The sequence below is a fragment of the Rana temporaria genome, chromosome 4 (assembly GCF_905171775.1).
Source record: "Rana temporaria chromosome 4, aRanTem1.1, whole genome shotgun sequence".
In the NCBI taxonomy this organism is placed as follows: Eukaryota; Metazoa; Chordata; class Amphibia; order Anura; family Ranidae; genus Rana; species Rana temporaria.
In genome coordinates this window covers 12977952-13050040 of record NC_053492.1, presented here as the reverse complement: position 1 = coordinate 13050040, position 72089 = coordinate 12977952, and the positions used below count along the sequence as shown (strand labels likewise).

At 45.8% G+C, this 72089-nt stretch overlaps 3 protein-coding genes across 3 annotated transcripts; all 3 read left to right on the top strand.

Annotated features, from left to right (window-relative positions):
- The first annotated feature begins 2238 nt into the window (after positions 1–2238).
- LOC120935534 (gastrula zinc finger protein XlCGF17.1-like) lies at positions 2239–11434 on the top strand. The gene is made up of 2 exons (XM_040347584.1): positions 2239–3017; positions 11398–11434. The coding sequence occupies exons 1-2, from the start codon at positions 2248–2250 to the stop codon at positions 11432–11434; spliced, it is 807 nt and encodes a 268-aa protein (XP_040203518.1). The 5' UTR covers positions 2239–2247.
- Positions 11435–18432: 6998 nt separating this feature from the next.
- Positions 18433–27938, top strand: LOC120935918 (tigger transposable element-derived protein 1-like). Its single transcript, XM_040347948.1, has 2 exons — positions 18433–18465; positions 25840–27938. Exon 2 carries the CDS (start codon positions 25854–25856, stop codon positions 27777–27779), a length of 1926 nt encoding a protein of 641 aa, XP_040203882.1. The 5' UTR covers positions 18433–18465; positions 25840–25853; the 3' UTR covers positions 27780–27938.
- A 26196-nt stretch (positions 27939–54134) lies between these two features.
- Positions 54135–71437, top strand: LOC120935921 (zinc finger protein OZF-like). Its single transcript, XM_040347951.1, has 3 exons — positions 54135–54227; positions 60422–60548; positions 69498–71437. Exons 2-3 carry the CDS (start codon positions 60434–60436, stop codon positions 70889–70891), a joined length of 1509 nt encoding a protein of 502 aa, XP_040203885.1. The 5' UTR covers positions 54135–54227; positions 60422–60433; the 3' UTR covers positions 70892–71437.
- Positions 71438–72089: the final 652 nt, after the last annotated feature.

Genomic DNA, 72089 nt, shown 5'->3' with positions numbered 1-72089 from the left:
AGAAGAAGAGAGGTATGTGAGGGATGATCAGCAGTCTCTGGAGGAGGATAGAATAACAAGGACAATTATAGAGGAGGACACTCCTACAGAGATCAGCACAGGTGGGTCATTAAATACATTCCTCCACCCATACTGCTCACTGATTGGTCCAGAGTAGGGCAAGGACTGGGTGATATCAACCTGTAATCTCCTGGTCACTTTCCTGAGTTGTGTTTCCTGTATTTCTCTTGGATAATCTTCCTTCTCTGTGCTGCAGACACAGTTTATGTATCTAGACTGGATTTATGCAGATTCTGGGGTTCAACTGGCAGCAAAATGTTGGTTTTCACCATAGGAATTGCTCTACCTTGGCACCTGGGGCGTGTGCCTTGGGTGTTCTTCCCCATGCAAAAATAAAAGGACTAAAGCTGGACAGCCGCACTCCAAAATTTCTTAAAAAGAGATGTCTTTATTTTTCAACTGTGCATACAGTCACTGCAAACCCACAACAAACAGTATGGCCAACGCGTTTCGCACTGGCAGTCAGTGCTTAGTCATGGCTGAGCCATGACTAAGCACTGACTGCCAGTGCGAAACGCGTTGGCCATACTGTTTGTTGTGGGTTTGCAGTGACTGTATGCACAGTTGAAAAATAAAGACATCTCTTTTTAAGAAATTTTGGAGTGCGGCTGTCCAGCTTTCGTCCTTTTATTTTTGCTATCATTAGCATTGCCGGCACCCTGGTGGTTCAACAGCCCTTGATCATCTACGAGGCTCACCTGGAGCGGTGAGAATTTTGTCTGTGTTCTTCCCCATGCCTGGGTCCGATAGAGCATATTCCGATAGAGCATATGTCCTGAAATGACTTGTTCTGTTTGCTGGCAGTGCCAGGTGGAGGGATACACTATATTTCCAAATTTATTGGGAGGCCTGCCTTTACATGCATATGAACTTTAATGGTATCCCTCACCTATGGGAATGTTTGACCATTCTCCCAGAATCACATTTGTGAGGTCAGGCGCTGAAGTTGAATAAGAAGGCATGGCTCGCAGTCTCCGCTCTAATGCATCCCAAAGGTGTTCTATAGGGTTAAGGTCAGGACTCTGTGCAGGCCAGTAAAGTTCCTCCACCCCAAACTCACTCACCCATGTCTTTTATGTACCTTGCTTTGTGCACTGGTGCACAGTCATGTTGGAACAGGAAGGGGCTATCCCCAAACTGTTCCCACAAAGTTGGGAGCATGAAATTGTCCAAAATGTTTTGGTATGCTGACGCCTTAAGAGTTCCCTTCACTGGAGCCAAGGGGCCAAGCCCAACCCCAGAACAATAATCCCCCCTCCACCAAATGATTTGGACCAGTGCACAAAGCAACGTCCATAAAGACATGGATGAGCGAGTTTGGGGGTGGAGGAACTTGGCCTTCTTGTCCAACCTGACTTCACAAATACACTTCTGGAAGAATGGTCAAACATTCCCATAGACACACTTCTAAACATTGTGGACAGCCTTCCCAGAAGAGTTAAAGCTATTATAGCGGCAAAGGGTGGGCTAGCTTAATTTTGAACCCTACGGACTAAAAGACAGTTCTTGTTGTTTCCTCACTCTCTGACTAAGGTCCATGAATGAAGAAATTATCTGGTAGGAGATCAGAGGACCCATTTACTAGTTACCTTGAGGGGGGAATTGTAAGATCCTCAGAGACAAAGCTGCCTGATATGGGCGGAGTCCTGGTTTAGGGGAACCAATCTGCTCATGTCTAGTAATAATCTTTTTATTTCTATTTTAGTAGATGGACAGGAGATGAGGAAAACCTCAGAGGATTGTCTCACTTTGTCTCCAGACTGTAAAGTAGAAGATGAGGACATTACACAGTATAGTCCAGGAGAAAACCCGACTACCTCAAATGTCCATCCGGCACCACACAGTGTAGACGGACCATCGTATTCCTCTTATCCTGAGGAACCTCAGACTGTGAGGGACGGTGCCGGACCATCGTATTCCTCTTATCCTGAGGAACCTCAGACTGTGAGGGACGGTGCCGGACCATCGTATTCCTCTTATCCTGAGGAACCTCAGACTGTGAGGGACGGTGCCGTCCTTCCAACAGAGATGAGATTTTCCTGTACTGAGTGCGGGAAATTTTTCCGTTTTGAATCGGAGCTTAATGAGCATAAAAGATCTCATGCAGATGAGGAGCCACATTCCTGTCCTGAGTGCGGGAAATGTTTTTCAAAGAAGTCCAGTCTATTCATACATCAGAGATCTCACATGGGGGAGAAGCCACATTCCTGTCCTGAGTGCGGCAAATGTTTTTTAAAGAAGTCCCATCTTTCCATACATCGAAGAACTCATACGGGGGAAAAGCCATTTTTCTGTTCAGAGTGTGGGAAATGTTTTTCATTGAAGTCCTCTCTTCTTAATCATCAGAGATTGCACACAGGTGAGAAGCTGTATTCCTGTCCTGAATGCGGAAAATGTTTTGTAAAAAAATCACAACTTGTCATACATCAGAGAGCTCACACAGGGGAAAAACCATATCTATGCTCTGAGTGCGGGAAATGTTTTGTTAAAAAATCTGAACTTGTCATACATCAGAGGTCTCACACTGGGGAAAAACCATATCTCTGTTCTGAGTGTGGGAAATGTTTTTCAAGAAAGTTCAATCTTTACGGACATCAGAGGTCTCATACAGGTGAGAAGCCATATTCCTGTTCTTATTGTGAGAAACGATTTGTACAAAAATCAGAACTTGTCAAGCACCAGAGGTCTCACACGGGGGAGAAGCCATTTTCCTGTCTTGAATGTGGTAAATGTTTTTCACAGAAGTCCCATCTTCACACACATCAGAAATTGCACACGGATGAGAAGCCTTTTTCCTGTTCTGAGTGCGGGAAATGTTTTTCACGGAAGTGCAATCTTGACAGACATCAGAGACTGCACACGGGTGAGAAGCCGTACTCCTGTCCTGAATGTGGGAAATGTTTTGTACAGAAATCAAAACTCGTCAGACATCAGAGGTCTCACCTAGAGACAAAACTGTATTCCTGTCCTGAGTGCGGGAAATGTTTTTCAGATAAGTCCAATCTTAATCATCATCAGAGATTGCACACAGGTGAGAGTGTGTATTCCTGTTCTGAGTGTGGGAAATGTTTTTCACACAAATCAGTACTTGATATACATCAGAGGTCTCACACAGGTGAGAAGCCGTATTCCTGTCCTGAATGTGGGAAATTTTTTCCACATAAATCCAATCTTAGGAAACATCAGAAATTGCACTCAGGGGAGAGGGTTGATCCATGTTCTGAGTGTGGGAAATGTTTTGTACGAAAATCAGAGCTCATCACACATCAGAGATTGCACACGGGGGAAAAGCTGTATTCATGTCCTGAGTGCGGGAAATGTTTTTCACGGAAGTCCAATCTTTGCAGACATCAGAGATCTCACACGGGGGAGAATGTTCATGTCCTGAGTGAGGGAATTGTTCTTCACTGAAGTCCTGTCTTCCTGTACATCAGGGACCTCACACAACCCTCAAGGTGTATTAGTGACTTGAGTGCGGAAAATGTCTTCTATATGAATGTTGCTGGACATCACAGCTCTCCTGTGGGGAAGAAGCACACCCTGATATACACCTCAGATATACAACATGTCTGATCTTTATCATATAAGAAACAGTTCATAAGGAGATCAGAGATCACCAAAGACATGGATGAAGTGTTGTACCGTGTTGGCCATTGATATCAGTAGACAAATAAAAATGGAGTCAGTGGGGGTTATTTACTAAAGGCAAATCCACTTTGCACTAAAAGTACTCGGAAGTGCAGTCGCTGTAGATCCGAGGGGGACATGCAAGGAAAATAAAAAACAGCATTTTAGCTTGCACATGATTGGATGATAAAATTAGCAGAGCTTCCCCTCATTTCAGATCTACCCCTCAGATTTACAGCGGCTGCACTTCCAAGTGCACTTTGCACATGTAGTGCAAAGTGGATTTGCCTTTCGTAAATGACCCCCAGTATCTTTCATTAGCTGAGTAAACTTTGTGGTGTAAACATTCTCGAACACTTATGCCGCGTACAGACGGTCATTTTTTGTGATAAAACAAAACAACGTTTTATGTGATGAAAAAAAACAACGTTTTTGAAACTTCATTTTCAAAAACGACGTTGCCTACACACCATAGTTTTTCAAAATGCTCTAGCAAAGCGCGGTTACCTTCAGCACGTACGACGGCACTCTGTTCCATTGAAGCTTGCTTCATAACTTGCATCTGAGCATGCGCAGGTTTAAAAACGTCGTTTTGCCCACACACTATCATTTTAATTGACACAAAAAACGACGTTTTGAAAAACGACACAAAAAATTCGAGCATGTTTTGTCGTTTTTCAGAAGACATAAAACTACGTTTTCCCCACACACGGTCATTTTTTCATCACAAAAAACGACCGTCTGTACGCGGCATTATAGGTCTAATTTTTGAAAAAAAAACAACTATATTTTATTTCATTTCATTTTGATGCCCCTGATGATGTCTGATGCGACGAAACTCATTGGTTAGAGCCTGGACTCATGACGTTGCTGCACACGTGGACCGCGCCCATTTTGTTGGTTAATCAGTTAATTGTGATGACATGCTCGATTTTTTCTTCTAATGTATGAGTATTCTGAATATGTTTTAATAAATACCTAAGTGATTTACATACTACACTAGGAGGCTCTCTGTCTTCTCATTTTGTCACAGCTATATGGTAATCTAACCTGTGGAGAGACGCTCTCAGAGGGAAAAAACTGAATTTGAGCCTTAATCTTTATGCAGTCCATGGTAAGCAGCAACAAGAGTGATGGGTTTTGGAGTGTTGTCAGACCATCTATAATCTAGTGGTCCACTTCTGAGGGTAAGAGGCCCAGTTTGCTGTGGTGTTGGTGGAGGATCGTCATTTCACCTGCAGATTTGTTTCTGTTATACACTCTGAGTACACCCTTGTATTTATGGATTCTCTCTGGATGGACTGTTTTAATAAGTAGTGCATCTTTTATTAACCACTTTACAACTGCCCTATAGCAAAAGTACGTCTACAGGGCGGTTGCTTAACTCTGGGAGGCCGTTAATTAACATCCTCCCAGAGAATCCTTCCGGCACGCGCACACGGGAACATCCGTGCGCGCCGGGTCCACGGGACCCGTAGCAACACGGATCTCGGTAAACGGCCAATGACAGCGGCCGTTTACCACGTGATCGCTCCGTCCAATGACGGAGCGATCACAAATGTAAACAAACAGACAGCAGGGCCATTGCAAGTTCATCACTCTCCTCACACCGATCCAGCGTGAGAGGAGAGGAGAGTGATTTGTGACCCAAACAGTGAGTTTTTTTCTATTGAGCAGTGCCACATCTGTGCCACCAAACCAACACCAGTGCCACTACAGTTCACACCAGTGCCACACCTGTGCCCACCAGTGCTTATCTGCGCCACATCAGTGCCCACGAGTGCCGCCTGTGCCCACCAGTGCCGCCTGTGCGCTAATCAGTGCTACCAGAGCCACACCAGTGCCACTACAGCCTGTGCCCATCAGTGCCACGTCGGTGCCGCCTGTGCCCACCAGTGCCACCTGTGTACTAATCAGTGCCACCAGAGCCACACCAGTGCCATTAAAATTCATTTTTTTTACAAAATTTACGTTCTTTTTTCATTTATAGCGAGAGAAAAAAACGCAGAGATGATCAAATACCACCAAAAGAAAGCTCTATTTGTGTGAAAAAAAGGACGAAAATTTCATATGGATACAGTGTTGTATGGCTGAGTTATTGTCATTCAAAATGTGAGAGCACCGAAAGCTGAAAATTGGTCTGGTTATTAAGGGTGCCCAGTGGTCAAGTGGTTAATATGGTATTTCATCCTATGATCTTTGCCTCCATATAATGGCCATATATGGAATCTGCCAGGTATAGTAGATTCCAGTAGAAGAAGTAATCCAACTGTCCTAGCTGTGTAAATGTCTATTGAGTAGTGTTACACCTCCTCTTGAGTCTCTGGCTAACCCCTGCCAATTTAGTCGCTTCTGTGTGGAGTGTTCCTGCACTCGTCCGACCCCCCCTGGGGTCCCAGTGATGGAAGCTTCCACCTGGATGGGGTTTTTCCTGTGAAGAAAGGTCTGACTCCAAGTATGTTGTTCACAGAAAACGAACACTCTTGCGCACAATTATGTTGATCAGGTGATCTACAGTTCGAAATGGATAATGTCTCAGGCCTTACTGCCCTCCAGGATGGGGGTATGCTTGCCCACCTTCCAAGCCAAGTCGCCAGGACACCATTTCTAGTCGCCATGGCGACCTGGTGCCCAGGATTTGTCGAGCCCTGCCTTAAGCAATCGGTCTGATGGCCACATTCTCCAAAGGACGAAAGAGAGGACACAAAGACAACCACTGTCTATTCCTCCTAGTATATTGCCCCTGGAGTCCACCTGAACAAGCAAGTTTATTCCATGAAACATGTAGAGACATAGAGGGATGCATACAAAGACCCCATTTATATGTTGCAACAATCATATCAAGTGCAAAATCACTTCCATTAAAATTCCCTAAATAGCTTCCTTTACCTTAGTGCAGTCCTCCTTCACTTACCTTTATCCTTCGATTTTGCTTTTAAATGTCCTTAGTTCTTCTGAGAAATCCTCACTTCCTGTTCTTCTGTCTGTAACTACACACAGTAATGCAACACTTTCTCCCTGGTGTGGAGAAAGCCTCATGAGGGAGCAAGCAGGAGGCTCAGGATGCCCACAAACACACAGCTCCTTTCTCTATCTGCAAAGTAGATAGCGTCCTGACCCTCTCGCCCCCCTCCCCCTCAAGAGGCTTTCTCCACACCAGGGAGAAAGCCTCGCAATACGGTGTGTAGTTACAGACAGAAGAACAGGAAGTGAGGATTTCTCAGAAGAACTAAAGACATTTAAAAACAAAATCGAAGGATGGGGTTAGTGAAGGAGGACTGCACTAAGGTAAAGGAAGCTATTTAGGGAATTCTTTTCTTTACCTTAACAACCCCTTTAACCACTTAACATCCGCCCGCCGTCAAATGACGGCGGGCGGAATGCTCTATTGTTCCGACAGGACGTCATATGGCGTCCTCTCATTTAAAGCCTCTAGGGCACGCGCGACGCGTCACTGGGAACACAGCGATGGCCGCCGGGCACCCGCGATTGCCCAGTAACTGAGCAGGGACGTGGAGCTCTGTGTGTAAACACAGAGCTCCACGTCCTGTCAGGGAGAGAGGAGACCGATCTGTGTCCCTTGTACATAGGGACACAGATCGGTCACCTCCCCCAGTCACCCCCCTCCCCCTACAGTTAGAACACACCCAGGATACACATTTAACCCCTTCCCCGCCCCCTAGTGGTTAACCCCTTCCCTGCCAGTCACATTTATACAGTAATCAATGCATATTTATAGCACTGTTCACTGTATAAATGTAAATGGTCCCAAAAATGTGTCCGATGTGTCCGCTATAATGTCGCAGTCCCGAAAAAAACGCAGATCGCCGCCATTCCTAGTAAAAAAAAAAAATGTCCCCTATTTTGTAGGCAATATAACTTTTGCGCAAACCAGGTTATTGCGATTTTTTTTTTTTTACCAAAAATATGTGGAAGAATACGTATCGCCCTAAACTAAGAAAAAACAAATATATTTTTTTTAAAATGTGAAATTTATTATAGCAAAAAGGAAAAAATATTGTGTTTTTTTTCAAAATTGACGCTCTTTTTTTGTTTATAGCCCAAAAAATAAAAACCGCACAGGCGATCAAATACCACCAAAAGAAAGCTCTATTTGTGGGGAAAAAAAGGACGTAAATTTAGTTTGGGAGCCACGTCGCATGACTGCACAATTGTCAGTTAAAGCGACGCAGTGCCGGAAGCTAAAATCTCGTCTGGGCAGGAAGGGGGTGGATGTGCACAGTAGGCAAGTGGTTAAAGTGGAGGTTCACCCAAAAAATAAATTTTTAACATTACATTCAGCCGAGTTGTCCTAATGACAATCGGCTGTTTTTTTGGGGGGTTTTTTCCGTACATACCGACTTTCACCGCCGCTTCTAGGTACAGTATGTCTTCTGCGGGACTGGGCATTCCTATCTGATTGACAGGCTTCCGACCGTCGCATTCCCAAAGGATTACTTTAATTTGCAGGGATTTCCTCTCACTAATGCCGCGTACACACCATCGCTTTCTGCGATGAAAAAAAAACGACGTTTTTAAAAACGTCAATTTAATTGATCGTGTGTGGGCAAAAACGTCGTTTTATGTCTTCTAAAAAACGACAGAAAAAAATTGAAGCATGCTTCAATTTTATGTGTCGTTTTTGGCCGACGTCGTTTTCTGTGTTCTAAACATTGACCGTGTGTACGTAAAAACGTCGTTTTAAGCACGCGCATGCTCAGAAGCAAGTTAGGAGACGGCAGCGCTCATTCATGTAAAACGACTGTTCAGAATGGAATCAGCACATTCGTTAAGGTCTTTTTCAGCTTATAGACAAGAAAAGAAAGCGCTTCTTTAACCCCTGCTTTTAACTGCTACCCAGAAATGGACGTTTGTTGCGGCTGATCTTGTTACATAGTTATGACAATTTTTGAATTTGTTTCTTTCTTGTTTGATAATGTTTATGTTTGTGTTCTGTTATTTAGTTGTATCTTCCATCTTTAAAATTTAAAATATATATATTGGTCCACCTTTTTTTTTGGGATTTTTATTTTCTCACCAATTTTAGTTTAAATCTCAATTTTGTGTTGATTTGGGAGTGTGTGAAGTGGCTGCAACAACATAATTTTTTCTTTAACTCACCCACAAGCATGTTTTTTTTACCTTGTTAATGTTTGCAAGAACTATTTGGGAATGGGTCTGCCCACTCACTAATGATCTCTTAAATCTACAATAAAGAAACATGGTCAAATGTGGCTGAAAAATTAACATAGCATTTATTCTGCACAAACATTCAAAATAAAAATGGTGGCAACCCAAAAACACAACATAATAAAAACAAAGATGCCAAGGAAGGCAGCACTTTAGAGCATGCTTGAATATTTCTGAAAACAAGGGTCCCCGAAGCCACAAATACAGCCTGTGAGTCCACATTAAAATTCCATCAGGGGCACCGTATTATTTCTTGGGCTTTTTCTTCCCAGCAGCCTTCCCTGCAGTCTTCCCTGCAGCCCGAGTCCTTGGGGGCTGGGTTCCTGGAGGAGATGAAGTGCCAGGAGCCAGAGCAGCCTCATGAAGAGGAGGAGCAGGAGCAGGAGGAGCAGCAAGGACAGGAGGAGCAATCCGCACAATGTCGGTGTCGTCATCGAGCTGCCCCAGGGATGCCATGCTTATGGCTTTGAACATGAGGAGTTCGCAGCGCACACGCTGGCTCTGCTCAAGATTGTACAGCTTGGCTGCAATGAGCGCTGCGAACCCCTCAACTTCACTGGGTGGCTCTCGGATGGCTGCAGTAGCTTGGCGAAGCAGGCCCTGGGTCTCCTCCTCCATTTGTCGCATACTCCTGAGCCGTTTATTGGGATTGCGGAATGGAGGGATCCGGGAGATGGTATCCCGCCGGCGTGCCTCCTGGCTCCCAGTGGGCTCTGCCACCTCCTGCCTTGCAGTTGGCCCTGGCTCCTCCTGGCTCCCTGTGGGCCCTGTCTCTTCCTGGCTCACTGTGGGCCCTGTCTGTTCCTGGCTTTGGTCTGCCTGTGTATCCAAAAAAAGGAACATAGTTTATTTATGTTTGTCATTAATCACACACATTTTTAAAATCATGAGTGATGCAAATTGAATGTCAATATATATTACACACAGGGTCGCCATCCCTAATTATGTGGCCCCTTACACACCTTCAGACATGGTCCCCCTGGAATTATGTGGGTTGTTGCATGCCTAATTTAAGAAATAAGTGGCCTTTTCCCCCAAAAATTAATATTTTAATTTCGTGTCAACTAGATTGTACTCAAAAAGGGTGTTTTCCATCTGGGACCCCTTGCAGGTGTATTGCGTTACTCCCCCCTACTGGCCTCTCTGAAAATGCCACCCACTCCTTCATAAACATTATTAATTGTGCAATTTTGGCCCCATCCTGTTTTGCCACTACTGACTATTGATCTTATCCCTAAACTTTGGAGATTCAATTAGAAATTAGAACAATAGTAACATAAATTTAACATTATTACTATACTTGTCATATACTAACTAAATTCATGCAAAAAACACATACCATGCTCCATGGCTCACAATTGGGGTCCTCCAGGAACTCTTGCTCTTCCTCCGAGCTTGCCTGCTCTTGTCTGCAGAGAAGACTGGAGGATTGGCTGCTGGGAAGCTGGGAGCTACCTCTTGGGGGAAGGGTAGACAGGGATGCCCTGGTCTCAATGTGGTCGTCCAGGAAATGTAGCTGACTGTAGTACCACAGGGTTGGTTTGTAGATGGAGTCAGCTGCAGCCCCAGACCTCATTGAGGCCAGGACTTGGACCCGTTGGGCCCTGTAGGTGCCCCTGATGGAATTTATTTTGTTCTTCACTGTGTCTTTTGTGGCGTGGGGGACCCTTGTTTTCACAAATTCAAGCATGCTCTCTTTTGCTTTTTCCCTGGCATCTTTGTTTTTATTGATTGTGTTTTTGGTTTGCCACAGAACAGGATGTTCCTTCCATTTTTGAATAAAATCAGTCATGAACTCCTCATCCTTGAAGGCATCCATTCTTTCTGCACATGAAACAGAAGCCAAAACATAATGTCATTAAAGCCACTAGCTTACTTCCCCTAACTAGCCCACAAACTCATTCCCTCTTCACTATAATAAAGTCGCAAAAAAAAACTTACGTATCGTCGTTATGAAAGATCGTGATTTACGCCTTCTTCCACAGACTATGCACGCCGTTTACAAACACGTCCGATCCCTTTTTACACTACGCACACGTGACGCTCCGCACGACACCCCGCCCCTGACGTTCGGTATCGTCCTTTCCACGCCCCTTCTCTGTCGTTTGGTGAGGGAGAAAAGATGGACAACATGGAGGTGTATTCCAGCTCAAGCCAGGAGGCAGGCCAGGCCCAACCACGCCGCAGATTCAGATGCAGAGCCTCCAACATGACATTTAATGAAATGGTGGAGATGGTCACCATATTGAGGAGGGAGGACTATGATGCCAAGCATGGCCCCTACATGCATCCAAATAAAGTGAAAGCAAAAATTATGGAGAAGGTCATCCGTAGGCTCCAGCGGAAGTTTGGAAAACACCGGAGCAGAGAGCACCTGCGCAAAAGGTGGTCCGATTTAAAAAAGAGGGAACCCCACCAACTTGCCAAAATAAATAGGGTGATTCGAAGAAGAAGTAAGTTTTTTCCATGTGTATTAATTATTTTGGTGTGTTCTTTGTGCCATGTTTATTTGTTTTGCAGGTTGACCATAATTAATACTATAAATGTGGACGCATGATTCAGTCGTCGTAGTCGTCGTTCATTCGCTGACTTTCAAGAATTCAATACCATATTACTGAGAAATGGCATCATGCCTAGTTTGCATGTGCAAAGGGGAGTTGAAGCACTGTATCATAAATAAAAACGTAAATGTAGGAATTGGGGGCGAATGAACGACGACTCCTAGGACCAATTATTCGACACAAATATGAAAGTTGTGACATTTTTGGGGCTTAAAAGGTGTCTTCAATTCTGGTATTGATGTAAATGTGTTTCAGCTTATTTTTGAAGAAACGTAAATACCTTGAGATTCCCAAAAAGGAGCGTTTGCTACTCCTTTTTTTATTGAACATGTGTACTCAGTAGCACAATTGTTTGTCACAATCACAACCTATGTTGGGTCACACACAGGGGTGAGCAGATCCAGGGGATACTTGGTTAGCTTACATATAGAAAAAAAAAACAATTGTCACCAGATTTGACATTACTTTGTGAATGGATTAAATACTGGTCTATTTTCTTGCAACGCTTTTTAAAATCAACAATATTGCCCTCTTTTTTTTAAATTTACAATATTTTTGGGTCATTTCAGGCCGCTCGTAATGTTTTAACCTCCTGTTTTCGTTTTCCCTTTCTTCAATCTTGTAGGGCACAATGAAGCAGCAAGGCAGGAGGCACAAGCCAACCAAGCCACACCCCCGAGGGATGTAGATGAAGAGGAACCTGCCACAACATCCGGTAAAGTAACATATAACACATTTTCAGGGAATATAGATATAGGCATACAATCTTTTAACACATGTTTTGGTTCCACATTTCAGGAGGAAATCGGGCTGGTCAGGGACTGGACACGTATAGTGCCCAGCTCCTCATCGGCGAGGTTCTCACCTGCAGGGCCCAAGTCGAGGACATACGTCTGGCCTGCCGGGAAATTCGCCACAAAGCGAAGACGCTGGAACGGCAGCTTAAAAATTTAATTAATGTTTTGGGGAGGGTTTAATTGTTTGTGTTCATTTTATTTACAAAGAATTTTAAAAACCAAAAAAAAAAAAAAAAAAATTCTATTTTGTACAAATAAAAAAAAAGACAAAAAAATGAAAAAAATGATTTTATATTGTACTAATAAAAAAAAAGACAAAAAAATGAAAAAAATTATTCTATTTTGTACTAATTAAAAAAAAGACAAAAAAATTAAAAAAATGATTCTATTTTGTACTAATTAAAAAAAAGACAAAAAAATGAAAAAAATGATTCTATTTTGTACAAATAAAAAAAACAAAAACAAAAATAAAAAATATTTTGTACTCCAAAAAATGTGTGTGTAGTTATTGGTATCAATGCTGACTCATTAAATTACTCAGGCATATTTGTTGAGTTATTAAGATTTAACACTCATGGGAATTTATGACATCCCAAACACATGGCTGGATGAGAACCTAGGAAAAAGAAACATTACCCCCAAAAAATAAAAAATAAAGAAAAACAAAAAAATAAACACTGTTTAATCAAGCAAAAAGTAAATTTTATTATTTATTGAAGATCGGGCATTGCAATGGCCCCCCTCCCCATAAAATAGTCCACATAGGATTGACGCACTGCACGTGCGGTTTGGGGGGCCAAGCCTCTATGGCTAGCCTGACGTCCCGGCTCCGGAGCCACAACATCAGCCTCATCAGGCAATACCGTGAGATAATTTTGTGAATGTCTCTTTAAAAAATTGTGGAGAATGCAACAACATAGGATGATGTAATTCCATTTGTATTCCGCAAGGTTTATTGCTGTTAAAAACAATCGGAATCGGCTGGCCATGATTCCAAAGGCATTCTCTACCACACGTCTTGCTCTGGCCAGCCGATAATTAAAAACCCTCCTCTCATGGGTGAGTGTGCGTACGGGAAATGGCCTCATGAGGTGGGGACCCAAACCAAAAGCCTCATCTGCAACAAACACGAAGGGCAGACCCTCTTCGTTCTCCTCCGCAGGTGGCAATCCTAGGTCCTCCGACTGAAGCCGTTGGGCGAACTCCGTCTCCGCAAAGACACCGCCGTCCGACATCCGGCCATTTTTCCCAACATCCACGTACATGAACTCATAATTGGCAGAGACCACCGCCATCAAAACAACGCTGTGGAACCCCTTGTAGTTGTAGAAATGGGATCCACTATGGGGTGGGGGCACAATGCGGATGTGCTTGCCATCAATGGCTCCTCCGCAGTTCGGAAAGTTCCAACGCTGGGAGAAGTCCGCTGCCACAGTCTGCCATTCCTGTGGCGTGGTGGGGAACTGGATAGAAAGAAAATAAAAAATACATTCAAACAAACATTGTGAACAGAATATAGCTACAATATCAAGGGATCCCACCAAAACTTAAACAAAAAAGGTTAGTATTAAAAAATAACATGTGAACACTAAGCATATTAATCACCCCCTCTGATGTTCTAAAAATATATTTAGGGGGAGTGGGGGCCCAAGATGAGTTTGTCACCTGAGAAACAACCCCACAAAAAAGATAAAATAATAATAAAAATAATTATTAGTATGTAGTGAAAAAATCTTGGGGGGGGGGGGGTTTGGACAATGGAGGCCACAAATAAACGGGGATATAGGGACACACAAAATGCAGCACTACAATGGAGGCCACAAATAAACGGGGATATAGGGACTATGCTAGGTGGGTTTGGCCACAACATAGAATGATGGACAGGTTGGCAAAATACAATAAACATGTAGGGCTTTACAAATTGTGTAGAACAGCATACATGGAGACAAAGTGAACATTCTGAGCATATTAGAAACAGGTAATTTTTTTTTTTTAGGGCCATAGTTTGACCATTGAAAGAACACCACTTACCTTAACATAGTCCTCCTGAAGAACCTGAATGATGGCCTAACAGGTATCCGGGATTATGAGGCCCAGAGCCTGGGGGGAGATGCCCGTCGAGAACTTCAAGTCCTGCAGACTTCTCCCTGTTGCAAGGTAGCGCAACGTTGCAACTAGCCTCTGCTCAGCAGTGATGGCTTCCCGCATAACGGTGTCCTGCCTGGTGATATATGGTGACACCGAAGCCAAAAGCTGCTGAAATACGGGGTCAGACATCCTAAGAAAATTCCTGAAATCATCAGGGTTATTTTCTCGGATCTCCCGCAGCAGAGGCATATGAGAGAACTGGTCCCTGCATAGCAACCAGTTCTTGGTCCACAACCTCCTCCTCACCCTGTTCATGGACCGTCGCTGGGATGCAGCACACATCCTAACAACAAGCACAGCACGATCTCGGCGATGAGTTCGTACCCGCAACATGGCTAGAAAACGGTCGTCAAATCAGATCAGACTAAAAATTACGCCCTGAAGTACAGAATGGCCTTTGAAGAACGACCTGCTAAACAGCACCGTGCACACAAAACGTAATGCCAAAACAAATACGTCCTTAGTACAAGCACTGTATCACAGATCCGACGACAAATAGACAAACTGTACGACAGAAAACGAAATTTAAAGCACAGTCACTGAAAATCACGAATCGTATCTCACCAAACTTTTACTAACACGCAGCAACACGATATCAGCAAAAGAGGCCGTCTTCCGCATGGAAACGACCCTTTATAGTGACGTCGTGCGTGATTGACGGAACTGCGCTTTGCTAGAGCGTTGTGAAAAAGTGAAGGTGTGTATGCTACGTCGTTGTACAAATTGAAGTTTGAAAAACGTCGTTTTTTTCAAGCACATAAAGCGTCGCATTTTTTCATCGCAGAAAGCGATGGTGTGTACGCGGCATTACTGTGTGTCTGTGAGCCAGGAAGTGAAGGGAAATCTCTGCAATGGGACACAGGTGGAAAAAAATATTGACAAGGGTTATAACCCTCCCTTATCCAAAATGAAAAAAATAAAGTTTTGTCTAAAGTTCTACTCTAAATAAACATCCACCAATTATAAAAAAATAGAAGTAAGAAACTCCAGGAATGCGTGTGATGATGCTGTTTACCCCCCCATGAACCTTTGCAGGGGGAAACTTGCAGTATACTACCACTCAGAATCACCACTTATTATTTTTTACTGTCCAATCCATTTGTGCCTTGCTGCTTCTTCTTCTTCTTCTTCTAACACCCCTTTCATGGGAGCTGCGGTGGCTCAACGCGATTGGCACTGCGCTGATAAGCCATTCACCTCTGCAGCTAGGGGTTCGGATCCCGGTCTCGGCTACATGTGAATTGAGTTTGGTGGTCTCAGCCCGGCTCCCGGTGGGTGTGCTATGCGAGGTAAGCCTGTGCTTAGTACGCCCTCCCCCCTCCCACAAAAAAACACCACACTTACACGCACTCGAAATTGGGTTAACATGCACGCACTTTGACCTAAAAAAGAGAGGCGAAGGACTAACGGGGCTGGTTGAGCGGGCAAATCCTCTCACTCCCTCATAGGGAGTCCCTCTGCCCCGTTGGGCTTCAAAGCGGAGCAGGTAGGGCAGGCTGTGTGGGAGGACCCCCTCACACACCCGCCATTGCCACCCGGGGCATGGAGAAAGCCTCTGGGGGAGGCCTGCCTACTCCCAACTCCTGCAGTCCGGCTCCTCTCTCGAGTACATGCACAAAATACACTTTAAAAAAATTTTTTTATAAAAAAATTAATAAAATAAGACCCCTTTCACACTGTCACTTTCTCCGGCAGACCCAATTGGACCCTCCAATCTCCTCTATGGAACAGTGGGTGTCAACGGATATGTCTGTTGACACCTGTCAACATCTGATCCGATCCTATCCACTAAAAACAGACTTTCCCCATCCGCCTGGGATTCTGCCATCCGCCTGGCAGGTCGGATCAGATGGCAGTCGGGTTTAAAAGGTACAGGTGGTCTGCTTACATCTGACCACCCATACAGGAGAGCAGGCTGTGTTTGTTTCCGCCCTACACAAGACTCCAATGAAACCTGCCCCGTGTGGAAGGGGCCTTAGTCATTTCTTTGTTGAGTCTGTTTAACTTCAGGAAATTAACTTGGATTGTGCGATTAACGTGGTTAACGAGCGTTTCGCAATACGAGCCATTATTTTTTTTACTCTGCTTGCGAATGTTGTCTTGCAAAACGAGGATTCAAGCCTCTGCGTTGTGTAGTACCACATTTAGCCAGAGGTGCGGGGGCGCCAGTCACACTCTGAGCCGCTTGGAAATACTCTGTTACCAAGTGTTTCCTATCCTTTCCGAGGGTTTCCAAGTGCATCCGAGCAGTCTCGGAGTATTTCTAAGTCTCTCCGGCGCCCCCCACCTCTGGCCACACGCAGTATTGCATGCAATAGAAGTCAATGTGGAACAAATTATCGTCGTTTCCATTGACTTCTATGGGGAAACTCGCTTTGATATGCGAGTGCTTTGATCACAAGCATTCTCCCGGAATGGATTATGCTTGTAATCCAAGGTTCCACTGTACATCTAAGCTGAAGACTTCACTTCAGAGATTGATCTACTCCACCATGTCTTCTTACTTCATCAATGGACATCTAAACTTCAATCCTACCTTCCATATCATTCCACTAAACAGAACGTTTAGCCTTTGCTTTCAATTTAAAGAGTTGGTGTGCTCAGCCTAGGGAGGAATTCAGTCCTAATTTTCCTTATTGAGTGTTCTGCCAATGGGTGGGATAAATGGGGTGTTCTGCTCGACAAGCCAAACCTCTGACTGCACCAGGAAGTGAAACCTGTAGCAGCGGTATTACTGCTACAGGTAAATAGCTTTCCACTCAAGCTGATTGATAGGTAAGCCAGTGGCCGCTTGCTTCCCAGCAACCAGTGATGCATCCCCACTCAGCCCATGCAGTTGTCGGTCGTGGAATCCCTGCTGACAGGAGAATGTAAAGTAAGGAGTGGGGATGGTGGCTGACATCACTGACCAAATATTGCCATGGCCATATTTAGAAAAATCGAATCCTACTCTTGTCACTCACTTGCCATGAATGACATGTCCTGATGCCCTATCACCAAAAGTAATAAAATAAGTCCCATCATTGGTGGCAACAGTGGGATATAAAAAGTCAGTGAGATAAAATAATTAATGTTATCATTATCAGCGATTAATTAAATGCAAAAATCGATCAGTGTGATAAAAATAAGTCCCATTGTTGGTGTAAGTGAGATAAAATTAGTCCCATTGTTGGTGTCAGTGAGATAAAATAAATCCCATCGTTGGTGTCAGTGACATAAAATAAGTTCCATTGTTGGTGTCAATGGGATAAAATACGTTTTATCTTGGTGTCGGTGAGATAAAATAAGTCCCATTGTTGGTGTCAGTGGGATAAAATAAGTCCCATCGTTGGTGTCAGTGAGATAAACTAAGTCCCAACAGTCTGCTATAATTGCAGTGCCTGGTGATGGAACCCAGAGAGTGTTTCAGCAGTCATCACCTCATTGCTACTCTGTACAGAGAAAACTGCAGAATGAGGACATGATGGAACAGTAGCCAAAATTCAGCAGCAGGGCCGATCCTAGGCAGGGTGCACAGGGTGCATTGCACCCAGGCTCCTGTAGAGTTGGGGGCGCCGAACATCTAACAGACTCTCTAACAGAAGCCCTCTCTGTGTCCATCACAGAGGCTCCCCCTCCAGGTCCCAATAAAGTACTCTGCTTCTCTTCCTGTATTTTGTTTATTGTTACGAGATCATGTAAGGATCCCAGGGTAATGAAGACTTTGTGGGGGAGCAGCTCTGTGGTTGAGTCATTGCCATAGAAACATTTGTAAAGGGGAGGAGTTGGTAAAATGACGACGCCCATGTGGGGCCGCCAGAAATATTTCTGCACCCAGGCGCCTGTGACCCTAGGATCGGCCCTGTCCAGCAGCATCTAAGACCCTTGAAAAGAATGACAGGAATTTGTTCACACTATGAGGCATTTCTTGGGGCTGCAATTCCTCTGAGCTCCACAAGGTGGTGATATCACTTATAACAAGACTGGAAGTCTCTGCGGGACACAGACAGGAAGTGATGTCAGGTATAAATAGGAAGTTCCAGGTGAGAGGTAAGTTGGGAGGAAGTAGAGAGAAGACATTGTTGGAAGTGGCAGCAGAGGAGGTAATAAGATCTTATTTTCTATTTACACCCAGTAACCCCGTCATGTCCGTCCTCTTCCTCCATAGTCACTGTGACGTCTTTTATCTCCAGCAGATGATGATACACACATATATAGTGTGGAAACCTAGATTAACTCCTTCATTTTCAGAACATTTCCCCACTTATGAGGCCGGAAAATTCTCCTCATGGTAGAGATGTGTCACCGTCTCACTGGAGATGAGATGAACATACCTGGGTTCAGTGTAAGACGGATCCACAGAACAGAACTAAAGTTCAGGTGCCAAATCTAAACCCCATTGAAGTCAATGGGAGCCAAATGTTAAAAACCAGTAAAGGCCGTTTTCTAGGCTAATAGGCAAGAGATTTTCAGACAAATTACACGGGGGGGATAGGGGTGTGTGCTGCATGAGCTTCTTTACTGCGTTTGTCATGTATAGGGCAGACCACTGAAATTAATAACCTGCCCTATGTGTGTAGTGTACTGATGAGCAAAAAAAGTGCATATGCGCCACGCAGCATAAATGGGGTCTTGTAGCTTTCCATTTAATGCAAACTCTAAAAAAGGGTTATACATTCCCAGGTAGCAATATACAGAACTGGAGCCTGTAGGAGAACTTCATAGAATCACCTCCACTGATGTGTGCCAGAAGCGGGAGACGCTGTGGAGGGACGCTGAGGCAGGCTGCCAGATGTGGGAGAAGCTGTGGAGGTACGCTGAAGCAAGCTGCCAGATGCAGGAGATGCTGTGGAGGCATGCAGAGGCAAGCTGCTAGATGCGGGAGATGCTGTGGAGGCAAGCTGCCAGATGCAGGAGATGCTGTGGAGGCATGCAGAGGCAAGCTGCTAGATGCGGGAGATGCTGTGGAGGCAAGCTGCCAGATGCGGGAGATGCTGTGGAGGCACGCTGAGGCAAGCTGCCAGATGTGGGAGACTCTGTGGAGGCCTGCTACCAGACGTGGGAGATGCTGTGGAGGCACACTAAGGCATGCAACCAGATGCGGGAGATGCTGTGGAGGCACACTAAGGCATGCCGCCAGATGCAGGAGATGCTGTGGAGGCATGCTGAGGCAAACTACCAGACGTGGGAAATGCTGGGGAGGCATGCCGCCAGATGCGGGAGATGCTGTGGAGGCACGCCGCCAGATGCGGGAGACGCTGTCGAGTCATGCTGAGGCATACCGCCAGATGTGGAAGACGCTGTGGAGGCACGCTGAGGCAGGCTGCCAGATGTGGGAGACACTGGAGGCATGCTGCCAGATGCGGGAGACGCTGTGGAGGCATCCTGAGGCAAACTGCCAGACGAGGGAGACACTGTGGAGGCACGCTGAGGCAAACTGCCAGACGAGGGAGACGCTGTGGATGCACACTAAGGCATGCTGCCAGATGCGGGAGATGCTGTGGAGGCATGCTGAGGCAAACTGTAAGACACGGGAGATGCTGTGGCGGCACGCTGAGGCATGCTGCCAGATGTGGGAGATACTGTGGAGGCATGCTGGCAGATGCAGGAGACGCTGTGGAGGCACCCTGAGGCAAACTGCCAGATGAGGGAGACGCTGTGGAGGCACGCCGAGGCAAACTGCCAGACGAGGGAGACGCTGTGAATGCACACTAAGGCATGCTGCCAGATGCGGGAGATGCTGTGGAGGCATGCTAAGGCAAACTGTAAGACATGGGAGATGCTGTGGAGGCATGCCGCTAGATGCGGGAGACGCTGTGGAGGCACGCTTAAGCATGCTGCCGAATGAAAGAGACCCTGTGGAGACAAGCTGAGGCACGCTGCCAGATGCGGGAGACGCTGTGGAGGAGGCAAGCTGAGGCATGTGGCCAGATATTGGAGAGGGGAGGCACAGTCACTCTGCAGGAAAAGGAACACTGAGGGAAGACAGAGGTGGACACAGGTGGTGCAGCCGGTATGCTGTGAGAAAGGGAACGGGCGTTTGTGACACAGGAGGAGCTGCAGGTGAGCACGGGACACACTGTCAGGAGGAGCAGGATGAGGGCGCAGGGGAAACTGACAGTAGAAGAGCTGGCACACTGACAGGTGGAGCTGCAGGAATGAGATGAGTGTGGGAGCGGATTGAACCACGGAGAATAGTGCACACATACACAAAAAAAGTTGCTTTCAAATCTTGCAAGGCTACTTAAAAACTCAATCCTAATAAGTAAATATGGGGATTTAGTCGCACCATATGGTCATACCGGGCTTAAGCCCGCCACTGCGTCAAAGTGCCCCTTTGAGTGTGGGACACATTGATAGGACTGACTGCAGGTGAGCTGGGGTACTGTGGGGACATTGTGAGTACTGAATCAGGGGAAAAACTTAGGCACTTTGAGTAGAGAGGAGTATTGTGATTACTGGGAGTAATTTTGGAGTATAAACAAAAAAGTCAGTGCTGCTACCCATACATCACATAGAAAGCAAGGTTCCCGGGTGCTCAATCCACAGTCGCTGACTGAGTAGATTAATGAAGAAAAGATGATCCGCACTCCGGTCGTTAGTAGTGTTTATTAACCACTTAAGCCCCGGACCATTTTGTTGCTAAATGCCCAGGCCAGGTTTTGCGATTTGGCACTGCGTCGCTTTAACAGACAATTGCGCGGTCGTGCGACGTGGCTCCCAAACAAAATTGGCGTCCTTTTTTCCCCACAAATAGAGCTTTCTTTTGGTGGTATTTGATCACCTCTGCGGTTTTTATTTTTTGCGCTATAAACAAAAATAAAGCAACAATTTTGAAAAAAAATCTATATTTTTTACTTTTTGCTATAATAAATACCCCCCAAAAACATTTCTAAAAAAAATTTTTTTCTCAGTTTAGGCCAATACGTATTCTTCTACCTATTTTTGGTAAAAAAAATCGCAATAAGTGTTTATCGATTGGTTTGCGCCAAATTTATAGCGTTTACAAAATAGGGGATAGTTTTTTTGCATTTTTATTAATTATTTTTTCTTTACTACTATTGGCGGCGATCAGCGTTTTTTTTCGTGACTGCGACATTATGGCGGACACTTCGGACAATTTTGACACATTTTTGGGACCATTGTCATTTTCACAGCAAAAAATGCATTTAAATTGCATTGTTTATTGTGAAAATGACAGTTGCAGTTTGGGAGTTAACCACAGGGGGCGCTGTAGGAGTTAGGGTTCACCTAGTGTGTGTTTACAACTGTAGGGGGGTGTGGCTGTAGGACTGACGTCATTGATCGAGTCTCCCTATAAAAGGGATCACTCGATCGATGCAGCCGCCACAGTGAAGCACGGGGAAGCCGTGTTTACATACGGCTCTCCCCGTTCTTCAGCTTCGGGGAGCGATCGCGACGGGGCGGCTATAAACGAATAGCCGCGCCGTCGTCCCGGATCGCTCCCCGCAGGAATCCGCCCGCCGCACGCAGCGGAGGGGGTCCCGATCGGACCCCCGACCCGCTAGAAGGCGGGGACGTATATATACGCCCATCTGCCTGTACGTGCCATTCTGTGGACGTAAATAGGCGTGCGGCGGGCGTTAAGTGGTTAACAAGCCACAGTGGACAAACGCAAATAAGAATGGTTGACGTTTCAGCCTATAAGGCCTTAGTCATAACCATTTTGGAGTAGCTTGGTGTATTGGTAACTTGGAGTCCTGGGAGTAATTTGGAGTGACTTGAAGTACTGGCAGAATTTGGAGTATTTGGAGCAATTTTGGAGTGCTGCAAGCAATTTTGGAGTACTGGGAGTAATTTGGAGTAACTTGGCGTATTAGGCATGTGACAGACCTAGCCGGGACAGAGGCTTTTGGAGAGAACTGAATGCTAGCCTCTTGTCTACTGATTATGGGCCCTGGATTTTAAGGGAACAATTCTCTTTGCGAGGTGTATGCCTGGGGACCTTGAAGTAATGTTATTTTGGATTCAAGTCCATGTCCCCCCAAAACACACAGACTCAGGGAACCCTGTATAGTATATGCCATATTAGAAATAGTGACTGCTTCATAATGGTGGGACTCATAGAAGATGCTGATGTCATCAACTCCAGCCACCTGTCTGTTGTCTGCTATAATGTGTTTATCGTAAATAAGGCTAGGGTGGGCTCTAAGAGTCTTTCACCCATTGTTGTTTGTGTTAATTAACTCTGCTATTGTGTGAAGGAGTTCTGTGTTGATATTTATGATAATGTGTATTGTAGTTAGGGAGCTAATTAGCTCATGTTCATTAATGTTTCTGGTTACAGGTGTATTGTTAGAGTACTATGATCAGGAGGGGGGGGACCTCCTCTTCAACTGTATATAAGACTGTATTCTTGTTCTAATAAACAGTTCATGGTGAGCAACCAAATAAGTATTGTCTCGTTTTATGGTTCTCAGCGGTTGGAATATCTGATATATCTGGGAGGAAGCGGTATATGACGAAAGCACTCAAGAGTGTTGGACGTTTTGTTACAAGGAGTAATTTGGAGTATTGGGATTCACTTGGGAATACTGTGAGTAACACGGAGTACTGGGAGTAATTTTGGGGTAACTTGGAATACTGGGAGTCTTTGGGGTACTGGGAGTAATTTGGAGTAACTTGGTGTATTTGTAAGAAATTGGAGTCCTGAGAGTAATTTGGAGTACTGTGGGTTATTTTGGAGTAACTTGGCGTATCGGGAGTAATTTGGAGTACGGGAAGCAATTTGGAGTATTGGGATTCACTTTTGAATACTGTGAGTAACCTGGAGTACTGGGAGTCATTTTGGAGTACTGGACATAATTTAGAGTAACTTGGCGTATTGGGAGTAATTTGGAGTAACTTGGAGGTCCAGGAGTGACTTGGAGTGCTGTGAGTAATTTGAAGCAACTTGGAATTACTTGGCGACAGTGTTATCTGGAAGCAGGAGATCTCAAATAGTTAACGAAACAGATACAGCTCAGATTAGGATTAACCACTTGAACTCTGGAAGGTTTTACCCCCTTCATGACCAGGATATTGTTTATTTGGCACTGTGCTACTTTAATACGAGCCGGTTCACACAGGGGCGACTTGCATTGCTCTGACTTAGAAAAAGGTTCCTGTACTACTTTGGGACGACTTCAGAGCGACTTGCATTGACTTCTATACAGAAGTCGTTTTGCAAGTCGTGCTGAAGTTGCGCTGTACGGGGCGGCTTCAGAGTCGGATGACTTTAAAGCTGCCCCTGTGTGAACCGGCTCTAACCGCTTGTCGACCAGCTGCCGTCATTATACTGCGGCAGGTCGGCTCTCCTGCACAAACTGCTGTAGTTGTATGTTGGTCTTTGCACAAGAGATAGCGAGCGCGCGCCACGGGAGCATGCCGGCGGACTCTATGTCTGCCGGCAACCTGCGATCGCGATTGCCTGTTCTGCAAGAGGAAAGTCATATCTTCTGTTCTCAGTGATCAGGAACGGTGATCTCTGTCATGTCCCGGGTAGCCCACCCCTCCCTGAGCACATATCTGACTTCAATCAATCAAGTTTATTTATGGACTTTGTTTAAGGCATCACTCATGCACTGTTGCACTTTAACCATCACAAGAATTTGTGGTTCAGCACGTACTACTGGTGTATAATCAGTAGGAGGACTGTCATCATAGACTGTTTTGTGCTGAGCATTTGTATCACTATTTTAATTATTATAGGTGTTGTTGAGTTTATGCACTTTATTTAACATATATGATAGCAGTACCAATTATATGTATAAGAATATTCATTTTATAGCGCACCCACCCCCACCAATAACACCCAGGGAGCGCACTTAACCCTTTGATCATCCCCTAGTGTTAACCCCTTCCCTGCCTGTCATTTCTACATCGATCAGCGCATTTTTATAGCACTGTAATAATGTCACTGATCCCCAAAAAGTGTAATTTGGGGACAGACTTGTCTGCCGCAATGTCGTATTCCCACTAAAAATCACAGATTGACACCATTACCAGTAAAGACAATAACAATAGATGCGATAACTTTTGCACAAACCAATCAATATATGCTTATTGCAATTTTTACCAAAAATATGTAGAAGGAATATATGTTGGCCTAAACTGATGAATCATTTTATTTTTATTTGTTATATGTATTAAGCAGAAAGTAAAATAAAATTGTATTGTTATTCAAAATTGTTGGTCTTTTTTTAGTGCAATAAATAAAAGACACAGAGGTGATCAAATACCACCAAAAGAAAGCTCTATTTGTGGGGAAAAAAAAGGACGTTGCACAACCACGCAATTGTCACGGCGACGGAGTGCCGTTTTGCAAAATATGGCCTGGTCATTAAGGGGGGAAATCCTTCCGGGGCTGAAGTGGTAACTGGTAATTGCTCGGTCATACAACGCTGTACCTTTTTCACAGAAATAGAGCTTCCCTTTGGTGGTATATGATCACCACTGGGGTTTTTATTTTTTGTTATATAAATATAAAAAGAACAAACATTTGGAAAAAAAACATAGTTTTTACTTTCTGCTATAAAACATATCCAACAAAAAATGTAATACATTTAGGCCACAAGTGTATTCTGCTACATGTTTTTGGTAAAAAAATAAAAAAAAATCCCAATATGTGAACCTATGTTGATTAGTTTATGGGAAAATTCGTTTTTACAAACTATGGGATATATACTGGAATTTTTACATACTAGTAATAGTGCCGATCAGCGACTTATAGCAGGACAGCGGGAAATCAGAAACTGACACTTTGTGGGAACTAACTGCCACTGACATCACCAGTGACACTAATGCAATGATAATACAGATACTCCTCATTTAACAAGTTACGTGTTTAACGACCGCTCAGAATTACGACCAGCTCTCTCGACCCATGCAGGACGACCGCTCCGAATTACGACCAGCTCTTCCGACTCACGTAGGATGACCGCTCGGACTTACGAGCAGCTCTTCCGACCCACGTAGGATGACCGCTCGGACTTACGAGCAGCTCTCCCGACCCACGCAGGATGATTGCGGGGACTTACGACCAGCTATCCCGACCCATGCAAGACGACTGCTCAGACTTGCGAGCAGCTCTCCCGACCCACGCAGGATGACTGCTCGGACTTACGAGCAGCTCTCCCGACCCACGCAGGATGACTGCTCGGACTTGCGAGCAGCTCTCCCGACCTACGCAGGATGACTGCTCGGACTTACGACCAGCTCTCCCGACCCATGCAGGACGACCGCTCGGACTTACGACCAGCTCTCCCGACCCACGCACAGAACATCATGTCATCACTCTGCATCAGCCTTGTTCTCACTCCTGGCCTGCTGTTTTACAGGTATATACTTACTGTACTCGGTACTCCTAAATGACCCTTTCAGCATTCTTTATACTATACTGTTTTATGTCTTTATACTGTACTGTTTTATGTCTTTATGTACAGTACTATAATGTAATGTGTGCTTGTACTGCACAGGTATTGCCCACACCATGTCAGCAAAAAGAAAAAGAATGCTTGCACCTGCAGAATGTGCTCAGAAAAAAAGAAAAGCTATTGATCTTGATATGAAAATTAAGATTATTAAGGACTATGAGGCTGGCAAGAAAGTTACAGAAATAGCAAGTGAATTGGAATTTGCACATTCTACCATTTCAACAATCCTAAAGCATAAGGATAGAGTGAAAGAGGCAGTAAAGACATCAACAGGATATCAAACAATAATAACTAGGCAGCGGAAAGGCCTTATTCATGAAATGGAGAAATTGCTGGTAGTATGGATTGACGACCAAATGGAAAAAAGAATGCCAATGAGTCTTTTATTGATTCAAACCAAAGCACGCAATATTTTTGAGAATTTGAAAGTGCACAAAGGAGAAGAATCAACTGAAACATTTACAGCAAGCCATGGATGGTTTCAAAGGTTTCGTGGGAGATTCAACCTCGATAATCGGAGTATCAGTGGGGAGGCTGCAAGTGCAGATGTGGAACCAGCTGAAAAATTTGTGGTTGAATTTGATAAAATTATAGAAAAAGGTGGCTACTGTCCAGAGCAGATATTTAACGTGGTTGAAACTGTACTTTTTTGGAAAAAAATGCCCGAAAGGTCTTACATACACAAAGAAGATAAAACAGTGCCTGGTTTCAAGGCTTTTAATGACCGGGTCACATTGTTGTTGGGAGGAAATGTTGCTGGGTTCAAGTTAAAGCCTCTCCTCATCTATCGTTCACAGAACCCACCTGCATTGAAGCTGGTTAGTAAGCACACACTGCCTGTTTATTATCGTGCAAATAACAAAGCATGGATGACACAAGCTTTATTTGAAGACTGGTTCATAAACTGTTTCATACCCTCGGTCAATCGTTACTGTCAGCAAAAGGGTGTTCCCTTTAAAATTATCCTCCTGCTTGATAATGCCCCAGGCCACCCCCAGCATCTTGATGACCTGCATCCAGACGTTAAGGTAGTGTATCTGCCTAAAAACACAACTGCTATCCTACAACCCATGGATCAGGGTGCAATAGCAACATTCAAGGCCTACTATTTGCACACCACCTTTTCCAAAGCTGTAGCAGCAACTGAAAATGATGAAGTTACCCTTCGTGATTTTTGGAACGCTTACAACATGTTACACTGCATTAAAAACATTGCATCAGCTTGGGAGGGAGTAACAGAAAAGTGTATGCAGGGTATATGGAAAAAATGCTTAAAGCGTTTTATGAACAATAGCGAAGGGTTTGATGAAACAGATGTTGAAGTTATAAATCAAAGAAGTGTGCAACTTGCTAACATGCTTGACTTAGATGTTAAAGTGACAGATATTAAAGAATTAGTGGAATTTGTTGAGGGAGAGCTAAGTAATGAAGATTTAATAGCGTTGGAAGCACAGCAGCACTTAGAACAGGAAGAGGAAGAAAAGGAGGAAACAACGGAAGTACAAAAGCAATTCACAGTCAGGGGGTTAGCTGGCGTGTTCTCAAAAGTGAATGCAGCTTTATTACTATTAGAGAGTATGGACCCAAATGTTGAAAGGTTCTCTAAAGTGGAACTGCAGATGAAGGAACTTATGCGATGTTATCGTGAAATTTATGATGAAAAAAAGAAAATTTCTCAGCAGAGCACCTTAACAGAATTATTCTTGCAAGCTACCCCTACCAGTTCTATCATTTCCTTGTCGTCTTCTCCCTCAACTACAACTCCCGATAACCTTGCTGGTAACTCCAATGATGACACTGTCGACCCTGCTGGTAACTCCAATGATGACACTGTCGACCCTGCTGGTAACTCCAATGATGACACTGTCGACCTTGCTGGTAACTCCAATGATGACACTGTCGACCTTGCTGGTAACTCCAATGATGACACTGTCGACCTTGCTGGTAACTCCAATGATGACACTGATGACCCTGCTTGGTAATTTCAATGATGACACTGATGACCCGGAAACACTATCACCCATTTGAAGGATTTGATGACTAAAATGTTACTCTAAATATCTCCTGTCTGGGGCAGATCCTCAAAGAAATTACGCCGGCGTATCTCTTGATACGCCGCGTAATTTCAAATTTGGTGCGTCGTATCTTTGTTTTGGTATCCACAAAACAAGATACGACGGCATCTGTGTTAGATCCGACAGGCGTACGTCTTCGTACGCCGTCGGATCTTAAATGCAATTTTTCGGCTTCCGCTAGGTGGCGTTCCCGTCGTAATCCGCGTCAAGTATGCAAATTAGCATTTTCAGACGATCCACGAACGTACGACCGGCCGTCACATTTTTTTTACGTCGTTTCCGTTCGGCTTTTTCCGGCGTATAGTTAAAGCTGCTATATGGTGGCGTACTCAATGTTAAGTATGGCCGTCGTTCCCGCGTCTAATTTTGAAAATTGTACGTTGTTTGCGTAAGTCGTCCGTGAATGGGGCTGGACGCCATTTACGTTCACGATGAAAACAATGACGTCCTTGCGACGTCATTTGGAGCAATGTACCCTGAGAGTTTTTACGGACGGCGCATGCGCAGTTCGTTCGGCGCTGGGACGCGCTTAATTTAAATGAAACACGCCCCCTACCCGCCCAATTTGAATTCCGCCGCGAGAGATACACTACGCCGCCGTAACTTACGGCACAAATTCGTTGAGGATTCAAACCAACTCAAAGTAAGTTACAGCGGCGTAGCGTATTTCACATCTGCGCCGGGCGCACCGTATGTATGTGAATCTGCCCCTCTATGTTTACTTTTTGAGTACTGTACATCATTGCATCCCATACAGTATTTTTGTTGTTTATTAAATTATTATTATTATTATATATGTGTTCTGTACTTGTGCAAATTAAAACAACATTATTGAGTTGGAGTTTTGTGTTTAGGCCTTTTTTTCAGAATACAGTAGTAGAATGCTTAAAATATTAATTACTTGTGGTTCCTCATTTAACGACCAGGTCCCTGGCACTGGGCAGGAAGGAGTTAACATCTAAGATAATCAAGGGGTTAAATGTGTGCCTAACAAGTGTTTGTGTGTACCGTGTGCTACTTTTACTGGGGATCTAGTTGTTTTCATTCTCTGCTTTCCCGTCCATCCACTATCACAAGCTCCAACACACTGATGCTATGACTGTTTATTCCCTATGTTCTCCTCAATGCTATACCCAAATGGGACAACATAGTGTGCTTTTTGGTAAGGTTTAAATGATTTGTATATTCCCCATGTTGTCCTCAAAGCTGTGTGAAATGAATCCTCCTAAAACTGAGCAAATATAGTTCAGAGACCAAACAGATGTTGAAAATGTAATTTCTGATCAGGCAGGTAGGACAGGATATAACAGGTGTGCAGGGTGTGAGAAACTCAACAAAGTAACCCAATCAACAACTGCCACTGGGGGTAGCCCACCTATTTATTGCATACATCCCCATCTTAATATTGTACAACCAATACCGTCCAAATAATTCTCTGATATCCCTCTATAGATCGCCTAGATCACATGAATACATCAATCAGGATGGAGAAGTATCAGAGTCACATGACTGAGAGGATACTAAACCTCACTCTGGAGATCATCTATCTGCTGGTCGGAAAGGTGAGGAGGAGTCTGGCAGGTCACATGACATCACTCTTATCTCTATTAACAAAACCTAGACCTGACCGGAGAGGTAAGGAGGATTCTGGGGGTCACATGACATCACTCTTATGTCTATTAATAAGACACAGACCTGAACGGAGAGGTGAGGAGGGTTTTGGGAATCTAACATGATATTCCTATTGGTTCTCCAATACAGAGATTTCCTCTTGTGAAGTCAGGTGATCATATGACCATCACAGTGCCTCCATGTGACTCCCTACAACCTAAGAGACACAAAATGCAGAAGATTCTAGAAGTCACCAAGAAGATGATGGAGCTGCTCACAGGAGAGGTGAGCGGTGCCAGGAATTCTGGGACATTATCCAGTAACAGACAAGGGATGTGTCTGGATGGTGACAGTATCATTGTGTGTGTCAGGTTCCAATAAGGTGTCAGGATGTCACTGTCTGTTTCTCCATGGAGGAGTGGGAGTATTTAGAAGAACACAAGGATCTCTACAAGGACGTCATGATGGACAATCAGCCGCCCCTCACATCACCGGGTAAGAGGAGACTTTATTGTAAAGGAGAGAGCAGTACGGAGGCTCCACCTAGATCCCCCATCATCTGATAAACACATAGAAACAATGTATTCAATCAGTGTGTGTGTTTCCTACAGATGGATCCAGTAATGGGAACCCACCAGAGAGATGTCCCCGTCCTCTGTATTCCCGGGATTCCACACAGGAAGATCACACCATCCCCCACCATCATCAGGTGGGTGGAGTTGAGGGTCGGGAATATAAAGTGATTGAACTCTCTGACATATGGAGACGATGTGTGGACTCTACAAGATGATATTTTCTATGTGATCTCACATCATAAATACTTCTATTTTACAGATGTTATTTTCTGCCATTCTGTTGGTTTAGGGTGAAGATCTGATGAACATGAAAGTTAAGGGTGAAGTAAAAGAGACGTATGTAAGGGATGATCGGCAATATACGGAGGAGGCTGGAATGACAAAGACGTTCAAAGAGGAGGACATGCCTACAGAGATCAGGTGAGCCAGAATATATTCTTCTGTTATCTCTGCTCTGTTACTGCACCCTGAGTAGGGTGGGAGATGACTGATATCAGCCAATAATAGATTGATAATAATCATTGATACCCATACTACAGATAATTTTTTTCTCTTTTCTCTTACCCCCCTCTCTGTGCTATAAACACAATTGTTATACTCTAATATGATATATGTAGATTCTGGGGTTTATCTGGCAGTATTAAGTTGTGTTTTACTCTTAGTTACAGTAGCACAGATAAGAACACAGATTGCACATTTTGTAGGTTGTCCCTCTTTTTCGAGCAGACTTAGAGCTGAACGTTAACATAAAATTAAGATGATAGTTTTGCCAGGATGAAACATAAATAGCAACTTGAAAACTGAAAGGCCTAGTTTGTCCGTGCAGTATGGTCACCTGCTTACTTTGCACCATCCACTGGCAGCTTTAAGCAGAACGAATGGGAGAAGGGATTAGTAGGTGATGGAGCCTGCTTGTGTAAACCCAATATTAAATAAATGCAGTGTTGTAACATAAAGAATTACAGTATTTATCGCGGTATAACGCACTCCCGCGTATACCGCGCACCCCTAAAAGTGCCCCCAATCCTGTGGAAAAAAAAGTTTTTTTTGTACTTACAGTTTTGGTGTCTTGCGCGGCGTCCATCGGCGGCCTCGTCGGGTCCGGCGTCCTTCTGCGGCTTCGGGTTGTCCTCTTCGTCGGGTCTGGCGTCCTTCTGCGGCTTCGGGTGTTCTCTTCGTCGGGTCCGGCGTCCGTCTGCGGCTTCGGGTGTCCTCTTCGTCGGGTCCGGCGTCCTGCGGCGTCCTCCCCGCTCGTTTCCCGCGCCGAGTTTGAATACTGCGCCGACATATACAGAGCGCAGTACACTCGTGTATTATCGGCAATGCTCGGCTACCCGCGCTGACGTCCTGTACGTGAGCGCGGAAGGAGCCGAGACTGCCCGACTATACCCGAGTGTACTGCGCTCGGTATATGTCGGCGCAGTATTCAAAACTCGGCGCGGGAAAGCGGGTATCGGCGTATACCGCGCACCCACGATTTTGCCCTGATTTTCAGGGCAAAAAAGTGTGCGGTATACGCCGATAAATACGGTAATTAACCAAAGATTCTTATTCCTGTAAATGCACATGCAGTGCTGATTGAATGTGTGTTCACAAGTATTAGTTCGACTTCATTGAAAAATTATATACAAATTAACATTAATGATTATAAATATAAATATAAGTGAACCAGTGCTGTATTCCAATATTGAAAAAATTATAAAATATAAAAATAATAATAATAAATCAAATCTAAAAAACACCAATGATAAATAAAAATGTAGTGTTATATAGTCCATATATCTTTGCTGAGTGCTGAGTAATTGTTTTTTAGATTCTTTGTGGTATATGAAAGTGCTGTATAATTCATGCAAAGTGCTGCGTGCCACACTTAATGTATTAATCTTGTGTCCACTCTGTGCTCCCTTCCTTCATGCTCTGATGTGTCCCGCACTCACCAGATCAAAGCCCCCTCCTGGGGTAGCAAGCATCCACAGTGTATGCCCTGTGCTGCACTTTGGCAAATGTCTGTCCCCCTGTATGGCTCTTTCCAGTATTCGGCTCAAAGAGAAAAGATCCCCAAATAGTGTGATATCGTAATAAAATTGTTTGTTTATTGATTAAAATCACTAGGTACTCACATTTAGATTTTTTTTTCAAAACAATCGTTATGTGTAAATCTCGGAAGTGTTTGTGACCAGCGTGAGTCTGCTCGACCGGTTTTGTCATGATGACGTCGTCTGGAGCGTGCAGGCTGTCACATACACTTCCCCTATTTATTATTGTTTACTCCCATTGCGTCGTAGCGGCCGCCATCTCTCCAGTGATTATGAGGGCAGAAGTCCTATCGCTTGGAACCCTATTGTCTGGTGCCATATGTGTGTGGGTTTTTGCAGACCAAGGTACTAATCTTATACCAGACCAAATCCCCCTTATAATTTTGAACTGACGCAATGTGAATTGAAAATATAACCTATACGATATACACAATAAAATATTATAATAGATTGCTATAATAGTCAGAACGCCGCCTCCCTACGTTTCGTCACGACAGGACTTGGTCACGGGATGATCCCGTGACCAAGTCCTGTCGTGACGAAACATAGGGAGGCGGCGTTCTGACGTCACCGCACATCTTCTACCCGGATACAGGCTGTTTGTTAAGCTGGCCGGCTTTTTACATGCTCTATGTTTGCTGATACTATGTAAGTGTATTTCCACTTATTTTATTAATTAAAGAAGGTTTTACACTATGTGAGCCCCTTCTGTTTTTACATACTCGTGGATGGTTTATCGGGAGTTCCTATCTAACATAAGGATACAGTTCATCAGGATTTCAACGCTGTGGCTTCCTATGGGATATCATCCATGCTTGTCTCTTATCACGCTTTATTTGATCTCTTATAATTTGGAGATCATTTCCATCCGGTAAGAGGCCCTTATAACCTTGGTGGAGGATCTTTCCTTTCAAGCACTCTTCTTATGTGGATTCGGTGTTACACTTGGGAGATTGTTCATATGAATTTGCCTGTGTGGCGGGACTGATTTTTTAAATTTAATTTGAACTTTCCACTTATTCATTATTCACTGTATAACAATTTAGCGCAATCTCCTCCATTTTTCATTTTGTCTTTGTGTGGTATAACACTTTTAGATCGCTGCTTATTTTCTGGTAAACAAGCGCAATATTTTTCTGCACCATATAAACATTTTAAATCTATATAAATAGATTCCTATTCACACACTATACCTATTAATGTGCGTATCTGAACAACATAAAATATGGAAATCTTGTCATGTATGAGATATTATTTGTAGTGTATTAGGTAGATGAGCCTGGGGTCCCTCTAGTGTTGAAGATGTGTAGGGACAAAACCAAAATGGAATTGTAATGCTTGGAAAAAAAAAAATTGGGGTTTGAAAGATTGCATAGAAATGCAAAAATGCATAAAATATGCATGCTTAAAAATGCTTAAAAAACTAATTTAAAGTTAAAAGATAAAAAATGTCAGAAAACGTATGGAAATGTATGAACAATGGGAGTACCCATAATCAGACAAAAAAAAATGCTTAAAACAAAAGTTAAAAGTTGGTCAGGAAACAGTTCAAGTCCAAATCTATATTCATTCCCGCAGGTTGGAGGGTATCAAGCTCAAAAATCCACTGGGTTTCGTTTTGTGAGACTTTTTATTACTTTATTCTCTCCTCTCCAGTGTTCTTTTATTTTATCAATAGCATAAAAAGTCATGCAGGTTGGGTCCTTATTGTGGAAGTCCCTAAAATGTCTTGAAATTACTGCAAAGTGACTGCTTTCATAGCAATCTATTATAATATTTTATGGTGTATATCGTATAGGTTATATATTCAATTCACATTGCGTCAGTTCAAAATTATAAGGGTGACTTGGTCTGGTATAAGATTAGTACCTTGATCTGCAAAAACCCACACAAATATGGCTCCAGACAATTGGGTTCCAAGCGATAGGACTTCTGTCCTCATAATCACTGGAAATATGGCGGCCGCTACGACACAATGGGAGTAAAGAATAATAAATAGGGGAAGTGTATGTGACAGCCTGCACGCTCCAGACGACGTCATCACGACGAAACCGGTCGAGCGGACTCACGCTGGTCACAAACACTTCCGAGATTTACACATAACGCTTGTTTTGAAAAATTCTAAATGTGAGTACCTAGTGATTTTAATCAATAAACAAACCATTTTATTACGGTATTACACTATTTGGGCATCTTTTCTCTTTGAGCGGAATACTGGAAAAAGCCATACAGGGGGACAGAGATTTGCCAGAGTGCAGCACAGGGCATACACTGTGGATGCTTGCTACCCCAGGAGGGGGCTTTAATCTGGTGAGTGCGGGACACATCAGAGCATGAAGGAAGGGAGCACAGAGTGGACACAAGATTAATACATTAAGTGTGGCACGCAGCACGATCATGGGACTCCGGCGGCGATCGGGTCCGCGGTCACGGAGCTTCGGACCGGGTCGCGGGTGTGCGCCCGCGACCCACGGCTGGGCATTTAACAATCACGTACAGGTACGTGATTGTGCCCAGCCGTGCCATTCTGCCAACGTATATCGGCGTTAGGCGGTCCTTAAGTGGTTAACTGGCAGAGTTTCCAGTGTGCCGATTTTAGCTCTCAACTGAACTGTCAAGCCATCAAATGGCTGGTGCCACAGCTGATCACATGTGTAGCACCATGACAACTGCAAATCAAACAGAGGCTAAGATGGCAGCTACATTGGCTGTAAAGGATAAGATGGTTCAAGGCACAGAACTTGAATTAAATGCAATTTTACTTTAGCTAATTGTAGTGCAGAAGAAATTATTATAGTCTTATTGTAGGAGGACAATGACTTTATTAAACCCTGTCTCTGCAAAGTACTAACAGTGATTAAGGGAACATGAATGAAATTCAAAGGATCTAGCTAGGACTAAACTAGCTATCATCATAAAAGAAGGGAGGGCAGAAGAAGAAACCAAGAATCGTATAGTAAACAAGTTGCTATTTAGGAAACAGCGATCGCAGATCAATTCGTTTCAGTATGAATCACACAAATAGGAAACATAAGGGGAATACAAAGACACTGGATTTAAAAAAAGCCAACTTTCCTAAACTGTCCTTCAAAAGTGTCCGATGTGTCCACCATGATGTCGCAGTCATGATAAAAATCACTGATTGCCGCCATTACTAGTAAAACAAAATATTAATAAAAATGCCATAAAACTATCCCCTATTTTGTAGACGCTATAACTTTTGCGCAAACCAATCAATAAAAGCTTATATATATATAATAAGTGCAGTGCTAATCAAAATCTTAAAGTGGAGTTCCACCCATTTCTTCATGTTCCACAATGCCCACCTGCAGCACAGTCTGTCATAACAATTATGTATTTATCTGCAAATACCTTATTTTTTTATATGTAGTCTGCACTCCCTGTCCCGGCCACCTAGGCGATTTCGTCATTAGGTGATTGGCTAGGACATAGATGATATCTGCATCATCGATTTCAGGAGTCTTCAGACCTCACTTGCCTTCCTTCCAGGTTCTGTGTGTGAAGAGCATGTCCCTCCCAGTCCTCATTGGTTCCTGCTCTTCTGACAAGGCTGTGTAAATGTAGAAGTGATCTGGGAGGAGGGACAAAGGCCCTTTCACTGAAGAGGGGAAGCCAGAGCTGGTTGAGAACATCTGCTCACTAAAATCTAGCTGATCCAGATGGAATCTTGATGTAAGTGAACTTACCCCACTTGTATCTATTGATCATGTTTTTATATATGTTTTTCAGGACACGTCACCGAGAAACCTTTAAAGGATCATCTCACTTTATCTCTAGGATGTAAGAGGGAAGGATGTGCAGGAGAAAAGGCAATGAGCTCAGTTATGGATGGTGGACTTCACAGTGTGGATAAACCATCAAATCCCTCTGACTCTGAGCAACCTCATACTGTGGGGAATGGTGCAGGGATCCAGGGGGAGGAGAAATGTTCCTGTCCTGAATGTGGAAAAAGTTTCCTTTTTAAATCAGAACTCATAATACATTGCAGAGCTCACATGGGCAACAAGCCAGATTCCTGCCCTGAGTGTGGGAAACGTTTCACATGGAAATCAAACCTTGCTAGACATTTGAGAACTCACACAGGGGAGAAGCCTGTATTTCTGCCCTGAGTGCGGAAAATGTTTTACACGGAAGCCCGACCTTGTTAGACATAAAAGATGTCACACAGGGGAGAAGCCGTATTCCTGCCCTGAATGTGGAATATGTTTTTCAGATAAATCAGTCCTAATTAAACATTGGAGATCTCACACTGGGGAGAAGCCGTATTGCTGCCATGAGTGCGGAAAATGTTTTACACGGAAATCAGACCTTGTTAGACATGAAAGATGTCACACAGGGGAGAAGCCGTATTCGTGCCCTGGATGTGGAATACGTTTTTCAGATAAATCAGTTCTTGTTAGACATCTAAGATCTCAAAGCCGTATTCTTGCCCTGAGTGCGGAAAATGTTTTACACGGTTTTCCACACTTTACTATCATCAGAAGATTCATAAAGGGGAATAGCCATATTCCTGTCCTGAGTGTGGGAAATGTTTTACATGGAAATCAAAACTTATTAGACATCAAAGATCTCACATAGGGTGTATGAATGAGTCGAACATTTCTGGATTCAGTTCACAGGAGGTCTGCTGAACTTCTCCTAAATTCTGGATTATAATCCATACCCCATTGAAGTAAATGGGAGCAGGAAATACCAAATACATTTAGCCAATGTTTAAGGCTAATAGGCGGGAGATTGCCAAAGGGCATGGGCAGCTGGGCACTTCTCTGGGGGATATTGAGATCTATACCAGGAATCTATATTTCAGGTATAGATCTCAATACAGATATCTCCTACAGATCAGCCTTACATCAATAGTATGTAAAGTACAGTATTTGAGGGAAATGGTAGAGAAATGTGTCTGTAATAAGTGACATCCAGCATGGATTTATGAAAGAACATTCTTGTCAGACCAATCTTTTATTCTTCTTTGAGGGAGAAAGTGAGAAACTGGATGGTAGAAGTCCAGTGGACAGAGTTTATCTAGTTTTCGTACCTCTATAAATGTTTACTCTATAAAATAAGGTCTGTTGTAGTTGATGAAATTGTATATACATGGATAGGAAACTGGTTATTTGAACGGGTCCAGAGTGTAGTCATAAACGACTCATTCTCTGAATTTTGGGCCCCAGGGTTCTATCTTGGCCAATGCTTTTCAATTTTTTGTTTTTTGCATTCTTTATTTAAGTAGTTGTAAAGGTTCATTATTTTTTTTTTTTTTTCAAATAACAACCATGTTATACTTGCCTCCACTGTGCAGTTCGTTTTGCACAGAGTGGCCCCGATCCACCTGTTCTGGGGTCCCACAGCGGCTCTCTCGGCTCCTCCCAGCAATAGCTAACCACCTCTGGGAAGCTCTCCCCTGAGGGGGTTACCTTGCGGGCACGCTCCCGTCTTACACTCTGTGTTTATGGATGCCGAGTGTATATGACTCAATCCTGGCCCCCCCGGCGACCGTGTCATTGGATTTGATTGACAGCAGCGGAAGCCAATGGCTGCGCTGCTATAAATCTATCCAATCAACGCCGAGACTCTGTGGAGAAGAGGACGCCGTGGACCAGCAACAGGTAAATGGGCTCAGGTTAGGGGAAGAAAAAAAGGGGGGGCAGAGTCAAGCACACGGTTGGGGGAGAATTGGAGGCCCCGCCCTTCCATTAGAACTGCTAGAGGTCAGGCCACAAGGATCATGATTAATGTCCAGTGGATTATCTTGTTAAATTTGTTTCAGTTCTTCTGTAATGCATAGGATGCATTAAGGTGAAAAAACACAAACCTTTACAACCCCTTTAAATTGTTATCATCCAAATGGTTACAGTTAAATGAGGAAGGACAAGACATAGCTATAAAAACAAAAGTAAGAGTCATGTAAATACATTTCTCCCATCGGGCCAATTCTGCATAATAATATAAGAGACAAGTGTCCATCATAGAAGAAAAAAGACAACATGACATGATACTGACCTTTTCACGGGTGAAATATAAACCTTACGCAAAATGTATACATACATTGCAAGCTTATCGTCTTTCCACCTTGTCAATAAATCGTTTCCGAAATATGAAATGGGAGGTTTCTTGTTATAGGGTAGCAGCAGTGGGAAATGAAACCAGGAACCTAAGGGAGAATCTATGGTAAGGCAGGGAGCAAAATTAGGGAGAAAAAAAAAAAAGTAAGAGAAGAGGGGAAGAAAAAAAGGGGGGGCAGAGTCAAGAACACGGTTGGGGGAGAATAGGAGGCCCCGCCCCTCCATTAGAAATGCTAGAGGTCAGGCCACAAGGATCATGATTAATGTCCAGTGGATTATCTTGTTAAATTTGTTTCAGTTCTTCTATACGTGAATAAGAGGTCCAGTAAAACCAGGTCTTGTGGAATTTGTCCTCTGTACATTTTAGGGCACATGTCAAATTTTCCATTAAACTTATGTAGCGCCAGTGTTGCCCATCCCTGATGGCTTTTTTTTTTTACGAACAAGACTATTCCTATTATAAGGGGTTGGAGATCCCAGCTGATGAGGGGCAAGGGGAGGTCCACTTTGTTCTTTGGTGTTGGTCTTTGAGGTACGCTTGCCAACAAACTGCTTGGCAGGTCGACATATGTCTGGTCAAGCATGTGGTGCCCAAGAGGGTGATGTTTTGGCCACGCGAGATACGCTTGAGACATATGTTGCAAATAGCAGCGGTGCGATCTGATGCACTTGTCTCAAAAAAGGCCCACACCAAAAAACTTTTAGAATAACTCTGAGACACAGCAGCGCCCTGCACATGCGTAGCTCTGCGTTGTGATGCAGTCAGTATGCTGCCCTTAAGCTGGCCCCTGGAGGGCATACGGCCTCGTTAGAGATGTGCCTGTGCCTCCTCCTCCTCTCTCCTATCAGGTACCCACGTAGAGTCAGTGACCTCATCATCCCCTCCCTCATCACTGTAGAAAACCTGGCAGTATGCTGTAGCTGGGGGAACGTGACTGCCAGATTGCTGTTCTTGGCCACCCCCTCTCTCTAGGCTCACGTTACTGCCTTCTTCTAGCTGTGTACCATCATCGGAGCCTTCAAAACGCTGTGCATCCTCATGCAGCATGTACCCAACACTGTGGTCAAACAGTTAGGGGGACTCCTCCGGAGGACATGGTGGGGCTAGGGAAGGAGTGACTGATGCCATTGAGCAGAGGGAAGAGGACGCCTTGGCAGCTGCTTTGCCAGACAAAGTACCCTGAGCCTGGGTGAGAGAGGATGAGGACGACTTGATCATCCACTCTACCAAGTCTTCGGCATGTTGCGGCTCAACACGGCCAGCTGCCGAAAACAAGGACGAGCATGTCCATGCTGATGAGGATGCACCGTGTCCACGACCAGCACTGTTGCCTCTAGACGCAGAGCCTGCTTGCCCTCATGACTCTCTGCCTCTCCTTGTTGTCCTTCCAGACATAGTAATGGCCTGCAGAGGCAGTACACACACCTCGTAGCTTTACGTGAAAACTGCAGAGGACACAGGCGGTACACACACTATGTAGCTTTAGGTGCAAACTGCAGAGGACATGGGCAGTACACACTAAGTAGCTTTAGGTGCAAACTGCAGAGGACAAAGGCAGTACACACACTACGTAGCTTTAGGTGCAAACTGCAGAGGACACGGGCAGTACACACCACATAGCTTTAGGTGCAAACTGCAGAGGACAAAGGCAGTACACACCAAGTAGCTTTAGGTGCAAACTGCAGAGGACAAAGGCAGTACACACACTACGTAGCTTTAGGTGCAAACTGCAGAGGACACAGGCAGTACACACCAAGTAGCTTTAGGTGCAAACTGCAGAGGACAAAGGCAGTACACACACTACGTAGCTTTAGGTGAAAACTGCAGAGGACAAAGGCAATACACACCACGTAGCTTTATGGTGCACACTGCAGAGGACACAGGCAGTACACACTACGTAGCTTTAGGTGCAAACTGCAGAGGACACGGGCAGTACACACCAAGTAGCTTTAGGTGCAAACTGCAGAGGACAAAGGCAGTACACACACTACGTAGCTTTAGGTGCAAACTGCAGAGGACACAGGCAGTACACACCACGTAGCTTTAGGTGCAAACTACAGAGGACAAAGGCAGTACACACACCACGTAGCTTTATGGTGCACACTAGAGAGGACACAGGCAATACACCACGTGAGAATACTGCAGCTAGCACTTCCTGCCAGTAACTTAGGAAGAGCTGATCTAGCTAAACTATACAGTGTACAACACCTGGGATGCATATATATCCTCTACACACTGTGGGCCAGATTCAGGTACCTTTGGCGTATCTCTGCAGCAGCGTCCCCGCGCCAAACGAACTGCGCATGCGTCGTCTGTAAAATATCCCAGTGTGTATTGCTCCAAATGACGTTGCAAGAACGTCATTGGTTTCGACGTGAACGTAAATGACGTCCAGCCCCATTCACGGACGACTTACGCAAACGACGTAACTTTTTTGACGCGGGAACGACGGCCATACTTAACATTGGCTGCGCCTCATATAGCAGGGGCAACTTTACGCCAGGAAAAAGCCTAACGTAAACGTCGTAACTTTACTGCGTTGGTCGCGCGTACGTTCGGGAATTCGCGTATCTAGCTAATTTGAGACTTACGCCTGTCGGATCTAATGGATATCTATGCGTAACTGATTCTAAGAATCAGTCGCATAGATACGACGGCCCAGATTAGGACTTACGGCGGCGTACATGGCGCTGCGCCATCGTAAGTCCTTTGTGAATCTGGGCCTGTAACTTTAACTGACTAGCCTGCCTGCTCTATCTACTTAGAATAAATGACACTCTCACTCACTCTCTGTCTTCTCTCTCTAACCACCGCCGCAACACACTACACAAGGTCGCAGGCGGCCTTTTATAGTGTGGGGCGTGTACTAAACCCCCTGAGCCATAATTGGCCAAAGCCACCCTGGCTTTGGCCAATTATGGCTCTCCGTTTTTTGCGGGTCGGAGTGCATGCTTGGCCAATCATCAGCCAGCAATGCACTGCGATGCCGCAGTGAATTATGGGCCGTGACGCGCCACTCGAATTTGGCGCGAACGGCCCGTAACGTTCGTATTTCAATGAACATACGATGTTCGATTCGAACGTGAGTTTGACTCGAACACGAAGCTCATCCCTAGTCGGTATGTGGGTAGAAAAGGAAAACGCATCTCCCCATCGGGATATCGAACCCTGGTCTCCCACGTGACAGGCGGGGAAACTCACCACTATACTAACGAGGAACACGTGGCTGCCTGGGCCAACGCCGCTTCCTTCGCCTTTCTTGTGCTGAGCGTAGCAGGTGAAGTGAGTCGTACATGGGTAGAAAATGAAAGCACAACTCCCCATTGGGGAATCGAACTCCGGTCTCCTGCGTGACAGGCGGGGATACTCTCCACTATACTAACGAGCACCACTTGGTGACCAGTGCTATCGCCGCCTTCCTTCAGTTGAGCGCAGCCGGTGAATTGTGTCGGTACATGGGTAGAAAGGGAAAGCACATCTCCCCGTCAGGGAATTGAACCCCGGTCTCCCACATGACAGGCAGGGACTCACCACTATACTAACGAGGAACACATGGGGGCCTAGGCCAACGCCGCTTCCTTTGCCTTTCTTGTGCTGAGCGTAGCGGGTGAAGTGAGTTGGTACATGAGTAGAAAAGGAAAACGCAGCCCCCCGTCGGGGAATCAAACCGCGGTCTCCCGCGTGACAGGCAGGGATATTCTCCACTATACTAACGAGTACCACTTGGCGACCAGTGCTATCGCCACCTTCCTTGAGTTGAATGCAACCGGTAAATTGTGTCGAAAATTAAAACGCATCTCCTGGGGGAAAGGGCGGGAATCGAACCCCTGGTCTCGCCCGTGACGGAAAATTAGCAGAAATGCATGGTCTGTTTCAACCTCTGCCACATTAGCTGTCTCTGTACTCAGATATCCACAACTACTCTGAAGTGGAAAATGTGACCATGGACAGAAACCCTTTAGACTGACTAAAAAAAGGCCCCTCTTGATAGACCATTGGGTTGAGGACTTGAGTCGAGCGTAGCCGCTGAGGTGTGGCAGTACGTGGGTAGAAAAAGAAAGCGCATCTCCCTGCCTGGGTATCGAACCCCGGGCTTCCACGTGACAGGCGGGGATACTAACAAGGAACGCTGCTTCCTTCACCTTTCTTGTGCTGAGTGTAGCGGGTGTCATGATCTGTGTCATGGCTTTGGTCACCTGCTGGTGGCACTGTTTCTCCCAGTAACAGGGGTGCAGTTCTGGTGTCCACCAGCGGGTGTCTCCCATGGGATGACTTCTTTTCAATTAAGGTGAACTGCTACAGGTATATAATCCCGCCCTTCACTACAGGTCAGTGCTTCAGTATTTTGCTTGTCAGCCTGTTCCCTGCCTGATCTGATAGCTGTAGCCAACCTGTTCCTGATTTGCTCCCTGCCCTGGACTCTGGTTCTCCCCTTTGTCGCTTATTGACCCCGGCTTGTACTTTTGGACTTTGCTGCTCTCTCCTATCCTGGACCCCCGGCTTGAACCTTGGACTTGCTTGTGTCTCATCCCTGCATTACCTGCTAGTTACGCTCTGATTTCTGGTATATATTCATTCACTAGTTCTGGTGGTTTATGGTTTGCTGTGTCATGCTTGCTTGTCTTGGGGGTTTTCTATGATTGTTTTGCACGTGTGCTTAACCTTTAATAAACATATATTTTTCACTATCTTGGTGCCTATTTCCGTTAGTGCAGCCCATTGACCTGTTACCCTGTACTCGGATGCCTGCGTAGGCATCCCCTGACATAATACTGAAGCCCTATAAACAGGTCGGCTGCACTTGGGAAATTGGCTCTGGGCATTTGCTATTATAAAATGCATCTGGAAGATATTTTGTACCTGTCACTCCTGGCAACAGATGACAGAGATTTCTGCTATCAGGAATTAAGTGAATACACTAGAGAGCAGTTATTGGAATGTATCCGTATGGCTCATGTTTTTGTTGATCAGGGCAGTTTTTTGTTTGAGGATGTGCAGCCATTGATTCGGGTCTGCACAGAGTTGGCTCAGTCTGATGCTGCTACTGGGCGTGACGATTACACACCTCCTTTTAGTGCAGCTCAGGTAGAGTCTTTGGTGTGGCTGTTGGAAGATGATTCAGCCTTTTTTCATGAGCAGTACTCAGCTTGTCCTCAACAGGTGATTGCAGCATGCATTGATTCTGTGCAGTCTCTGGTCAGACAAGCTGTGTGCAAACCTGATTTTGTGCAACCATTATTACAAGCTTGGTCTAGCTTGTTGTACTCAGCCCCTGTCAGCTCCCAACCATCCATTTCTAGTTACCAACCTGCTGGGATGTCTTTTTCTTTACCCCCAATTCCCACTTTTGCTGAACAATACACCCTGCTAACAACAAAGTACCAGTCCTCTGTTTCCTCCTGCTGCACTTACCCTGCCTTTAACCCTTTTGCTGCTTCTCAACTGCCTCCGTTTGTTCCACCAAAATCCTCTTCAAGGTTGGGACCCTCTGTTTCACCACCCCTCCGCTCTTCACCCCTACCAGCTGTATCCATTACCTCCAACCCTATACCCATATACAAATCCTCAGTGGTGAAACCAAAGAAGAAGAAAAAGTTTTTTCCTGCCACTAACCCAATCTGCATCCACTTCAGCCAACCTGCTTCAGCCTGTTCCAGTGCCAGCCGCTCAGCTTGTTGTACCTGCTGCCCAGTTTAAAGTTACAGTACCTGCTATCCAGTCCGATGCACCTGCTGTTCTTCCTGTTGTGCCAGCACCTGCTGTTCTGTCTGATGTGCCAGTGCTTGTGCCCGTTGCCCAGTCTACAGTTCCAGTACCTTCTGTCCAGTTTAAAGTTCCAGTGCCTGCTATCCAGTCCGAAGCACCTGCTGATGTGCCAGTGTCTGTGCCCGTTGCCCAGTCTACAGTTCCAGTACCTGCTGCCCAGTTTAAAGTTCCAGTACCTGCTATCCAGTCCGATGCACCTGCTGTTCTTCCTGTTGTGCCAGCACCTGCTGTTCTGTCTGATGTGCCAGTGTCTGTGCCCGTTGTCCAGTCCAGAGTTCCAGTACCTTCTGTCCAGTTTAAAGTTCCAGTGCCTGCTATCCAGTCTGAAGCACCTGCTGTTCTGTCTGATGTGCCAGTGTCTGTGCCCGTTGCCCAGTCTACAGTTCCAGTACCTTCTGCCCAGTTTAAAGTTCCAGTACCTGCTATCCAGTCCGATGCACCTGCTGTTCTGTTTGATGTGCCAGTGTCTGTGCCCGTTGCCCAGTCTAAAGTTCCAGTACCTGCTGCCCGGTTTGAAATTCCAGTACCTGTTATCCAGTCCAATACACCTGCTGTTCTTCCTGTTGAGCCACTGTCTGCTGCCCAGCCTGATTTGCCACCGTCTGCTGCCCAGCCTGATTTGCCACCGTCTGCTGCCCAGCCTGATTTGCCACCGTCTGCTGCCCAGCCTGATTTGCCACCGTCTGCTGCCCAGCCTGATTTGCCACCGTCTGCTGCCCAGCCTGATTTGCCACCGTCTGCTGTCCAGCCTGATTTGCCACCGTCTGCTGTCCAGCCTGATTTGCCACCGTCTGCTGTCCAGCCTGATTTGCCACCGTCTGCTGTCCAGCCTGATTTGCCACCGTCTGCTGTCCAGCCTGATTTGCCACCGTCTGCTGTCCAGCCTGGCGGCCCGGTTCCTGCCTTTCAGCCTGATGTGTCACCTTCCCAGCCTGATGTCTCGGAGCTCGCTACCCAGCCTTATGATCCGGTGCCCTCTGCCCAGCCTGATGTCTTGGTACCTGTTAAACCAGTTCCGGATGCTCAGCTTGCCGCTGATTCTTCCCTGTCCTATCATCAGTCTGATTATGATGCTCTCGTGTTGTCGGCCCCCGAGAGGTTTATACATGTTGCCCTGCCTGTTTTCACCGCTAGATCCAAACTTCCAGACCCTGGTGGTGGTAGGATGCATGCTCTGTTTTCGGATTCGGGGGGCTTGTCTCCCAATGGGTTAAGAGACTTTGACCAGAAGACTTTTTGGGACCTTTCCGCATCTACATGCACTACCAGGGCAAGGGCAGAATGGAGTGTCCAGAGGCCACTCCTTGGGGGGGGGAACTGTCATGATCTGTGTCATGGCTTTGGTCACCTGCTGGTGGCACTGTTTCTCCCAGTAACAGGGGTGCAGTTCTGGTGTCCACCAGCGGGTGTCTCCCATGGGATGACTCCTCTCAATTAAGGTGAACTGCTACAGGTATATAATCCCGCCCTTCACTACAGGTCAGTGCTTCAGTATTTTGCTTGTCAGCCTGTTCCCTGCCTGATCTGATAGCTGAAGCCAACCTGTTCCTGATTTGCTCCCTGCCCTGGACTCTGGTTCTCCCCTTTGTCGCTTATTGACCCCGGCTTGTACTTTTGGACTTTGCTGCTCTCTCCTATCCTGGACCCCCGGCTTGAACCTTGGACTTGCTTGTGTCTCATCCCTGCATTACCTGCTAGTTACGCTCTGATTTCTGGTATATATTCATTCACTAGTTCTGGTGGTTTATGGTTTGCTGTGTCACGCTTGCTTGGGGGTTTTCTATGATTGTTTTGCACGTGTGCTTAACCTTTAATAAACATATATTTTTCACTATCTTGGTGCCTATTTCCGTTAGTGCAGCCCATTGACCTGTTACCCAGTACTCGGATGCCTGCGTAGGCATCCCCTGACAGCGGGTGAAGTGAGTTGGTACATGAGTAGAAAAGGAAAACCCCATCGGGGAAGCGAACCCCGGTCTTGCGTGTGACAGGCAGGGATACTCTCCTCTATACTAACAAGAACCACTTGGTGACCAGTGCTATCACCGCCTTCCTTGAATTGAGCGCAGCCGGTGAATTGTGTCGAAAATGATTTGAACTTGGATGGCTGGATTCAGAGTCCAGAGTGCTAACCATTACACCATGGAACCTCTGCCACATCAGCTTTCTCTTTACTCGGCAGTGGCGGCTGGTGAAGTTTTAGGATGGGGGGCGCCAGATCCTGCCCTTTTTGACCCCTCCCACTTGGTGGAAATTGGCGTGGTTTCAGCGAAATCGTGGGCGTAGCTCTAAGGTGGTGTGGTTAGCATCTGAGACGAATGAGGGAGAGGCAACAGGCCCAGATCCTACACAATAGAAATATGTGTATTCTAGAAAGTTTAACAATCAACAGATAAAGATACTTCAATCATCCCAGCACCATGATTGATAATGGTGTCAGGATGATTGAAGCACATTGTTTCTAATATTACATTGTAATATAAAATGAAATCATTCAACTCACCATAATGCAGAATCAGTGGGAGCCCTGAGCGTGTCACCTGCCACTAGATGCTATCAGGTGTCCCCAGCGGAGTCCCTCCTTACATCAGGTGTCCCCAGCGGAGTCCCTCCTTACATCAGGTTCCTCCATCGGAGTCCCTCCTTACATCAGGTGCCCACAGCGGAGTCCCTCCTTACATACAGCCTTGTGTCACATCAAATGCAGCCTGTCCCCCATCAATTGCAGCCTTTGTCCCCCATCAATTGCAGTCTCTGCCCCATCAATTGCAGTCTCTGCCCCATCAAATGCAGCCTCTGTCCCCCATCAAATGCAGCCTCTGTCCCCCATCAAATGCAGCCCCTGTCTCCCATCAATTGCAGTCTCTGTCCCCCATCAATTGCAGTCTCTGTCCCCCATCAAATGCAGCCTGTCCCCCATCAATTGCAGCCTCTGTCCCCCATCAAATTCAGCCTGTCCTCCATCACATGCAGCCTGTCCCCCCCCCATACACACATGGTTCAGAGCAAAACAAATACAAAATTACAGTCAGTACCGACACATACAGCAGCAAAGTACTACACATAATTGAAAATAACAATGGCAACCCAGGGCTAGATTCAGCAACGATTTACGCCGACGTATCCATAGATACGCCGGCGCAGCTTTGAATTTACGCGGCGTATCTTCTTTCTGTATTCAGAAAGCAAGATACGCCAACATTAGCCTAAGATACGACTGGCATAAGTCTCTTACACCGTCGTATCTCAGGGTGCATTCTCACGCTGGCCGCTAGGTGGCGCTTTCGGCGTAGAGTATGCAAATTACCTAGTTACGCCGATTCACAAATGTACGTGCGCCCGGAGGTAGTTTTTTATTTACGTCGTTTGCTTAAGGCTTTTTCGGCGTAACGTTGCACCTGCTATTAGGTGGCGCAGCCAATGTTAAGTATGGACGTCGTTCCCGCTTCGAAATTAGAATTTTTTGCGTAAGTCGTTCGTGAATAGGGCTGGACGTAATTTACGTTCACGTCGAAACCAATGACGTCCTTGCGACGTCATTTGAAGCAATGCACACTGGTATATGTAAACGGACGGCGCATGCACCATTCGTAAAACACGTCAGGTCATCACATATAAGCATAAAACACACCCCCCCTTCCACATTTGAATTACGCGGGCTTACGCCGGCCCCATTTACGCTACGCCGCCGCAACTTACGGAGCAAGTGCTTTGTGAATACTGCACTTGCTCCTGTAAGTTGCGGCGGCGTAACATAAATACGATACGCTGCGCCGCCGTAAGAAGGGGCGCAGCTACCTGAATCTAGCCCCCACTCTTTACTGCAGATAAAAGGAACATTCCGTCCCTCCCCCCCCCCCCCATCCAGATGAGGATGTTAGAACAACAGTATACACTTGGTCATAGACCAGATCCAATAGGGCCAGTCCGGGAACATCTAGCCATGGGGCCCACAGTTTATCGAATTTACCTCTTATACCCCTATGTTGATAGATCAGTTTTTCTAAACGGGTAGTGTCACCCATTTGGACAAGCCACTCCTGCAATGTGGGGGGTTCTGTGGATTTCCAGTGCCTCAGGATTACCTTTCTACCGCTTGCCTGTGGATGTCCCCCAGTGGGAGTGCATCTAATATGCCCAGCAAACAATGCTTAGGGTGGACAGGAATTTTTATCTGAAAAACCCTATCAAGGGTATCCAGGACTTGTGACCAGTATAGGTGGAGCTTTGGGCACCTCCAAAGGAGATGGATCAAATCTCCATGATCCCTGCTGCACCTATTACATTCTGCACCCGGCCTCACCCCCATACGAGCCAACCTAGCTGGCGTGTAATGAGCCCGTAAGAGAATATATAACTGTAACACACGCTGGGCCACGTTCAGGGAACACAGGGGTACGGCCTGCAAGGCCTCCTCCCACTGCTCCTCAAAAGTTCCAACGTCCCGTTTCAGTGATGATACTTACCTGATCACACACTCTCTCTGCTGGTGTCAGAGTTAGGGTTTGCCGCCTCATCTCTTTAAACCCAAACACATATGAATTACATAGGTTCTAAGGCTAACTTAATGCACATAAGGCACTGAGTGAGTTTAATTACCACCCTAATTACCACCTTGATCAGCCGCAGAACATAAATAAAGTGTAAGACCCCTTTTACAATGAGTGCGTTTTGCAGGTGCTATAGCGTTAAAAATAGCGCCTGCAATCCACCCTAAAACAGCTGCTCTATTGTCTCCAGGGTGAAAGCCTGAGGGCTTTCACCCTGGAGCGGTGCGCTGGCAGGGCAAATCAGGAAAAGTCCTGCCAACAGCTTCTTTGGAGCACATTAGGAGCAGTGACCTCACCGCTCCCGCCCATTGAAATCAATGGGCAATACGCCGCTGTAGCAGCGCATTGTGGGCGGTTTTAACCCTTTCTCGGCTGCTTGCGGGGACGCCGCAAATCAGATAGTAAAATAGCATCCTTTTACTGCTATTTTACAGCCGACGCTATGGGCGGCACCGGTAGTGTGAAAGGGCTCTAAGTGTAAATAAACTGTGTTTGGTTTTAAAGGGATGAGGTGGCAACTCTAGAGTTATACATTCACTTTCAGAAAGAAGATCACTGCTCCCAACAGTCTGGTATAATTGCAATGCCTAGGGAGTGTGTTCCAGCAGTCATCACCTCAACACCACTCTGTACAGAATCCTGGAACCTGCAGGATGAGGACACAATGAAAGAGTAACTGAAATCCTGGGATTGTCCAGTATGGCCCAGAGTGAGAGAAAATAAAATGAAAGATAGGGCAGGGCCGGCATGACAGAGTGAGAAGGGGAAGCAACTATGGGGTTTAGGATTGTAGGTGGAGAATGGGGAAGAGGTGGATTAGTTGGAGCAACGGGATGAGGGGGGGGGGGGGGGGGGGGAGTTAGTTAAAGGATAGCTGGGGTCTCCTGGACAGCAGAGATGGGACAGGCGACAAGCAGGCAGTTTCCCACCCACCCTCCCTGTGTTTTGTTTTGTTTGGTTGGTTTGCTTTATTTCTCTTTGCAGGTGCAATATGAGCAAAGGACATCATGCCAGCTGATCGTGTGGTGGTGGTTAGTATTTTGAGGGTGGAAGAAAATCCTGTTGAAATGGAAGTGTGGGGGCTCATCTGTGGTATGTGCCCCTCTAGTGTATTCCAGTTACTAAGGTTAGCTGGAATACGGTAATGGTTGCACTGCGGGTGTGGGTTGCCTCCGAGCTGGTGTGTCACAGCTGGAGGCCTGGTATGGTAAACGGTCCTGCAGTGTTACAAGTGGAACAAGTTGGTATTGTGGGTGCTGTCATAAGACCAACAAGTTGTTTTTGTTAATAAAAAGGCTGCTTTGGCCATTTGTACTCCAATTCATGTGTGGTCTCATTCATTTAGTTAATAGCGAGGAGGATGGTGAGTACTCATGGTCGGGCAGACACAAAACAAGGTGAGACAACATCTTATCTACTCTGGTCATGCAGAATCTAACGCACCTGGCAACAACGACAAGACCGTATTCACACTATGAGGCATTTCTTGGGTCTGCAGTTCCTTTGAGCTCCACAATGTGGTTATCTCACTTATATTAAGATAAGAAGTCTATACAAAACATACAGGAAGTGATGTCAGCAACAGACAGGAAGTGATGTCAGGTTTAAATAGTTTCCGGGTGAGAGGTGAGTCGGGAGGAAGTAGAGAGAAGACATTGCTGGAAGTGGCAGCAGAGGAGGTAATAAGGTCTTATTTTCTATTTACACCCAGTAACCCCCTCATGTCCGTCCTCTTTCTCCATAGTCACTGTGATGTCTTTTATCTCCAGCAGATGATGATACACATATATATAATATGGAAACCTAGATTAAGCCCTTTATGGTCAGAATATTTCCCCACTTACGGGGCCGCAACATTCTCTTCATTTTGTAGATGTTTCACCTTCTCACTGGAAATGAGATGAACATTCCTGGGTTCCGTGTGAGACTGGTCCACAGAACAGAACTAAAGTTCAGGTGCCGAATCTAAACCCCATTGAAGACAATGGGAGCCGAATGTTAAAGACCAGTAATGGCCATTTTCTAGGCTAATAGGAAAATAGATTGTCAGACAAATGTATGGAGGGGAGGGGACTATATGAGCTTCTTTACTGCATATGTCTTGGTGTAGAGACTACTGAAATGAGGGGTCCTGGGAAAAAAAGTGTGGGAACTCACCCGAGATCCCACCCCCACTGTTGCTCCAAAAAGTACCTAAAATGGCCGTATTCTGTACTAAACAGTGCAAATATCAATATTTAAACTATATAGCGCGTAGCAACGTGTTTAACCATATTTCCCCATTTACACAAAGGTCAAGTTAATATAACCCAGCCAGCACAGAGTTCCTCCTTACATCAGAGTCTGCAGGATTCCCCCTTACAGTGCAAAGGAACTCCGACATAAATGGGAATGCTGCAGATCATGGTCTTAAGGGAAATTCTGAAAAAAAGGGGTGGTCTGTTGACTCAAAGATCACCGGGATCCCCTTTACATCATAGTTCCCACTTACATTAGGGTTTGCAGCATTGCCCTTTACGTCAGAGTTCCCCTTCACATCAGCGTCCACAGAGTTCCCCCTTGCACTGCAAGGGGGAATCCTGCAGACTGATGTAAAGGGCTGTGCCGGGAACTCTGATGTGGTGACCAGAGACCACCTTCGGCAGAGAGAATGCACTAAGTTGGGGGGGGGGGGGGGTTCTGATATGAGGGGAAAACTTTATATCAGTGCCCCCTTACATTATTGTATTCACTCCCCCTTATATCAGTGACCCCCCCCCCCCTCAGACTGACCTGGTGGCACTGTCGCTGACATCCTTTCAGGTTCACCGTGCAGGGCTCAGTCATTCGACTCCAGCTCGGTGGCTCTGGTTTTATCCTATAGTCTCCTCTCCACAGTCCACACATGTCTGACTTCTCCCGTCACCCCCATCCCGACGGCGCTCTCACTCTTGATTTATCTCCAGACTCCGCCTCAGACTGCAGACATGATAAAAGACAATAGATGATCAGAGATTGCGGACATGATACAGGAGATGGTCAGAGGCTGCGGACATGATACAGGAGATGGTCAGAGGCTGCGGACATGATACAGGAGATGATTAGAGGCTGCAGACATGGTACAGGAGATGATTAGAGGCAGCGGACAGCCATATTTTTTACTGGTGCCGCTGCCGGTAACAGACATTAAATTAACAGGCAGTTGACAACACTGCCCCATTCAATGGTGTTCTCCTCTGCCTCCTACCTTCACCCTCCCCCACAGTAATGTTCTCCTCTGCCCCCTCAAGTAGTGTCCCTCTCTGCCCCCCTTCATATCATGACCCCCCCACTGCAGTGTCCTGCTGTTCCTCTTTCACCTCTCCACATCAGTGTCCCCTTCTGCCCCCCTTCACCCCCCCCACCAGAAATGTCCTCCTCTGCTCCCTTCATCCCTCCCCCCCACAGCAGTCCTCCTCTGCCCCCTAAATTCCCCCCCCTCAACAGTATTGTCCTCCTCTGCTCCCTTCACCCCCCACAGTAGTATCCTCCTCTGCGGCTGCCCCCTTTATTTTACCCCCTCACAGTTTCATCCTCTCTTCTGTGGCGAGGCACCACCACCAGGCAGGCTTCGGAACAGTGCATGCGCAGTTAATGCTTGTCACAGCTCGCATACTTCAAAGGCCAGTCTTGCAGAATGTGGGCGCTAACTGGAATGGCGTTCCTGCTGTGGAAAAAGTACAGGAACACCGTTCCCATGCGTTCCTGCAGGACTCAAGTTCTGACTGAAATTAATGTTTTGTTCAATGTGTGAAGTGTTATGATGAGCAAAAAAAACTGCATATGCGCTACACATCATATATGGGGTCTTATAGTTTTCCTTTTAAAGCAACTGCTAAAGAAGAATGTAGAACCCCATCCCTGAAAGTAGCAATATATAGAACCGGCATCTGTAAGGGTTCTTTCTGACCAAGCAGATAGGACAAGATATAACAGAATATATAATATATGTGCTGCGCAAATTATTGTCCCTATATAAATCCTGTATAATAATAACAATAACCGGTGTGCAGGGTGCGATAAATCCAATAAACACAAAGTAATGTAACCTACCTGTACAACTGGGGCAGCCTGTCTATTAACCCCTTATATTCCCCATCCTAATATTGTACAACCAATAATTAATTCTAGATAATTATCTATCCATCCACAGAGAAACCTGTATAGATCACATGACTGCATCAATGAGGATGGAGGAGGACCGGAGTCACATGACCGAGAGGATATTAAACCTGACCCTGGAGATCATCTACCTGCTGACCGGAGAGGTAAGGAGGATTCTGGAATGTCACATGACATCACATATCTCTATTAATAAATCGCTGACCTTACCAGAAAGGAGAGGCGGATTCTGGGATTCTAACATGATATTCCTATTGGTTTTCCACTACAGAGATTTCCTCTTCTGAAGTCTGGAGATCATATGACCATCACAGTGCCTCCATGTGACTCCCTAAAACCTGAGAGACACAACATGCAGAAGATTCTAGAAGTCACCAAGAAGATGATGGAGCTGCTGACAGGAGAGGTGAGCGGTGCCGGGAATTCTGGGACATTATCCAGTAACAGACAAGGGATGTGTCTGGATGGTGACTGTATCATTGTGTGTGTCAGGTTCCTATAAGGTGTCAGGATGTCACTGTCTATTTCTCCATGGAGGAGTGGGAGTATTTAGAAGGACACAAGGATCTCTACAAGGACGTCATGATGGACAATCAGCCGCCCCTCACATCACCGGGTAAGAGGAGACTTTATTGTAAAGGAGAGAGCAGTATGGAGGGTCCACCTAGATCCCCCATCATCTGATAAACACATAGAAACAATGTATTCAGTCAGTGTGTGTGTTTCCTACAGATGGATCCAGTAATGGGAACCCACCAGAGAGATGTCCCCGTCCTCTGTATTCCCGGGATTCCACACAGGAAGGTCACACCATCCCTCACTATCATCAGGTAGATGAGGAACAATCACTGATAGTATCATTAGGATATGTACATTGGGTGCATTGTTACAATTAATCTAATTTCTTTATATATTTAGATTGCAAACCTGAGAGATTCTAAAGTTGATGTTAAAGAAGAGATAAAAGGGGGGGATGATGATGAGGAAGGGGTGATGGAGGAATTGGAGTCTCTAAAAGTATACAAAGAGGACACCGTGGTGGCATTATCCAGCTACAGAAACCCACCAGAGAGATGTCCCCGTCCTCTGTATTCCTGGGATTCCATTCAGGAAGATCACACCATCCATCATCATCATCATCATCATCAGGTAAATGATCAACAATTATTGATAGTTCTGATTTATACACAGCATGCTTGTTACAAGGAATGTCTTTTTATATATTCAGAGTGGAAACCTCTGGGATTATAATATTATTGTTAAAGAAGAGTATAAAGAGGAGGATAAGGCATATGGTGTGATGGAGGAACTTTTAGAAGGACACAAGGATCTCTACAAGGACGTCATGATGGACAATCAGCCGCCCCTCACATCACCGGGTAAGAGGAGGCTTTATTTTAAAGGAGAGAGCAGTACGGAGGCTCCACCTAGATCCCCCATCATCTGATAAACACATAGAAACAATGTATTCAGTCAGTGTGTGTGTTTCCTACAGATGGATCCAGTAATGGGAACCCACCAGAGAGATGTCCCCGTCCTCTGTATTCCTGGGATTCCACAGAGAAGGATCACACTATCCCTTGCCACGATCAGGTAGGTGGACTTGAGGGTCTGCAACATAAAGGGATCTGACATGTGGAGATGATGTGTGGACTCGGGAGATGATATTTCTCTTTGCCTAGGAGGTAGGACCTAGATTTTTATTTTTTTGGGATTTTTGTCTTTTATTAACCTGTAAGTATATGCAGTTGCCTGCCCGGGGGGGTGACTTGAATGCCTCTGTTCCTACATGATCATTTCTGGTTGTTCCATCACGGCACCAGATTCAGATTGATGGCATTATTGTTTGTGGAGCTGATGTATGTGGGGCAGAGATGTGCTACTGAGCTGGGACTGCCTTGCAGTGCCAGCAGCCAGATAACATGGGTATAAAGAATTTATAGAGCGCTGCTCGAGAGCCAATGCTGGAGCAAACAGCACCAAGATCCCTTCTACAGGTAATTGTACACTTTTAATAGCAACCACTGGTAAAAAGTTGCAGTAGTCCCACAGTCACCAATTTTACTATGGGCGCCTATGGGTACATATCCTACTGAAGTTTTCCTGCTGGAACTGGTGTCTTTTGGATACTGGAGGGTCCTTCTTTCTGAGTGCGAACACAGCCAGATCCTCTCTGATACAGGTACCGCTGCTGTTTCCCCATACCTGTGCACATGGGGTGAGAAGTTCCTGTTGGGGGTTACTCCCTGTCTGCAAACATTCACCCCTTTATAGTCATGACCAAGTCATAGTGGATGGGTCAAGGGATGCCATATTCTCAGGGATAAAAATCTTCTTTTCTCCTATGCCAGTTGCGTGGTTTCTTGGGCCACTTCCCACATTCTCTCTGCATCTCCTGGTAAATGGAAAATGTAGCGCTAAAAAGTTGAGTAAGCCATATTCAAATAATCAAATGTTGCTATACACATGAAGGTAGGTCACAAAATGTGAAAACATAACATATATAAATATAACTCATATGTGGAAGATTATGGGAGATGTCCAAATGAATGAACCAATCTGTGTAGTGAACACAAGTCCAGTATAAAATAGTTGTTACTCAGAAGTGAAGCACAGCGATATACTGAACATGTGTAAACATCAAGGTGTTGTATCTTCAATGAAAATAATGGGGTATGTACTCTTACCAGAGATGGTGGACTTGTATGTCCATGACGAGTCTATCGAGCAGAGAGAGCCAAGATGGGCTGTCTTCCACAATGATCACGGGAACCTAGGCATTTCCAGGAGCAGCTTCCAGGGGTCTTGTAGGTGACCGTATGGTTGAGAAAACAAGTTGAAACAGCCGGATGGAAGGGCCAAAAAAAAAACTCATCGAGGAAGATATAAAGAGATGTATAGATCAAAAAGGATAGGTTTTATTGAATAAAAACTAGTGCTGTCAGTTAAACGCGTTATTAACGGCGTTAACACAAACCCATGTTAACGCCGTCAATTTTTTTATCGCGCGATTAACGAGGCGGCGTTCGGGGGTTATACCGGGATGATGCCTGCAGCCGCAGGCATCATCCCGGTACCGTTGTTTAGAGCGGGCGATCGGCTATCCAAACATAACAACCGATGCGGCTAAAAGCCGCTCGGTTGTTATGCCGGAGGAGCGGGAGGGGACATCCCCCCCCTCCCGCCGCCTTTCGCCGCTCTGACCGGGCCTCCCGTCCCACCGGGAGACCCGATCCTCCATCCGCCGCGTTCTGTGTCCAGGCGGAGACTGACACTAAGCCGTAAACGGCTTTGATTCAGTCTCCGCATTGAAACCACGGAAGCGGCGTCATGACGTCACTTCCGGGTTTCTCGGCTGCCAATGGCGCCGGATTTAAAAAAGTACACAGTATTCAGAATCGCCGTTTTCGGCGATCTGAATACTTTGAAGTGCAAAGGAGGGCTCGGAGGTCTTTTAGACCCCGATCCCTTCATAAAGAGTACCTGTCACCACCTATTGCTGTCACAAGGGATGTTTACATTCCTTGTGACAGCAATAAAAGTCATCAAAATGTAAAAAAATAAAAAAACACAATTTAATATTATAAAAAAAATAAAAATAAATAAGAAAACAAAAAAAAAAATGTTTTAAAGGGTGAACCTCCTTAATCGCGCGACAGCACTAATAAAAACCAATTGGCATCCGTAGTAATAAAAATTTGTGATCACAAAAGTAAAAAGGAGCAATAAGCCAAGCCGACACGTTTCGTCTAAGTAAACTTCAACAGGGGCGTATGTCAGAAGCGTATGTCAGCTAAAAATCCTCATTCCCGGAAGTCTCTATTTTGTATCAGGATGCAGGCCAGGTGGTGTCAAGGTCCTCAGGGCCCCCCTTAACTTTTGACAATTTGTCAGAAGCCATGGAGGATTTTATATCCCGCATGGAGAGGGCCTTATTGCAGAAGTCTCCTAAAAATTGCCCGCCATCACGGGCATCTGCATCTGAAATCCCAGACGATCAACACACTTCTCCTGCTGGTCCAGAGACCCCTTGGAGAGGGGAGCCCCGTCAACTACTGACAGCAAGGATAAGTTTCCAGAAGTTAATTTGGTATTTGAGAAAAAAGATTGTTTGGGCTCTTATTAAGGCTGTGTAGGAGAATTTGTAAAATTGAGGAATTGCCTTCAATGTCAGAGGACTCCACAGTCCCGTTCAGAACTCAAAAGCATAAAAGAACCTCAAAAGGATTTCCTTATGGTTCCTTCTTTAATGATTTAATTTACAAGGATTGGACCCATCCAGCTCACATCATGACAGACGCCAGCCTATTCAATTGGGGCGGAGTACTGGGTTAATAGTCGGTTCAAGTTCAATGGGCCCAGGAGGAAACCAGGCTTTCCATTAACATCTTGGAACTCAGAATGATCTATCTCTTCCTCTTGCCTAGGATGACTCTTTTCAAGGATTACCCGACCAGGGTTCTAGTTTGTCATAAACAAGGGGGGAATTTGGGACTTTGAATGAAGTCCCAAATTAGCTTTGCTTCCTTTCCTCACAGGGTTTTAGTTAGACAAAACCACTGCTGTGGCCAACATAAAGCATGGGACCAGTCCAAAAAACTTGGCAGCTGCACTGGAGGTGGCTCAGATCCTTGATTGGGTGGAATTTCACTTTTCAGCCTCATCAGCCATTCACATTTTGGGAGTGGACAATTGGCAGGTGGACTTATCTCAGTTGTCAATGTCTGGATCAAGTGAAGTGGTCTCTCCATCTGGATGTTTTTTGACAGATTTGCCAACTCTGGGGAACAACAGTCATAGATCTCCTTGCGTTCCGACTTAATCAGAAAGTTCCAAGGTTTGTGGCCAGGACAAATCGTCCCTGGACCAATGTGCCAAATGCGCTGCTGGCTCTGTGAGTCATGTACTCTCTGACCTATGCCTTTCTTCTTCTGATGCCCCAACCCAAGTTGTTGCCAAGGATAGAGCGAGAGGGTAAATTGCTAGTCTAACGAGAGGAGTGCAGTTGCAGACGTGCCATGACATCTTCCGTTATACCAGGACCTTCTCTTCCAAGGTCCAATCTTTCAATATGCGTTACAGCAGCTGGCTTTAAACGGCATGACTATTAAAAGCCAGGTTCTGAAAGACCAGAGATCTTCTCCTTGCAGTCATCTCCACAATGCCTATTTCATTTATTATTGTACCTAGAAGGCCTATTTTGCATATTATGAATTGCTGGGTTTTCACCCTTGCAGGTTTTCTCTTGCTCAGAATTTGGCCTTCCTTCAATGCAGTGTGTACCGAACCATGGCGCTGAGTAGGTTAAAGGGTCAGGTTTCCATTTTGGCTGTACCTTTCCAATGCCTATTGGCTTTCCTTTCCATTGTTCGTACTTTCATCCAGGGAGTTACGTGAATCTTTCTGCCTAGAAGATTTCCACTGATGCTGTGGGATCCGAATTAATTTTTTTCTGTCCTGCAAAATCTTCCTTTTGCGAATACCCAGGAAATTCCTCTTCTGACTCCCTTGCAAAATCTGGCCATTACCTTGACGAGCAGGGTAACTGAATTGGCATCAACCATTTTTATCGCTACATAGCGATAAGGTGGTACTTTGACCTCGGTTGTCTTTCCTGCTGAAGGTTGGGTTGTGTTGGCCTTTCACTTGAATGAGGCCATTGTTTTGCCTTCTCTGTGTCCTAATACCTCCCATCCTGAAGTGGTACTTCATTATTTGGATGTGGTCTTGTGGGTAGGTGCAATGTGATGCACCGGGCAGAAGGCACACAGAGTCAAGAGTCTGTGATGACCTACATCAAAAGAACCAAAAGGTGTTTTTTGACCATTTAATTTGCACCATTCCACTCATTCAGGCAGTTCAACAATGGGGCATCTATGGCTATTTTATCACAAATAGGTGATAGTTTAAGTTTTTGGGGTTGTACACAATGGGCCAGATTCACAAAAGAGATACGACGGCGTATCTCCTGTTACGCCGCCGTATCTCTGTGATCCGCCCGTCGTAACTATGCGGCTGATTCATAGAATCAGTTACGCATAGATAGCCCTAAGATCCGACAGGTGTAATTGACTTACACCGTCGGATCTTAGGATGCAATTCTAGGCCGGCTTCTAGGTGGCGATTCCATTGCGGCCGGCGTAGAATATGCAAATGACTAGTTACGGTGATCCACGACGCGTGTTCGTCGCAATCTCTTACGTCGTCGCTAGTCGGTTTTTCCCGTCGCAAACTTAGGCCTGCTTTTTCATGGCTTATCTTTAGAACAGCCATGTTAAAGTATGGCCGTCGTTCCCGCGTCGAATAACAAACGACATCCTTGAACTTGCAAGCAGGCGCACTGTGAGTAGTGTTACCACAACGGTAGCAAGTCGGGGTCCCAGAGACAGAAGAATTAGGGTGGCGAGGTTTAAGCTGAGTGGCAGGGGACTGGCGTCTCGAGCGTTGAGTGATAGCAGTGTGGAATATTTCCCCACCCTGGCTTGCAGGAGTTGTAGGTGGTGCCTTCAGTAGGGTGGCATCTCGTGTTGCCAACTCCATGACCGTAGCAAGGTCAGTGGCTTTCGTCAGAGTCAAGTCGGGTTCTGTGAGTAAACGTTTCTGTATGGCTGGGTCGCAGAGTCCCATGACGAACATGTCCCGGAGAGCCGTCTGCAGGTAGTCTCCAAACTGACAAGTGGCAGCTAGTTTACGTAAAGCAATGATATATGTCTTTATATCCTCCCCGGCCTGCTGCCTTCTACTGTAGAATTTAAACCGCTCTGCGATTTCTAACGGCTTCGGGTTGTAGTGTGCATGTAACGTCTGAATTAACTCAGGCAGGGGCTTAGAGGCCGGCTTGTCTGGAGAAATGAGGTCTCTGAGGGTTCCATATGCAGCTTGACCCAATGCAGTGAGAAAAACTGCAACTTTCTTATCTACAGTCACATTATTTGCTTCCATATACTGTTCCAGCCTCTCCACCCAGGAGCTCCATGACTCAGCTGCAGGATCAAATGGTTGAATAAACCCTATGAAGGCCATGTGTGCTAAAATCCACAATCCTCGTCGCCACTGTTATGTCCCCTTGCCGCTCTGTGTCTCTCAGGTGCTGCTGGCAGTGCTGCCAGTATCTGCTCAGAAAGTTACACACACAGGCCGATGTACTACTTAACCAGAGCAAGGTTTATTACTCAGAACATTATGGCATTCTTACATGGAGGAGTCTTATTCCAAACAGCTTCTGTCCTTATCAGATGTAATCCCTTCTCAGCCTCATGTGTCTGCTTCCAGTTCCCCTCACACACTGTCTGACTTCCTGGTACAGCCCCTCCTCCCCCATCATGCATCAGGAGAAAGAGGGTAAAGGTCACAGTGATCTATCACAAACATCACAAATTTCCAATTTTTTTTTTTGCGTAAGACGTCCGGGAACACGAAACGACGTAACGCACGTCGCCGTTCAAAAAAACATCGGGGCGCCGTAATTTCGCGCAAAGAACGTCGGGAAATTTTCACACGGAGCATGCGCAGAACGTTCGGTGCGGGAACGCGCCTAATTTAAATGGTGCCCGCCCCATTTGAATTAGGCGGGCTTGCGCCGAGCGGATTTACGTTACACCGCCGCAAGTTTACAGGTAAGAGCTTTGTGAATCAGGCACTTACGCTGTAAACCTGCGGCGGTGTAACGTAAATGGGATACGTTACGCCGCCGCAGCGTAACGTATTTCTACCTGAATCTGGCCCAATATGTGCAAAGACATCACACAAATGAAAAATGATAATGCTAAAATTCTTCATTGGTTTAGGGTGAGAATCTGATGAACATGAAAGTTGAAGTAGAAGAGATGTATGTGAGGGATGATCAGCAATATATGGAGGAGGCTGGAATGACGAGGACATTCAAAGAGGACAGTCCTACAGAGATCAGCACAGGTGAGCCATAATATATTCTGTTATCTCTGCTCTGTTACTGCTCACTGATTGGTCCAGAGTAGTGCAGGAGATGAGTGATTTCATAGGGTGATAATAGTCACCTCCCTGTACTGATACCCGTCCTGCACATTAGATCTCCTTTTCTCTCAGATAAACCCTCTTCTCTGTGCTGCAGACATCATTTACTTATTCGGACATGATTAACAGTGCCTTGAAAAAGTATTCATACCCCTTGAAATTTTCCACATTTTGTACAACCAAAATAAAACTTTAATGTATTTTATGTGATAGACCAACACAAAGTGGCACATAATTGTGAAGTGAAAGCAAAATGATGAATGGTTTTCAAATTATGAAAATTGTGGCGTGCATTTGTATTGTACTCTGATACCCCTAACTAAAATCTAGTGGAACCAATTGCCTTCAGAAGTCACCCAAAATAATGTAAATGTAAATAGAGTTCGACCCAGCTCGACCAAATTTTATCAAATTTTGCCAGACAGTTTCTGCTCTCATACATGATTTTATACATTGGTAGCACTTTATCGTATTCTGCCAAGAGGTTCTTGTAGGAAGCTCCTTCCCCTTCCGTGGCAGCAAGATTTCTCTTCTGGCATAGAATAGGGTGAAGGTTATGCACAATTTGTTGTATCTATCCATTGGTATTGACACTCCATATATCTCTGTTAGCGTATCTGCCACCGTCTGCCAGTAGTGGCGAAGTCTGGAACACGACCAAACCATATGGAAGAATGTCCCTGGTTCAAGGGTACATCTTGTGCACAGCTGGCTAAGAGAGGGTTAGATATTAGATGGCCTCTGCGGGGTGTAATACGCTCTGTGTAAAAACTTAAACTGAATGTAGCGGTAGACGCAATGAATGAGGAGACACAGTCCTCCCAGACATCCTCCCCCAGGTCAGGGATGTCCATCCTCCATTTACCCAAGGAGGCAGTAATGTTAGCGTCGTGGGCCACAGTTAGGTATAAGTATAGGGATGAAAGGGGTTTCCCCATCACTACCGAGGTCAGAAGTCACTCAATCGGGTCTGATTCAAGAGTCACTGGGTTCGGAAATTGTGAATTGAGGGCATGGTGGAGCTGCCAGTATCTGAATTGAAGGAAACTTGGGAAACCATATGCCTGTCAGTCGTAATTCTTGGAATGTCACATCACATGCCTCAGTGTAAGAATTCCCTGTTTAGCCCAGATCGCAGGGACCGGTATTGTGTAGAAGTGAGGAAGTAGGGGGATGGGAGAGACACAAGATGGCTTTATGCCTGTCACCCTATAACACTGCCATACCCATATCGTAGTCCTCATGGGCCCTGTCACAGAAGGATGAGCCCTACACCCCCGGAATACCAGGTTAGACAGTCCCCCAGAAGGGCCGCCTCCAACGTGACTGCCGGGTTTTGCTTAGGCTGGGAGAACCACCATCTCACTGTGACTAGAACCGCTGCCCAGTAGTATGATAGGAAATTTGGAAGTGTCAACCCACCGCCAGATAGTGGGAGGGAAAGAGATTGTTGCGACCAGCCCAAATAAAGGACGTCACAATGCTGTCCAATTTCCAAAAGATGGACCGGGGGATAGGGGTAGGGGGTCTGCCTGAAAAAATATAGCCGTTTGGGTAAGTATATAATTTTAATAAAATTCCCCCTACCCACCAGCGTGAGCGGGAGGTTGCGCAACGTTGCATACTGCTTGGTAAGTTGATCCAGCACCGGGAACACATTCTCAGTCAGGTATCCTACCACCGTGGGGCCCACTTTCACCCCCAAATATGTAAATTCATCTACCCAGCTTAGTGGCGCGTGGCATCGACGGGTGTAGTGGGAACAGCACCGATTTTGTCCCAGTTGATTCGAATCCACGAATACCGACTGAAATTGTCAAATTGGGTCAACGCTGAACGTAAGGAGGTGGAAGCATCTGTCAGATATAGCAGGGAGTCTTCCGCATATAAAGACAGCTTTTCTTTTAATGGACCCACCCGTATGCCCCTAACTCCCGAGTCCATCCGAAGGTGAAAAACTAGCGGTGCCAGGGCAAATAATGCAGATGACAGTGGACAGCCTTGATGTGTCCCCCTCCCAGGGATAATGAATCTGAGTTCAGTTCCCGTTAGTGTGTATGCGCGCTCTAGGGTGGGCATATAGCATCTGCAGCCAGGTCAGAAAACAGGGCCCAAAACCAAACCTAGAGAGGACTGCCCACAGGTAGCCCCAATCGACCAAGTCAAAGGCCTTCTCGACATCGAGAGAGGCCACCACCATAGGGCTGTCAGGATCAGCGATCGCAATTTTGGGTATGCAAACGGCAGATGTTTATGTCCGTACCATGGCCCCGCATGATCTGGTCGGGATGCATCAAGGCTGTGATGACAGTATTCAAGCGGTTAGCAAGGATTTTAGAAAATATTTTGGCGTCAACATTGAGGAGTGAGATGGGGAGCGGTAGGAGGAACACAGAGTAGGGTCCTTCCCAGGTTTGGGGATGACCACTATCACTGCGTCGCTCATAGTACCCCTGACGCCTGGGACAGTAATGCCTGGAATTTGGGAGCCAGCTCCTCCGCGTTTAGTTTTATAAAATTTGACCTGGAACCCATCCGGTCATCCGGGTCTTGCTTGCCTGCATCATCTTCAGGGCCGCCTGTATCTCCTCTATCTTAATGGGGGCATCTAATTTATTTGCATAGGTGGGGGTGAGGACAGGGATGTCAATACTCTAGGTAGTCAGTCAGGTCTTCTTGGTCATAGGTCACTCGGGAGCTGTACAACTGTTGATAGTAGGTTGCAAAGCGCTGGTTAATTTCCTGGGGAGCAGATAGGAGTACCACATCAGGTCCAAGGATTTGTGCAATGATCATCACTCCCGACTGCTCCCTGGACAACCAGGCCAGGAGACGTCCTGTCTTTTCTCCCTGATCAAAAATGCGCTAGGATTAATGAAGCAGCTGCTTCTGCGTCAGATTCATCCACAGAAGAAAGGCCTCCTGGGTCAGAGACTGTAGGCGGGTGTATTGTTGGGGATCCCGAGTCCTAACATATAGGGCCTCCTGCCTGGTCGCCACGGCTTCCACCCTGGTAAGGTCCGCCCTACGCCCCCTCCTAACCTTAGCTATAATAGACTGATATTGCCCCCTAGAGTAGGCCTTAAAGGCGTCCCATACAAAGGTCACTGCGGCTGAGCCCGGAATCACCCTCCAGTACATGTTAATTGCACATCGAAATTGGGGTTCCACCTCTGTGTCCAAGACCCAGAACCTGGAGAGCCTCCAGAGCCTTTCAGATGGGTCGGTCGACAATTCTAGGGTCAAAAGTAGCGGGGCATGGTCTGAAATCCCTCTGGGGAGAATGGTAATGTCCCGGACCCTGGATTGGACAGACGCCCCTACATTGACCTGGCCTATGCGCGAAAAGGATTTATGGGACGCAGAGTGACAGGTGAAGGCCCGAGACAGAGGGTGCCTCCAACTCCACACATCAGTGAGACCATAGGTGTCAGCCCAGACCGCCAATCCCTGACAGGTGGCCCCAGCAGCTGTGCATATGTCTGTCAGAGTCCAGGACGAGGTTGAAATCCCCCATTAACATTACATTATCCAAGGGGAATTGTGCAGTGGCAGTAAGTAGGTTTAGCAATTTAAGTGACACAGGGGGCGGCAGATATAGGCCTACAAGAACCCAGGGTCGATTATGGATTTGTGCATAGATCATCACAAACCTACCCTCTGGGTCCAGCACCAAATCGAGGAGTTTAAAGGGGAGAGTTTTGAGTACAAGTATACTAACTCCCCCCCCCCCCCCGCCCTAGCAAAATTAGAGTAGGTGGAATGGTAGTGATGGCCTACCCATGATTTCTTGAGGCTAAGCGTTTTACCCCCAACCAGATGCGTCACCTGTAACACACAAACATGTGGATTATGCGCTTTGATAAACTGGAATACTAAGGAGTGCTTGATAGAGGAGTTCAAACCACGTGTGTTCCAGGAGAGGACATTAAGGGTAGCCATGGGAGTACATTGGTAAGGAGCGTTAGAGTGGATGAGCCATAGGTCATTCCATCTGGCCCGAGGAGAGCCAACGAAGGAGCTAGACATCCATAGCATTGCAGGTAAAGTGAGAAAAAACAGAACTGTCATGCAACATAGTACATATAACGGAGAGCCAACAAAGAAGGTGACCCAACATAACCAACCCCCCCCCCCCCCCAACCGTGAAGGAGGGTCTGCATACCCAAACACCAGCCCTAAAAGCAATGTGCAAGAGGCGCCTAGCCCCTTTTCAATAAGAACAATCAAAAGTACCTGAAAAATTCCAGCAAAGAAGAGTCAATGTAGAACACCCAGAGCCCCGGGGGTACAAAACTTAATCGGACAGTCAAAAAGCCAAACAAAACAGGGGGGGGGGGGAGAGAACAGGCACAAAGGGAGTACCAACGGGCAGTTTGTAGGCTGTGTGGGTGTAATCTCCATGCCCCTCCATTGTGGCCACATACCTGGATACTGATAAGGGCTGTGTAGAAGAACGTGATGTTAGGAAGACACGGTTTCTCTGGAGTGGAGCCCACAGCGAGCTACCCTGAACGTCACTTACAGGGGAAGACAGTGGCAGGCAATGGGAGCCTCAACTCCTGGCACTCCATTTCCAAATCATCAGGCAGGGAGAAATAAAGGCGGCGACCCAGACAAGCCCCGGGGGAGCATGCAATAAACCCTGACCATAAGCGTACAGGCAACGTTTCAGGCAGCCCAAGGTAAACATTGCCCGCAGCTGACAGCTTCGGTTTCCCTGGGAACTGGGATAAGCAAAGCCCCACAGCACACTAGTGTCAGTCATCGCAGATCATGCCTGCTGGTAGGTCTTCCAATGGTATACTCTCAGGCACGAGCAGGGAGAAAAACTGTGAGGCCATCAGTGCTGTAAGGTGTCATCCCACGCGGTAGCTTCTCTGGGAGAGGTGAAGAACTGCACACGGTCGCCATCCTGTACCTGTAGCTTGGCGAGGAAGAGCATGCTGTACTTGACCCCCTTCTCTCGCAGCACGGCACAAACCTGGTCAAAGGACTTGCGTTGTCTCTGTGTTTCCACAGAGTAGTCTGGAAAAATGTGTAATTTGGCATTTTCGAATTTCAGTTCTCCCTGGAGATGGGCCACACGAAGCACTGTGTCTCTGTCCCTGTAGTGCAGGAGTTTAACGATGAATGTGTGTGGTGGTGCCCCCTGCGGCCCTCTGGTCGCAGGCATGCCGTGGGAACGCTCAATGGAGAAATGTGGGGAGAAGTTCGCCTTTGGGAGCAAGGAGGGGAGTAAATGTTCCATGAAGGCCATGGGGTCCGAGCTCTCAGCACCCTCCGGCAACCCCAGAACCCGCAGATTGTTACAGTGGTTTCAATTCTCAGCATCTCCTGCCCTGGCCTCAAGAATTTTTACTTTAGATTTAAGGATCTGCAGGTCCGCACAGTATTCCCGCTGAATGTCTCCTGTGCCAGACACCCGTCTCTCCACCTCGGCCACCCGCTCTCTGAATTTGTCCATGTCCCAACGGATGAGGGCCATCTCTGTCTGGACATGATCGATCTTCACCGTAAGGGGAGTTTGGCAGGTAGTAATGGCCAACATCAGGGCATCGAAGGCTGCAGAGCCGGCCTGGATAGTGCCGTCAGACGGGGAAGCAGTCTGAGTCTGCATGTGGCGGGCAGAGGGGGGGAGTAGGCTTAGGCGGTGTACTCACTGCGTTGGATATTTGTTTCCTCTAATTCCCCCTCTTGTTTCTTTTCATTCCCCCTACACTCGGAGGCAGTCTGCAGGGTAGTGAGCCGATTTTATGGCAATTCCACACAAGGATTAATGAAGGATTAGAGTCCGGAAGGGGAGCTTCACTACAGCATGTCTGCTCATAGCTCCATCTTGGACACGTCCCCACCTGTGTGTAATTTAATCTCAGTATAAATACAGCTGTTCTGTGGAGCACTCAGAACAAACAAAATTAGTGAACAAACAACATCATGAAGGCCAAGAAACACACCAGACAGGTCAGGGATAAAGTTGTGGATAAGTTTAAAGCAGGGTTAGGTTATGAAAAAATATCCCAAGCTTTGAATATCACATGGAGCAATTTTTAATCCATCAAAATGGAAAGAGTATGGAAAACCTACCAAGACATGGCCGTCCACCTAAACTGACAGGCCGGGCAAGGAGAGCATTAATCAGAGAAGCAGCCAAGAGGCCCATAGTAATTCTGGAGGAGCTGCAGAGATCCACAGCTCAGGTGGGAGAATCTGTCCACAGGACAACTATTAGTCGTGCACGCCACAAAGCTGGCCTTTATGGAAGGGTGGCAAGAAGGAAGCCATTGTTGAAAGAAAGCCATAAGAAGTCCCATTTGCAGTTCGAGTAGCCATGTGGGGGACACAGCAAACGTAGAATAAAGTGTTTTGGTCAGATGAGAATTTTTTTTTTTTTACCTTTTAGCCTAAGGCCCCGTACACACGACTGAACATGTCTGCTGGAACTGGTCCGCGGACCAGTTTCAGCAGACATGTTCGGTCGTGTGTACAGCCGATCAGACAGGATTCCAGCGTACATTTGCCCGCCAGACCGTTTTCGAGCGGACAAATGTTTCTAAACTTGCTTAGAAACATGCCTGCTGGAATCCTGTCCGTCGGACATGTTCGGTCGTCTGTACAGACTTACCGTACATGTCCGAGCGGCCGCCATCCCTCGCATGCGTCGAATGACTTCGACGCATGCGTGGAAGCATTGACCTTTCAGCGTCGCGCACATCGCCGCATCATCGTCGCGGCGATGGCGCGAACACGTCACTGCGCTGTCTGTCCGCGCGGATTGTCTCTCATTTCTGTATGATGGTGTGTACAGCCATCATACAGAAATCTCCGGGCGGGCATGTCCGCTGAAAACGGTCCGGCGGACCGTTTTCATCGTACATGTTTGCCTGTGTGTACGAGGCATAAAAGCAAAAAGCTGTGTGTGGCGGAAAACTAACCCTGCACATCATCCTAAACACACCATCCCCACCGTGAAACATGGTGATGGCAGCAGCATGTTGTAGGGGTGCTTTTCTTCAGCAGGGACAGGGAAGCTGGTCAGAGTTTATGGGAAGATGAATGGAGCCAAATACAGTACAATCTTAGAAGAAAACCTATTAAGGGTCTGCAGAGACTTGAGACTGGGGCAGAAATTCACCTTCCAGCAGGACAACGACCCTAAACATACAGCCAGAGCTACAATGGAATAGCTTAGATCAGGGATCCTCAAACTACGGCCCTCCAGCTGTTGCGGAACTACGCATCCTGTGAGGCATTGTAAAGCTCTGACATTCACAGACATGACTAGGTATAATGGGAATTGTAGTTCCTGAACAACTAGAGTTTGAAGACCCCTGGTTTAGATCAAAGCACAGACACGTGTTAGAATGGCAAAGTCAATGTCCAGACCTAAATCCAATCGAGAATCTGTGGCAAGACTTGAAAATTGCTGTTCACAGACACTCTCCATCCCACCTGACAGAGCTTGAGATATTTTGCAAAGAAGAATGGGCAAAAATGTCCCTCCTAGATGTGCACATCTGGTAGATACATCCCCAAAAAGACTTGCGGCTGTAATTGCAGTGAAAGGTGGTTCTACAAAGTATTGACTCAGGGGGGCTGAATACAAATGTACCCCCAACACTTTTAACATTTATTTGTAAAAAATGTTGAAAATCATTTATCATTTTCTTTCCATTTCACAATTATGTGTCACTTTGTGTTGTTCAATCACATAAAGTTCCATAAAAATAATACATTTACATTTAAGTTTTTGATTGTAACCTGACAAAATATGGAAAATTGAGTGTGAATACTTTTTCAAGGCACTGTATATACAGTGATTAGCTGAATGAACCTGGGTCCCGTTCGGGGTGGGTTGGTTGAACTTTAAAAAATTAAACATGAAAAAATAAGGGGCCCTCATATCCCCCCCCCCCCCCCCCCCCGAATGACAGACTAAGGGGAACATAGGGCCAGATTCACAAAGGGGATACGACGGCGTATCTCCTGATACGCCGTTGTATCTCTGTTTCTATCTATGCGACTGATTCATAGAATCAGTTACGCATAGATATCCCTAAGATCCGACAGGTGTAATTGTTTTACACTGTCGGATCTTAGGATGCAATACCGCGGCCGCCGCTGGGGGGAGTTTGCGTCGTAAACCAGCGTCGGGTATGCAAATTAGTAGTTACGCGATCCACAACGTTTTTTCGCGTTCGCTACGTCGCTGCTAGTCTAGTTTCCCGTCGCAAAGTTAGTCGTCGTTTTAGGTGCCCTAACTTTACACAGCATACATATGTGCTGTATAAAGTATGGCCGTCGTTCCCGCGTCGAAATTTAAAAATGTTTCCTTCTTGCGTAAGACGTCCGGGAATACGGAAGTACGCTACGCACGTCGCCGTTCGAAAAAATTACATCACTTCGCGCAAAGCACGGCGGGAAATTCAAAAGGGAGCATGCGCAGTAGGTCCGGCGCGGGAGCGCGCCTAATTTAAATCGCACACGCCCCTTTGAATTACGCGGGCTTACGCCGGAGGCCGCCGGCGGAAGTTTTCTCGCAAGTGCTTTGTGAATCAGGCACTTGCAATGAAAACTTGCGGCGGTGTAACGTATCTACGATACGTTACGCCGCCGCGATTCTATGTGAGTCTGGGCCCCAGTGCCTAGGCTTGTAGTTGTGTGAAGATCATGCCCATCCCAGTCCTCATTGGTTCCTGCTCTTCTGACGAGGCTGTGTTGATGTAAAAGTGATCTGGGAGGAGGACCAAAGTCCCATTAAGTCATAGCTGGTTGGGACATTCACAGAGAACATCTGCTCACTAAAATCTACCTTGATTTAAGTGAACTAACCATCTTGTATCTATTGATCATGTTTTTATATTTTTCCAGAATACGTTATCAAAAAAGCCTCAACGGATCGTCTCACTTTATCTCTATGTTGGAAAATGGAAGATGAGGACATCACAAGAGATTGTGCAGGAGAAAAAACGATGAGTTCAGCTATGGATGGAGGACTTCACAGTGTGGATGGACCATCAAATCTCTCTAATGAGCAACTTTGTACTGTGAGGGATGGTTCCGAAATTCAGGGGCAGGAGACGTTTTCCGGTCCTGAATGTGGGGAGAGTTTTAGCTCTTTGTCTCATCTTTACTTACATCAAAGGAACAATCTAAATTCCTCTCCTGAGTATGGGAAATGTTTTACACGAAAATTAGGACTCGTTCTACATCAAAGTTCTCACACAGGGGAGAAGCCTTATTCCTGCCCTGGGTGCGAGAAATGTTTTTCAAAGAAATCAGACCTTGTTAGACATCAAAGATCTCACACCGGAGAGAAGCAGTTTTCCTGCTCTGAGTGTGGGAAATATTTTGTATATAACTCAGAACTTGTTAGACATCAAAAGTCTCACACGGGGGAGAAACCGTATTCCTGTCATGAATGCGAGAAAAGTTTTTCACAGAAATCAGACCTTGTTAGACATGTGAAATCTCACACAGGGGAGAAGCCGTTTTCCTGCCCTATGTGTGGGAAATGTTATATACGGAAATCAGACTTTGTTATACATCAAAGATCTCACACTGGGGAGAAGCCGTATTCCTGCCCTGAGTGCGGGAAATGTTTTTCAGAGACGTCCAATCTTTATGCACATCAAAGGACTCACAAAGGAGAAAAGCCGCATTCCTGTTCTGAGTGTGGGAAATGTTTTTCTCAGAAATCAAAACTTGTCACACACCAGAGATCTCACACAGGGGAGAAACTTTATTCCTGTCTTGAGTGCGGAAAAGGTTTCCCAGAGAAGTCCAGACTTTACAGACATCAGAGGATTCACACAGGTGAGAAGCCGTATTCCTGTTCTGAGTGCGGGAAATGTTTTTCGCAGAAATCGGACCTTGTTAAACATCAAAGGTCTCACACAGGGGAGAGGCCGTATTCCTGCCCAAGCTGCAGGAAATGTTATCGACATAAATCAGACTATGTTAGACATCAAAGATCTCACACTGGTGAGAAGCCGTATTCCTGCACTGAGTGCGGTAAAAGATTTCCGGAGAAGTCCAGTCTCTACAAACATCAGAGGATTCACACAGGGGAGAGGCCGTATTCCTGTGCTGAGTGTGGAAAAACTTTTTCACAGTCATCCCATCTTTACGTACATCAGCGGTCTCACACAGTTGAGAAGCTGTGTTCCTGTCCGGAGTGCGGGAAATGTTTTTCGCAGAAATCAGACCTTGCTAGACATCAAAGAACTCATACAAGTGAGAAGCCGCATTCCTTCCATGAGTGAGGAAATTTTTTTTCACAGATGTCCCATCTTCACAGACATCAGAGGAGTCACACGGGGAAGAAGCCGTAATCCTGTCCTGAGTGCGGACATTTTATATCACAGATATCAGACCTTGAAAGACATTAAAGATCTCAAAGAAAGTGGATGCTGTATCCCTGTCCTAAGTGCAGTCAATGTTTATCAGAGAAGTCCAGGCTTCACAGGCATCAGAGGAGAAGCTGTATTCCTGTCCTGAGTGTGAAAAATGTTATACATGGACATCAGATTTTGTTATACATCATAGATCGTATCCACATGAAGACCAGGCCTTTTCTGGAACTTTTTGTTTCAAATTTTAAATCATTATTCTTTGCTAGAAAATTACTTAGAACCCCCAAACATTAAATATTTTTTTTAGCTGAGACCTTAGAGAAAAAAATGGCGATCGTTTTAATATGTTATATCACATAGTTTACGCAGCGGTCCTTCAAAAACAATTTTTAGAGGAAAAAAAACACTTTAATGAATAAAAAAAAAACCACAATATTTAGCCCAATTTTTTTGTATAATGTGTTGTTAAGCCAAGTAAATAAATACCTAACATGTCAAGCTTTAAAATTGCGCACGCTTGTGGAATGGCAGCAAACTACGGTACTTAAAAATCTCCATAGGGGACTTTTTGCATTTTTTTAACAGGTTACTTGTTTAGAGTAAAAGAGGAGTTCTAGTGCTAGAATTTTTGGGCCAGATTCACAGAAGAAGTACGCCGGCGTATCTACTGATGCACCAGCGTACTTTCAAATTTGCTGCATCGTATCTTTAGTTTGAATCCTCAAACCAAGATACGACGGCTTCTGGCTTCGATCCGACAGGCGTACGGCTTCGTACGCCTTCGGATCGTAGGTGCAATACTTGGCGCCCGCTGGGTGGAGTTCGTGTCGTTTTCCGCGTCGGGTATGCTAATTAGCTTTTTACGGCGATCCACAAAGGTACGCTCGTCCGTCACATTCTCTTACGTCGTCGCTAGTCGGCTTTTCCCGGCGTATAGTTAAAGTTGCTATTTCGTGGCGTATAGATAGACCTGCCATGTTAAAGTATGGCCGTCGTTCCCGAGTCAAATATTTTTTTTTTTTGTGTAAGTCGTCCGTGAATAGGAAAGGACGTAACTCACATCGACGTTCAAAAAATGACGTCGGTGCGACGTCATTTCGCGCAAAGC

Coding starts and splice junctions, on each gene's coding strand:
- LOC120935534 (XM_040347584.1), top strand. CDS start 2,248: ATGGGGGAGAAGCCACATTCCTGTCCTGAGTGCGGCAAATGTTTTTTA. Junction 3,018..11,397: donor TCTCACCTAGAGACAAAACT/GTATTCCTGTCC, acceptor TTTGTTTTGCAG/GTTGACCATAATTAATACTA.
- LOC120935918 (XM_040347948.1), top strand. CDS start 25,854: ATGTCAGCAAAAAGAAAAAGAATGCTTGCACCTGCAGAATGTGCTCAG.
- LOC120935921 (XM_040347951.1), top strand. CDS start 60,434: ATGAACATGAAAGTTGAAGTAGAAGAGATGTATGTGAGGGATGATCAG. Junction 60,549..69,497: donor TCCTACAGAGATCAGCACAG/GTGAGCCATAAT, acceptor ATATTTTTCCAG/AATACGTTATCAAAAAAGCC.